The following is a 72,089-nucleotide window of genomic DNA, read 5'->3' as shown; positions in this document are numbered from 1 at the left end:
CCGACTTGTCATAAAATAGGAACAATTTATAACTTGGTAGATAGAGCTTTATTACTATCACATCCGCAATTTCACAAAAAAAATATAGAGAAAGCTATTAACATTTTGCTATCCAACGGTTATCCTCTTGATCTAATTTTCACAGAAATAAAACGCAGATTAAAAAATCTCTCAACTAAGAAATTTAACAAGCCTAATAATAACAATATAACAGATACTAATAATACTAATACTAACATTAAATATTTTGTCATACCATATATAGAATCAATATCTGAGAAAGTTGCTTCAGCAATAAGAAGACCTGACGTAGTGGTAGGATATCGTTGCATTAAAAAATTAAATGACTTCATAAGAGTTCAAAAGGACAAAAATAATTGCCCCACGAATTCTAACGTTATTTACAAATTGAATTGCAACGATTGTGACGCCACATATGTCGGACAGACAAAAAGACAGTTAGGAACGAGACTTAAAGAACATAAAAATAATATTAAATTAGACTCTGCTAGACATTCGGTTATCACGGAACACATTCTAAACGAACAACATACATTTGACTGGGACAATATTAAAATTATGGATCATGAAAAGAATTACCAAAAAAGACTAATATCTGAAATGATCCACATTAAAGAACAGAAAAATGGAATTAATTTAAATACAGACACCGAATTGTTAGACAGTAGTTATTTTGACATACTTAAAAAATTTGCTGAATCATAATTTAGAAAAAACATTGGTAATAAATAAATACATCACGCTCTCTATTTTGACATTTGGTATTCAGACTTCGCAACACACACTTGAAATATCGGGGAAAAGGACTTGTTAAAACGATAATGTAAGTTGAAAGATTTTTTAATTTTTTCTGACATTGATTTAATTCGCGTATTATATCCGTAGCATGCTCAAATGTCGCATAACTTGGCATCTCAGACCAATCGCCTTGCATATCTATTGGTCAACAGCGAAGAATCGTTTCAATTTTATATTTTAATATTTAACTAACTTTGTATTTTTAACATCTAACTTTATATTTTAATATTTAATTTTTATGTATTGATAAAGACTGTAGTGCAGTCGAAACGTTTACAATTTATATCGATTCTGTAACGGAATGTTAATTTAATGATTTAACTATTAATAAAAAAATTTTTTACATCTTATTTATTTGCTCGTTTAGTTGGCCTACTATATATGATTGTTTAATTTTGTTTAATTTATACGAGCCTTTCATTAATTAATGTTATTTAATGTATTTTATTCAATCATTGTATAACATAATATATATTGTATAACATATATGAAATATATGAAATATATAACAAAATATATGTAATTCTTATTAATACGTCCTTACAATTTACAATGGTATTCGATAATGTCCCCACGGCAAGGTGTCGGTCGAATCAGGTACGACATACCGCTTGTCGTCGTAGGGACTTAGAGCAATTTTCGTCTCGCTGATGGTATACACTTTATGCAATTTCGATCTTATACATGACTGTTGACGCGTCATTTCAATCTCGTCATTAAGACAGCGTGTATAATCGTCGAATGTTATACTACGCGCTACGACGTTACTTTTGACACCTTTTGCCTTTTTAGTGTCCTTTTTACCATCCACCCGCAAAGCATACATTTTTGCTCTAAGCCCGACGAATTCGGTCATTATCGCGCCGTTATTCTCATCTTTCATCAGACCCGGCACCTTTTTATTCGCAAGCGGTATACCGTACGCATTATTCGCGGCGTAATCGCTGGTATCGAATCGAGCGATGTCGCGTTTCAAATTTTCATAGACATCCTGACATTCAATTTGATATATTAAACTATCCGTGTCGGTGTACATTACTCTACAATTGTCACGATAGAGCGGTGACATGTATTCGTGGTGAAATTCATAAAGACATACTTTTGATACGTCGAGTATGCACATGCCGACGTAGATTGGTTTGTAGAATTTAACTTCGAGTTTGCGTTATTCTATGGCAACTAATTTTTCCGAAAATATGCTTGTACTATGAAAATTTGGTTTAGCGATCATTGCCTCCGCACCGTACCGTCCGTCCCATTTTGTTAATAATTTTACATCCATATGATTGCGCACATTTTTCATCGTCTTGCCGAATACCGCGTTATTCATCAATTTATATAAATTTTCAAAATCGTTTTTCGCTCGTGTTCTAAACTGTGTGTTGAGTTCGATGTATTTTTGAAGCCACGCTGACTGCGTGAATTGTATGCGATATATTTTTGTTATGCGTAGCCCGTGGCGCGTGCACTGCTGCAGATTACGATAGTGTATTACGTAGCGCTTCTTATCGTAAAGCGTTGCGAGGAGTTTATACTCCCGCTTGCCGGGCGGCTTATCGCACGTCGGGCAAAACGGTAGGTCAATGTGCGCGTCATGAAGATGCTGCGGATACTCTAAATCTACTTCGAGAACATAGCCTATAGGTGAATCGAACGCGATAGATGATACGTCAAAATTCGATATATCGTCGACCCACCGAAAATCGGCATATGGCAATGGTTGACACATTGCCCATCCGTACAAATTATTTACATCAAAATACATGAGGTACGATGAAGGTTTCGATGGATCGTACGATTGCATGTACTTGTTATTTGCCTGTGCGTATCGACTTGAACATTGACTAAGGCCGCCGCGTATACCTCGTTCGACAAACATTACCATGTCAATGTCTGTTAATAATTCAAATTTATATTTGTATGTTTTAACATGGCGTCCCATGTATATCCGGGGAGAGTATAATAATACGCGGGATCGAGTCCTTAATTTTTTATACAACTGTCGCGAAAATTTTCAAATATGTCTGCCAATAACAAGACATCAATTTTTAAATATAAATCGCTATATTCGCCTCGCGTTCGAAGGGAAAATCGGCTCCAGACGGTCTCGGCGTGCGCGTAATCACTCTAGGATACTGTCGCCAGTCAGGGAACTGTAAAATGAGTTGCGCGGCGGTAAACGTGTGTCTTGTAATCTGTCCACGCAGTATATGTATTCGTATGGAAAGACACCCTTTCGTGTCAATAAATTGAATTTTTCACTAGTTAAATTTTGATATTCCGAATGTAAAATTTTTAGTTTATCTTTATCCAAAAATGACGCTAATTTGTCAAGACTAGCACTGAGAAACTTATACGAATCGATAAAGCGTAATTTGATATAATCTTTGCATTTTTGTCTTGTGTCAATCTAACAGTTTTCGAGAATGATATATGTAACGGTTCACCTTTCCCGACGTCGCGGATCGGCTCGCCGGTTCCAGGATTCGGGAGGAAGGGGGAGATTCAGACTCGCTTATTCCTTATTAACAATGCTTTGGTTTATTCAAAAAGAAACAAATAAACAAAATGTTTGTTGGCATAAAGCCTAAATAGAGAAACTTATTGACTACTCGGTATAAACAAAATGTTTGTCGGCATAAGGCCTTAAAAAGAGAAACTTATTGACTACTCGGCATAAACAAAATGCGGAGGCGTGTAGCCTGTAGCGGTGTCCGGAAAAGATTTACAAATTACCCGGTATAACTTAGAGATATGGTGTACGGAGGCGTATAGCTTATAGCAGGAAGAAACCGGAAACCGGGAAACCCGGCGTAATGACGAGAAACCCGTCACCCGGTGTATAGCAGGAAGAGACCGGAAACCGGGAAACCCGGCGTAACAACGAGAAACCCGTTGCCCGGCGTGTAGCAGGAAGAGACCGGAAACCGGGAAACCCGGCGTAACAACGAGAAACCCGTTGCCCGGCGTGTAGCAGGAAGACGGAACCGGAAACCCGGCGTAACAACCCGTGCGTGTAAACCAAACGAGGAAACAACCGTTGCCCGGCGTGTAGCAGGAAGAGACCGGAAACCGGGAAACCCGGCGTAACAACGAGAAACCCGTTGCCCGGCGTGTAGCAGGAAGAGACCGGAAACCGGGAAACCCGGCGTAATGACGAGAAACCCGTCCCCGGTGTGATAGCAGGAAGAGACCGGAAACCGGAAACCCGGCGTAACAACGAGAAACCCGTTGCGCGTGTAGCAGGAAGACCGGAAACCGGGAAACCCGGCGTAACACGAGAAACCCGTTGCCGGCGTGTAGCAGGAAGAGACCGGAAACCGGGAAACCGGCGTAATGACGAGAAACCCGTCACCCGGTGTATAGCAGGAAGAGACCGGAAACCGGGAAACCCGGCGTAACAACGAGAAACCCGTTGCCCGATACTAAAGGTAGGAGGCCAGAAACCGAGAAACCCGGCGTAACAACGAGAAGCCCGTTGCCTGGCTAGGAGGTCCGGAACAGGACTGGTGCCGGCTCATCCGTCGAGCCGGCTTATATACCCTGCCGGCGGTTCCCCCACTCTACATCGAGGCTGTGGTGGGGATAACGCCGGCGTCGTAGTGGGGCGCCTCTGGGGGTTGTAGTGGGGCGCCCCTGGGGTAGGGTGACCCGTGTATCAGTTATGTTTTTGTGCTTAGGGGCGCCTTAGGCGCCATAGCCTCAAATGGCGGGCGGGTGATCGGCCCGCGAGGCGTTAGTAACGGACACGCCGTTACACTACCCCCTCTCTAGACGGCGGATCGTACGGGGTCGGCCGAATCGGTCGAACCGTATTATCCACCGTCCAGTGGGGGAGGTGGCTTGGAACTTCCGAGTAGCGTGGGCGCAGTGCCACGGGACCGCCACCACGTGCCCGTCGTCAAGGGTAACCATGACGACAGGCGACGCGGGAGGCGGCCTGCGGACCTCCCGAGCTGGTGGTTGGGAGGAGGGTGCCGCCACTGCTGTGACGGCCCCCACCCCCGCCACCCTCTCGGGAATGGCCCGGGCTGGCTGCGCCCGAGGAACGGCGGGACGCCGCGGTAGTTCGGCCCGGACTCCCCTCGGCCGTGGACCCGGCGGTGGCGGTGGCGCGGTCAGCAGGATAGCCCTTCGGCGCTCCTGCTGCACGTCCGACCGCTGGACCGAGACCCCCGGCCGAGGGAGCCGGACCGACGCCGCTGGGGCCTGGTTGACAGGCGGCCCCTTTGGCTCGTTAGCCGTTCCTTCACTCTCCTCCGAGGAGGAGATATCACCAAAAAGCGCTTTGATGGTCGGTTGACTCATCGCAGCAATATGAGCCGGGTCATTGACCCGGCCCCCCTTATATACCCCTACGGGGGGTCTTTGAGTGCGAGAAACCGAATTCCCCCTGCGGACCCTAGCGGCGGGGGGTCGGACCTCGTGGCCCGTCTGTATCATTATCGACCGTGTCGGTGGTTAGTCGCGAGAGCGCCGCGAGATGGCGCGCGGTGCGCTGGGGGGCCCGTAGCGGCAGGGCCCGTGCTTACGCCTGGTGATTTTATCGGCCGAGTCGGGGGGTTGATACCGGAAGCCGCGAGATGGCGTGGGAGGTATGGCGCTGGAAGAATTACGGCGGCTGGCCCTGTCCTACGCCCCGACGGTTTCCTCGTCCTCTTCCTCGGATGCCGCCTTGAGGTCCTGCACATGGATGTGGCGGTGCCATCGTCCTCGGGCGTCCTTGAGGTCAACGATTACGGGGGATACGATCCTCCGGACAGTCATCGGTCCGCTGTACTTCGGGGCCAGCTTGGCGTTGAACGCGTTGGCCTTGCTGGACAGGGGACGGTCGCGTTTCCAGACGCGTTCGCCCGGCTGCGGTCGCCAGTCTCGTCGCCGTAGGTTGTACGGCTTCTCTTGCCGCTGGAAGGCCCGGGCGAGGTGGATTCGGACCACCTTGTAGGCGTCCTCCAACTGGGTCTGGCGGGTGCTTGGTCCTGGTGCTGGTGCGGTTCCTGGTCGATCCTCTGGATGTGGGCGGGCGAGCTCTTAGCCGTGCAGGATGTAGGCCGGAGTGTATCCGGTGGCCTCATGTCGGGCGGTGTTGATGGCGAACTGTAAGGCGGGGATTCGCTCGTCCCAGTCTTTGTGCCGCCGGCCTACGTACTGGCTGATCATTGTTTTAACCGTACGGTTCGCTCGCTCTACCGGATTGCATTGCGGAGTGTACACGGGGGATGTCCGATGTTGTATCCCGTAGGAAGCTAGCAAGGCCTTAATGCGTTGCGCGACGAACTGAGTCCCGTTATCGGACACCAGGGCGACCGGACACCCTGTGCCGGTATATCAGGTGGTCGGTGAGTGCTCGGGCTACGGCTACGGCGGTGGCTTTTCTGAGCGGGACCATCTCGATCCACTTACTGAACCGGTCTTGAATGGTTAATAGCCAGGTATGGCCGCTAGTGGATCGAGGCAGGGGACCGATCAGGTCTACGGCGGCTTGTTCCCATGGTGCGCGGACGGAGGTGGCCATCATCCGTCCAGCCGGTCGTTGTTGACTGACTTTGTGCCGCGCACAATTAGCGCACCCTCGGACGTACCGGGCAATTTCCCGAAACATGCCGGGCCAGTAATATAGCTGGGCCACCCGAGCCAATGTTTTGGAAATGCCTAGGTGCCCGGCGGCCGGGTCGTCGTGCATTCGCTGAAGCAGGGCGGGTCGTTGGTCTGTAGGCACGCACTGCTTCCATTGCTCCTCGGCTGGTGTTTCCCGGAAGTCCAGATCGTGGAGTACATGCCTGTACAATCGTTGATCCTGGATTTTATAGTCCGGGTGATCGGTCGGATGTCTCCGTACTTCGGCTAGTTTACGGTGGTACCACCGGCATTTCGGCCGGGTCACCGCCAAAGCTTCCGGGAGGCGGGAGAGGGCATCTGCCACCTGGTTAAGTGTCCCGCGCCGGTACTGGATGTCGAAATCATGTTGTTGTAATTCGAACATCCAGCGGGCTAGTCGTCCGGTAGGGGCCTCGATGTGTTGTAACCACTTTAAAGCTTGGTGGTCAGTCACGACGGTGAATCGGTAGCCCTCGAGGTAATCCCGTATCCGGCGTATACCCCACACGACAGCCAAGCACTCTAGTTCGGTAGCGCTATAATTCTTCTCGGCTGCGTTGAGGGTCCGGCTGGCGTACGCGATAACCCGCTCTCCTTCGCCGAGGTGTTGGGTTAATACGGCCCCTAACCCGTGGGCGCTGGCGTCGGTTTGTAGTAGAAATGGTCGCGCAAAATCTGGACAGGCGAGGACAGGTGCGGTGGTTAAGGCCTGTTTTAGTTTCCGGAACGCGGTTTCTTCTTCTTTTGCCCAGGTCCAGCGCGCTCTCTTTTTAGTGAGTCGAGTGAGAGGGGCGGCGATAGTGGAGAAGTCAGCGATGAATCGGCGGTACCATGACGCTACCCCCAGAAATTGCCGAACCCTGCGGAGGGTCGTGGGGGCAGGCCAATCGGTAATGGCTCGCACTTTCTCTGGGTCCGTCCGGATTCCGTGCCGATCGATAACGTGTCCGAGGTACCGGAGACTTGGCCGGCAGAAGTGACACTTTTCTGGGTTGAGACGGAGTCGGGCGTCACGGAGGCGGCGAAAGACTTCGGCCAAGTGGCCTAGGTGCTCCTCGAAAGTACGGGATGCGACAACTATGTCGTCCAAGTAGACGAGGACGTGTGGCTCTAATTCGGGTCCTAGCACGGTGTCGAGCAGCCGTTGGAAGGTGGCCGGTGCTGAATGCAGTCCGAATGGCATGACGCGGAACTGCATCAGCCCTCTCCCTGGCACCGTGAAGGCGGTTGCGGGGCGGCTCTCCGGAGTTAGTGGCACTTGCCAATACCCGCTGCGTAGGTCCAACGTGGACAAGTAGTGTGCGCCTCGTAGCTTATCCAAGGTGGCGGCAATGTGAGGCAGCGGGTATGCATCTTTCTCGGAGGCCGCGTTTAATCGGCGGAAGTCTATACAAAATCGGTAGGTCCCGTCTTTCTTCTTTGCCAGCACTATCGGAGAGCTCCAGGCGCTGGTGGAGGGCTCGATGACTCCTTCGGCTTCCATCTTTTGGACCTCTTGGTCGATCACGGCTTGCATGGCCGGATTACGGGGCCGATATCGTTGTTTAATGGGCGGCCCCGGTTTTAGCCGAATTTGGTGCGTGGCTTTGTCGGTCGGGCCGCGGACCGATTCGAACTTTGGAAGTTCGTTATTTAGATAGGCCTGTAGCCTTAGCGCCTCGCTGGTAGTTCCTGGGCTGATACTGGCTGTCGCGATTCCATCTTTGGTTGTTGTCTCGGTGACAGGTCTGGGCGGCGGGCGCAGCTCGACTCCTAATTTCGCCCAGAGGTCTATGCCTATTAGTACGGCGTTGTCTAGTTGTGGTAGTACGGAGAAGCGGTGGCGGTACGATTTCCCTCGTAACCTGACCGTTGCTTCGATCGTCTCGGCAATGGGGACTTGCGTCCCGTCGGCCAGGCGTATCTGGGCTGCCTTGAGATCTGGGCTAGACGGTGTGCGGTTGATTCGGCGGGCCGTTTCAGCGTTTACGAATGAGATCTCTGAGCCGGAATCGAGGAGGCCCCAAAAATGTTGTCCGGCGATCTGGATCCGGAGGTGCGGTCTCGGGTTGTATTTTAGGCCAAGTCGGGCTGGACGACGGCCGCGACGTCTCCGGCCCGCACCCCGTTTCCCGTCGGGGGGTGGCAGTCACGGGTGAGGACCCCGTCTTGCCACATCTCGAGCAGAATTTCTTTCGGAGGTCGCTGGCAGTGCAGGCGTGTATGTCCTCGTTGCTTGCACCTCCAGCAACATTCTTCCCGACTGTAGACCGCGGAAGCTACGACCGGGGTGTGGCTTTGCGGCACGTCCCTTCGTCGTTCCTGTCTCCGGCGGTCGGCCTCTTCGTATTCGGTGGCTCGGATGCTCAGATCCCCGACGCTGAGCACGTCCGCCCGACGGATGTACAATTGGTACTCCGGAACCATGTTTTCGTAGAGCTGTTCCAGTTGGTCTAGGGGTGAATATCCCCCGGCGCGCCGCATCATGATCAGGACCTCGGTGGCGTACTTTTGGAAGGACTCTTTAGGGCGTTGTTGACGTCCCTGGATCGTCCTTTTCATCTGTCTCTCATACCCGCTTGGCAGGTATTGCTGGCGGACAGCTTGGCAAAAGTCGGCCCAGCTGGCTATGGTATCGCGGATGTTGCGATACCACAGCAGGGCGTCTCCCCGTAAGAGTTCGGGTAGCCCTAACAGCATCTGGGCGTCGGTGTAGCCGTAGCCCAGGCACAGCTCTTCCGTACGCTCGAGGAATGCCAGGGGGTCCTTGCCCTCGAAGTGGCACCCCCATTTTCGGATCTGATCCATGATCCTGGCCGGTTCAACAGGTGTCGGGGTGGTAGCTTCTTCGTCTTTGGTTGGGCTTCCGGTGGCCATTTCGACGTTGATAGTGGGCACAGGTAGGTGAGTTCGAAATAGCGCGGGGTTTTGCCCGACAAATCGGCGGAGGCGTCGGCGGACCTCGTCTAAAGTTCCTTGGCTATCGATTCCGTGTCTTTTGGCCAAGGCAATAGCTTCGGATTTTGATAATTGATTTACCCACGCGGGCATCTGGATAGACTTAAGCGAGTCGGGATCTCCACTGGGCAGGTCCCTGTTCGGGCGCCATGTAACGGTTCACGTTTCCCGACGCCGCGGATCGGCTCGCCGGTTCCAGGATTCGGGAGGAAGGGGGAGATTCAGACTCGCTTATTCCTTATTAACAATGCTTTGGTTTATTCAAAAAGAAACAAATAAACAAAATGTTTGTTGGCATAAAGCCTAAATAGAGAAACTTATTGACTACTCGGTATAAACAAAATGTTTGTTGGCATAAAGCCTTAAATAGAGAAACTTATTGACTACTCGGCATAAACAAAATGCGGAGGCGTGTAGCCTGTAGCGGTGTCCGGAAAAGATTTACAAATTACCCGGTATAACTTAGAGATATGGTGTACGGAGGCGTATAGCTTATAGCAGGAAGAAACCGGAAACCGGGAAACCCGGCGTAATGACGAGAAACCCGTCACCCGGTGTATAGCAGGAAGAGACCGGAAACCGGGAAACCCGGCGTAACAACGAGAAACCCGTTGCCCGGCGTGTAGCAGGAAGAGACCGGAAACCGGGAAACCCGGCGTAACAACGAGAAACCCGTTGCCCGGCGTGTAGCAGGAAGAGACCGGAAACCGGGAAACCCGGCGTAACAACGAGAAACCCGTTGCCCGGCGTGTAGCAGGAAGAGACCGGAAACCGGGAAACCCGGCGTAACAACGAGAAACCCGTTGCCCGGCGTGTAGCAGGAAGAAACCGGAAACCGGGAAACCCGGCGTAACAACGAGAAACCCGTTGCCCGGCGTGTAGCAGGAAGAGACCGGAAACCGGGAAACCCGGCGTAATGACGAGAAACCCGTCACCCGGTGTATAGCAGGAAGAGACCGGAAACCGGGAAACCCGGCGTAACAACGAGAAACCCGTTGCCCGGCGTGTAGCAGGAAGAGACCGGAAACCGGGAAACCCGGCGTAACAACGAGAAACCCGTTGCCCGATACTAAAGGTAGGAGGCCAGAAACCGGGAAACCCGGCGTAACAACGAGAAGCCCGTTGCCTGGCTAGGAGGTCCGGAACAGGACTGGTGCCGGCTCATCCGTCGAGCCGGCTTATATACCCTGCCGGCGGTTCCCCCACTCTACATCGAGGCTGTGGTGGGGATAACGCCGGCGTCGTAGTGGGGCGCCCCTGGGGTAGGGTGACCCGTGTATCAGTTATGTTTTTGTGCTTAGGGGCGCCTTAGGCGCCATAGCCTCAAATGGCGGGCGGGTGATCGGCCCGCGAGGCGTTAGTAACGGACACGCCGTTACATATATATTTTTCCTTTGTTATCGGCAATAATTCGATTTCCCCTTCGAACGCTGTGGCTATGTCCTCGATAATGAAATGCGCGTCGTAGCCGGACAGATTGTGAAAGACTATAGGAATACAAAATGATTCTTTGTAATTTAAGTTACAATTTGAGTGCGCGGGGCCTCTGTACCGCCCGGTGAGGTGGCAATGATCGCGAACGTGTGTATCGTCTTCGTCAAACGGTTTTTCGCATATATGACAATGTGTTGCGCTGCGAAATTTTGCCCACTCGTCAGGCGTTAAATTTATCATGGGGACATTGGTCGTTAAAATATTTTTTACGCGGATTGCTAAATTTTTAAGCTGTTCGGCGAACCACGCGACGCAATCGACACTATGGCGGGAATTGTATGTGGACAACGAACTGTCATACGAACACTGTACGTAATACGCGATGCTGAATACTTGATGGTGTTGATAATTTTTGGCATCTTTGGTCTTTGCCAAAACACACTCGAGATCGGCGTACACTACAAACGGCAGCCGCTCCTTCCTCGTGTAATTGTCGAAGCTGAGCCACTTGTCCTTGTCGCTCGGCAATCGGATAGCACAGTCGTTCAATTTCCCGCAATCTTCCGTATGCGCTTGCAATTTATCCGCCGCTCCGAAATAGTGTAAACATCTGTAAAAAATAAAAAATTTAATTAGAAATATTTTAAATATAATTTAAGTTTAATAAATATATACTTACCGATCGCAGATAAATTTTCTACATTTGTGTTTGCTCAGTTGTGAGCTCACGAGGCGAGACAGATTTTTTATCAAAAAACAAAACGACGCTGTTTTCGTCTTCCACGTACAGCAGATTGACGTGTCTGTCCTTCTTTTTTTCCGAAAGACGTAGCGGGACGATGTTCTCGTTGTCGATGATGTACACGTTTACGGAGATGTCGTTTGCAAGTTCGAATTTTTTAATTTGATTCACAGTCACTGGAAACTCAATGTTTTGGAGATTCAGCACTGTGGTGTAATGCGGATAGGAGGATTCTCGTTCCATATGTCTTTCAGCGGGGTACAGAGCGGCTACCACTGACCATGCGAAACACGCATTGTCCGCTGATAGCACATTAACAACCGCTCTTTTTACCATAATTTTTTGCGGTAATTTGACATGGCATCCAGCGCGCATTGGATTATACTTGTTGATATTTACTGTCAAATCTATTATCCGCGACAATGTCCAGCCGCTATCGCGTTCCTGGAAATCTTCTAGCGATGCTAGCGTGGGCTCGATTACGCGGCGCTCGTACCACTCGCGTACATCGGACGTGCGAAAGAGTTCAAAGTTTCTCGTATTAATACTTTTATTGGCACGCTTGTCACCGGACACAAATTCGCCGTTGAAAACAGTGTTCACTTTTACACTGATGTGTCTCTGCAGCACATTCTCCACGTTCTCGACTATAATGTCTGCTGCATTTTCCAAAAACTGACGCGGTTCGATATAGTTGACGTTAATTACCGCATCGGTAAGTATACGGCTATCGAACGCCGTATCGATCTCGCGCCAAACAAGTCTTTGCGCGTTATTGCCGCCGCCGCTGCCACTAGGTATGGATCCACCACTAAACATGGATTCACCGACATACTGTCTCTGCAAGCGCACCTTCGCACCCTCGAGTCGCGCTATTCTTGCCACGAGAGATTGCCTATGTCCAATCGAGATACGCGGACGCTTGACACGGCTGCGTTCTTCCAGTTCTTCGATAAACCGTTCGCACTCTTGCAGCCATCCGAAATATTCGCCCAAGGTGCCCACTTGGCGGGAACGCTCCAACAGGTCGCGTTCAACATTCTCCGCGTTCTCCATTTTTTTATGTCTGGCACTTTTTCACACTTTTAACCTCAGCCTATTTTCGCTGACATTCGCTGCAATCCCTGATCATCGGTGCTGGACCGTCAATATGCGTTCGCATCCACGGCCGATTGTAATGTTCGAGGCAGCGACGATATGTCTGAACCTCCGGATCCGTCTTGATATGCTCTGGAAGCTTGTCTCACAAATGCTCTACGAAATATCCGCATTTTTGTAGTAAAACAATCTTCGGAATATATTGTAACTGTTCGGCACTTAAACTGAGAATGTCGGAAGCACTTGATAGCATGACAAACATCTTGAATGAAGAGAGCGTGCGCTCGCCAGTGGTACTATGGCCCGGCAGCGGCATCGGTCCTCGTTATATATCCCAATCAACCCTTTGTTCGTCAACGTACGAACGAGAAAAATTTAGATGACGTAAATTTTCGGCGCTTGTTTTGTTTATAAATTCCTGCAGCCGCTGGTTATCGGCGCTGGTATTTCTTAGAAATATACGTATAGATCATGTATCAACCCCCTTGATTGTCGGCGTATGCCAAGCGGTGGCCCTTCTTAAAATTTGATTATCTTAGATTTTCAGAGAACTGATTGTCGGCGCTCGGATCCAAGCGGTCCTTCTTAGAATTTAATTATATTTCTTAGAAATATACAGATAACGTTTGGGGGAAGAAACGCAACCCCCTTGATTGTCAGCGCATGCCAAGCGGTGGCCCTTCTTAGAATTTGATTATATTTCTTAGAAATATACAGATAACGTATGAGGAGAAGAAACGCAACCCCCCCCCCCGATTGTCGGCAGCCCTTTTGTAATAGATATTGTTTATCTTTTGTTTATAAACATAAACGTATGAAGAGAAGAAACGCAACCCCCCCCCCCCCGATTGTCGGCAGCCCTTTGTAATAGATATTGTTTATCTTTTGTTTATAAACATAGATAAGCTTATCTGCTGATAAGACCCCCCGCCCGCGTGACGTCATACCCCCTCGCCCCCGAAAACCCCCCCGCCCCGCACCCCCCTCAGAGGACCCGGGTTAGAACCCCCATACTATTCCTACTTAGGTCCTTGTAAATAAACGGCCGTCGCTCCCCGTGTCGGGTGCCGTCCACCGGTCGCAGCTCCTCGAACTGCTCCCTCAGCGTCCTTGCGAAGTCGGCCGCGTCGTCCTCGTTGTCCACAGGTCGTCGGCCCAGGAATTGCCCTGGGATCCTCAGCGTCTGGCCGTACACCAGCTCCGCTGCGGTCGCCTGCAGGTCGTCTCTCCACGCTGCTCGGATCCCGAGCAGCACCGTCGGCAGCGCCTCCGTCCAGCGATCATTCTGCCGGCATTTGATTGCCGCCTTGAGCTGGCGATGTAACCTCTCAACCATTCCATTGGCCTGCGGGTGGTACGCCGTCGTCCTCAGGTGCTGCACTCCTGTCATCTCGCTCAGCCGTCGAAAGAGATGGGACTCGAACTGGCGCCCCTGGTCCGTTGTTACTCGCACGGGCGCCCCGAATCTGCAAACCCATCCCTCGTAGAATGCTCTTGCGACCGTCTCCGCCTCCTGGTCTCGTAGTGCGAACGCCTCCGGCCACCGTGTGAGAAGCGGTCCACGCACGTGAGGCAATATCGCATGCCCTCTGAGACGGGCATCACGATAATGTCCAGGTGTACGTGCTCGAATCTGCTCGATGGTACTGCAAATTTTCCTAATGGCGCCGAGACATGTCGAGAGATCTTCGAACGTTGACAGGGCACGCATGCACGCGCCCAGCTGCGGCAGTCAACGTTCATCGACGGCCAGACGTAGCGCTGCGCCACGAGTCTGCCCGTCGCCTTGATTCCTGGGTGTGCCAGGTCGTGCACCAAGTTGAATGCGGCCCGCCAAAACGGCCTTGTCAAAAACGGCCGCGGTGTCGATGTCGTCGTATCGCAGTAAACTTGTATCCCCGTTCCGGGAATCTGCACTTTCTCGAGTTTTATTCCGGTCTCTCGCCTTGTATAATCGTCGAGTTCTTTGTCAGTCCCCTGCGACTCCGCTAGTGCAGCGTAGTCCAGGGGAGAATTCAGCTCCTCGACTCGTGATAACGCATCCGCCACGACGTTCTCCTCGCCTGTCACGTGCCGAATGTCGGTTGAGAACTGCCCGATAAGGTCCAAGTGGCGGAACTGGCGCGGCGTGCTCTTCTCCGGTCGTTGACGAAAGGCGTAGATCAACGGTTTGTGATCCGTGTAGATCACAAACGCGCGCGCCTCCAGCATGTATCGAAAGTGTTTGACCCCCAGGTAGATTGCCAGCAGTTCTCTGTCGAACGCGCTGTACTTCATCTCGGATGGGCTTAGCTTTTTCGAGAAGAAGGCTAACGGCTCCCATCCGTCGCTGCCACGCTGTTGCAAAGTCGCGCCGATGCTCTGCTCCGACGCGTCAGTGAACAGGGCGAGCTCTGCGTCTAACCTGGGGTGTCGCAAGAGCGCGGCCTGTGCCAAGCTCTCTTTCGAATCCTTGAATGCCTTCTGCGCTCGCGGCGTCCACGATATCGCCGCTTTTCCCTTGACGTTGCCGTGGAGGAGATCGTTCAACGGCGCTAGCATTTCGGCAGCTTTTGGCAGGAATCGTCGGTAGAAGTTGAGCATGCCTAGGTAGCGTCGCAGCTCCTTCGTCGTTCCTGGCTCTCGACCCGCGAGGATCGCCTCCACACGTGTCGGCAGCGGTCGTGTTCCCCCGTCGGAAACTTCGTATCCCAGGAACTCTACCTTCTGCTGTCCGAATACGCACTTCGCGGGCTTGATAGTCACCCCGTATTCCCGCAGACGTTCGAATACTGCTCTCAGATGGTTTCGATGCTCCTCCTCCGACGTTGACGCGACCAGAATGTCATCGACGTACGCGTAACAAAAGTTTAATCCGCGTAAGACTTCGTCGATGAATCTCTGAAACGTCTGCGCCGCGTTTCTCAATCCGAATGACATGTACGGAAATTCGTACATGCCAAACGGTGTGGTGATCGCCGTCTTCGGAATGTGCTCCTCCGCCACTGGAATCTGGTGGTACGCCCGCACCAGATCTATTGTTGAAAATAGTTTTTTTCCTCCGAGGGCCTGTGCAAAATCCTCGATATGTCGCACAGGATATCGGTTCGGAATCGTCCTCGCGTTGAATGCTCTATAGTCGCCGCAAGGTCGCCATTCTTCGCTTTTTTTCGGCACCATATGTAAGGGCGCCGACCAACTGCTCTTTGAAGGTCGCGCGATTCCGGTCTCAACCATTCGTCGGAACTCCTTTTTCGCGGCCGCGAGTCGATCCGGAGCAAGTCTTCGTGGTCTGCACGCGACAGGCGGTCCCGGCGTCGTTTCAATAAAATGTCGCGTGGCGTGGATCGTTTCTTGTATTTGTCCGCTCGGCCTTGTGATGTCCGCGTATTCCACCAACAACCGGTGGTATGGCGTCTCCCCTGTGACCGTTTTAATCTGCGGTACGTCGCAATGGATACAACGCCCGCGTGCGGTCAAGCTCGTCAGCTGATCGACGAGGCGAGAATTGCGCAGATCCACGAGGAGGCCATAATGCTCGAGGAAATCGGCACCGATTATTGGCTTCGACGTCCGCGATCACGAAACGCCACGCGAAAGCCCGTCGCAATCCGAAATTCAAAGTCATGTTTTCCGTCCCGTATGTGTATATTGGTGTGCCGTTGGCGGCCGATAACTCGTAGGTCGATCTCTGTCGTGGCCCTCGAACCATCTTTTGAGGGAACACGCAGAGATCCGCGCCCGTGTCAATTAAAAATTTCGTTCTCGTATTTGTGTCAGTCACGAATAAGCGGTGCGCACTATGTTCCGGGTCGCTTGCCGCCTCTAACGTCCCGCTCCTGCGTTTCCCTGCATCTGCATCGAGCAGGGTGGTCTGCACTGCCGTGCCTCCGCTCCGAACTGCCAATGATACCAGCATACGCCGCTGGCCGGTGGACCACGGCTGCTGGATCGCGCTCGCGGGCGTGAACGTGAACGCGAACGAGGTCGCGAACGACGTCAATCATCGTCGCGATATCGGTTATCACCAATTGATTCTATCGACTTACGTATGGCCGTCAGTTGTTCTGCCATCTCTTGCTGCATCGCAAGCCGCATTTGCGCCAGTCGCACCTCCATCCTGGCTTCCAAGGCCCCGGGATCGCTCGCGCATTGCGTCTGCGGTGGCACAAATTTTGACGCCTCGGCCACTTGAAACGCCGGTGCCCGGGTCGCCTCAACAATCGCATCCGCGATATCGGCCAGTTGTTCGATCGTGTCTGCCGTGCGCGTCACCAGATGCGGCTGAATGTAAGCTGGCAACCGGCTAAGCCAGATCGTCCGCAAAACAGGGTCGCCAACCACGTTTCCTAGCGAGGTGTCTCAAAAATTGCGACGGCTTGCGATCTCCAATTTCTTCATGTTCCAGGAGCCTCCGGGTCTTGTGCTCCTGTGACAGGCTCAGACGCTTGACCAGCTCCGTCTTCAACGTTTCGTACGCGTGCTCCGCAGGCGGGTTCATGATTATATCTCGCACCTCGGCAGTGTAATTCGGCCCGATGGATGTTAGTGCGTAGCCGAATTTCGTAGCATCGACCGTGATTCCGGCGGCCTGGAAACTCCGGTCAACGATATTAAACCAGAGCTCCGGATCCGACGGCGTAAACTCTGGCATTCGCATGCCAACACGGTTTATCTCGGGAGCGGTGAAAAAGTATCCCGGCGGCTGCTCCAACCTGGCCGCTTGCATCGCACTCGGGGCCGCCTGCATCGCGAATCGGGGCCGCCTGCTGCATTTGCACACGCGGTTGCTCGTACGCCCGCGCCTCCGTCTCTACGCGCGAACCGATCACTCCATCGTCTCGCGTCACAATTATGTCAAATCGTTTTTTTTTTTTTTTACACGCAACTGGTCACTATCACTTTTCCGGGTCCGATCGAATAGATCGTCTCACCGGTCGTCACAATAAAAAGTAAAAAATGTACCGCTCTCTCACGCGAACACAAAAGAATCGCGAATTCCCGCTCGCTCGCGATCACGTCGGGACGTCACCACTTTGGTTATACGCGCGTCGAATTACTTAGACGCTTCGATACGAGACGGGAATTAAAATAATTGTGAGAGAGTATTTACAGTTAACACCAAATATATTCTGAGAACAATCTTTCCATCTTGGTACAGAAATATATAAAAATCGTGCGGATCTATAACGTGCGACTGTACGCGGCGACTGTCGGTAGCGGAATCTCCTAGCATGTAAAACGCTCTTCCTATCGTTTGCCTTTAAAAAATTCACCTTCGATAGGCTTCGAAAATGTTCTATTCGTTTATTTCCTTTCTGTTACGTCTCGATGTTTTTCGTCTTTCGTCTCGTCTGTTATATTTTATTTATGTTTATTTGTGAGTGTTCGTATGTGTGTATGTCCGTATTTATATACGTGTTTTCGCTTTCGATTTTTGGGGAAACATGTGACGATATAATCGCCACAATATAGCTATTTAAAAGAAGGATTTCTTTATTTGCTTTTGGAGTGTCGTTATAATAACCGTTTTATGGAAAATATGATGTCGTTAAAATAGCCGAAATATATAATGTATTATACATAACTTGGTACTGTCGCTGTACTAACCGATCTAAGTATAATATTATGTATAATATATGTATATTTCGGCTATTTTGACGACATCACATTTACCATAAAACATTTATTATAAAGACATTCTACAAGTAAATGAAAAAATTCTTTTAAATAGTTATATCATTCACCGAATATGCAAGCAATCAAGATATATAGAAGAGAAGGTGCAAATATAATCCGTGCTGATATATTGGTATTTGTAGTTTATGTAACAAATATGAAAAAGTTTGAATCTATAGAGTTTATAAAAAAATTAATTTTTAAGATAAAAAATATTATTTTTTGCACTTTTTCTTATACTAATATATAGAATCCTCTGTTCTTGAAGTTCGGTTAATTTTTTTATAAAGTCTTTAGATTCGACCGTTTCCATATTTGTTACATTAACTAGCCTTAAGCTTTAGTTTAAGCTGTCGAAGAAATTTGTATCAATCTCAATTAAAAGTTATATCTTATTCAAACGTGTAATAAATGCCCTTTTTCAAATTTTCAAATTAAGATATCTCAAAAACCTGACATGCCACAGTTACATCTACTCCTCTGTATATCTTGATTGCTTGCATATTCGATGAATGATAAAGCTATTTAGAAAAATAATTTTTCTATTTGCGTTTAGTATGTCGTTATAATAACCGTGTTATGGAAAGTATGATGTCGTCAATATAGCCAAAATATATATGTATTATACATAATTTTGTACTGTCGCTGTACTAACCGATCTAAGTACAAAATTATGTATAATACATTATATTTCGGCTATTTTGACGACATCATATTTACCATAAAACATTTATTAACGACATTCTATAAGTAAATTAAAAATTCTTTTAAATAGTTATATTATTCATCAAATATGCAAGCAATCGATATATAGAAGAGAAAGTGCAAATGTTATCCGTACTGATATATTGGTAGTTGGTATTTGTAGTTTATGTAACAAATGAAGAAGTTTGAATCTAAACAGTTTATAAAAAAATTTAGTTATAAGATAAAAAATTTTTTTTTTGCATTTTTTCTTATACTAATATAGAATCTTGTGAGGTACGATTAATTTTTTATAAACTCTTTAGATTCGAACTTTTTCATATTTGTTACATAAACTACAGTCTCAAGCTTTATTTTAAGCTGTCGAAGAAATTTGTATCACATCCCAATTAAAAGTTATATCTTACTAAAAGGTGAAAAAATGCCCTTTTTCGCATTTTTAAATTATTATATCTCAAAAACCTGACTTGCTACATTCGCACCTTTTCCTCTATATATCTTGATTGCTTGCATATTCGATGAATATGATATAGCTATTTTAAAAAAAGAATTTCTTTATTTGCTTTTGGAGTGTCGTTGTAATAACCGTTTTATGAAAAATAGGATGTTGTCAAAATAGCCGAAATGTATAATGTATTATACACAACGTGGTACTTTTGCATAGACGCTTAAGCGTAAGCATAAGAATCTTGATTGGTCTATAAACATATGCATAAGAAATTCAACCAATCGAATTTCTTATGCATATGCTTATGCGCTTATGCAAGAGTGTGTGCTCCCGCTTAAGAGTGCCGTGTAAACGTACATACTGATTGTCAATTGTCGACGTCGGTCTTGCTGGCCATTTTGAGACTGTAAAAAAAGCGGGAAGGAACAGGAGGCCATTAACCATTAGTAATACGTGATACTGGTTTATTTTCCAAAATGTATAGTTTAGTGAAATTTTATGACGGTATACATTATGTATGCAAGTCGAACACAATTAGTGTTAGTAAAGGAATTATCAAAGCCACGTATAGCAATCGACGCAGATACACAGCAAATATTCTACCAAGAAATGGTAAGTAGCAATATTTTTCATTTTTAACTGTTACGTTATTGTAAAAACTGTTATATTAAAGTCATGCCGCTGTTATACAATATCTGCATTTGCTACGATATTTATATGTGTGCGTGCGTACGTGTTGCGTGTGTGTGTGTCTAGAGAGAGAGAGAGAGAGAGAAAGAGAGAAAGAGAGACAGAAAAATTTGAACTAAAACTAATTAATTTTATTTTAACTTGTTCAGATAAGGAATCAGTATTAAAACAAATAGTAGAAAATATAATTGAAGGAAAACCGTATATTATATGCAAAAGAATTAACTTTGAAAACAAAAAAGTAAATAAATTTGGAAATGATGATGCTCAAGTACACTTAGGTGAGTTTCCTTAATATTAGTAAATTGTATGATCGCTATTTTAAGCGTGGTCTACAATAGCAGTAAGTAAGCAGTAAGAGTAAACAGTATGAAATTGGATTGCCCATTTCGTCGGGAGTAATAAAATGAACAAACCTCATTTTGTACTGCTTACTCTTACTGCTTACTGCTATTGTAAACCACGCTTTATAATAAATATATATTAGTGTAGTTTTGCTTCTTACTTTTATATTATAGATAATGATACAAGAATAAGATCTATCGATGAAAATATTTACAACAATGTGACTGCCTCGCAAGAAAAAGGCTGTGAATCTTTTGTAAATGATGCTGAAATGCTAGGTAAGCTTCCTTAATATTGGTAAATATTATAATTGATATTTTATTATAAATACTTGATAATAATGTAGTTTTGCTTTTTACTTTCATATTAGATATTAATACAAAGAAAGGCTCTGTCGATAAAAATACATGCTTTGAAGAGACTGCTACACAAAGAGAAAACTGTGAATCTCTTAAAAATGATGATGCTCAAGTACTATTAAGTGAGTTTCTTTATATTAACAAATTTTATGACAGATATTTTACAATAAACATTTATTAATGTAGTTTTGCTTCTTACTTTTATATTATAGATAATGATACAAGAATAGGATCTATCGATAAAAATATATACAACAATGAGACTGCCTTGCAAGAAAAAGTCTGTGAATCTTTTGTAAATGATGCTGAAATGCTAGGTGAGCTTCCTTAATATTGGTAAATATTATAATTGCTATTTTATTATAAATACTTGATAATAATGTAGTTTTGCTTTTCACTTTCATATTAGATATTAATACAAAGAAAGGCTCTGTCGATAAAAATACATGCTTTGAAGAGACTGCTACACAAAGAGAAAACTGTGACTCTCTTAAAAATGATGATGCTCAAATATCATTAGGTGAGTTTCTTTAATATTATCAAATTTCATGAATGCTATTTTGCAATAAACATATATTAATATAGTTTGTTTCTTATTTTTATATTATAGATGATGATACAAGAATAGCATTTATCGATGAAAATATATACAACGGTATGACTGCCTCGCAAGAAAAAGGCTGTGAATCTTTTGTAATTGATGCTGAAATGCTAGGTGAGCTTCCTTACTATTGGTAAATATCATAATTGCTATTTTATCATAAATACTTGATAATAATGTAGTTTTTAAAATATGTGATATAATAAAAGGCCAACTTAACGAGCTTATATGCTATTAATTGAAAAATTTATTTATTAATTTACGTCATACTATACAAAAGTTAAGATAAACGTTTCGACTGTACGACAGTCTTTCTCAATATCCTAATAATATGTTAAAAAATTAATTTAGTCATTTCGACATCATAAATAAATACAACAATTATAAGATTATATGACGAACGCAGTACAAAATTCATGTTTGTTGGCATGAGTTAGAGCGTCAGATGCTGTTATATTATGTAACGACACTGTGAACAAATTAATATATCCGCTCAAATATTACATTTAGATTTTTAATAAATAGTATTAACTTACTTTTTTGTCAACGAACATAACACTTTTTTTAAAAAATTATTTCTTTTTACTTAACATAATCACAATGTGTACTTTTTTAAAAAACAAATCGATATCTGTATCTTACAATGTCGGCGCGCTGTATATATACCCAATTTTTAAGATGACGTAGACAATTTTTTTAGAATATCATAATAAGAACCGTCAAGACGCTCGGTGTCCTTTTTTAGGTTGATACTGTTGTTTTCTTCTTTAATATATATCATTTCTGATATCAACCTTTTATAATAATTCTTTTCATAATCTAGGATTTTTGTGTCGTTCCAATTGAAATTGTGTGTAAATTTTACAATATGATCAGAAACCACCGAGTGCCTTGCTGAATCTAATCTAATATTATTTTTATGTTCATTTACTCTTGTACCTAATTGTCTTTTCGTCTGTCCTACATATGTAGCATCACAATTATTACACGAAATCTTATATATGACCTCCGAATTATTTTGGAGCTTATCTCTGTCTTTTTGCGTTTTTATGACTCTGTTTAATTTCTTTAGACATCTGTATCCTACTGTTATATTTGATTTCTTTAATTCTGATGCTACTAGTTCCGAGATTCTTTCAATATAAGGTATCGCTATGAATTTTTTATTATTGTCATTATTTATGATTTTGTTATTTATATCTTGAGTCATTTCTTTGTTTAATCTATTAACAATAAGGAACTTCAGTCTATTGTTGATTTCTGAGAAAATGAGATCAAGAGGATAACTATTGCTCAATAAAATCTCTATGATTAATGTTAAATTTTTACTATGAAAACGGGGATGTGATAATAATATTGACCGGTCTACTAAATTATATATTACACTTTTTTTGTGGCATATAGGATGATTTGAATGATATGAGAATGTTCTACCCGAAAATGTTTTTTTCTGAAACCAATCTATGTATATTATGTTATTTATAATTTTGAGTGAGATATCTAAAAAACTTATGCTACGGTTATCCTCTCTTTCTATTGTGAATTTTAATCTATCGTGACAATCATTAAATTTTTCTACTAGATATGTGACTTGATCTTCCGGCAAGCAAAGCAAGATATCATCGACGTAGCGATAGTAAAACCTTATATTAACCTTTATAGTTTCAAGAATCCTAGTTTCTATATCTTGCATGACAATATCCGCAATAATTGGAGATAAAGGCGATCCCATAGGAGTTCCATGTATTTGTTTATAGATCGTTTCGTTGAATGTGAAGTACGTTGAAGTCAAAATGAATTTAATTACATTAACAAACTCATTTTTGTCTATTGATGTGTGGTTTTCAATGTAATGCCATCTATTATTTATGCTGTCTATTGCAAGGTCCACAGGAACATTTGTGAACAACGATATCACATCCAAAGATACGATTGTTTCATTGTTATTTAATTTAAGATCAGACAAAGCGTTGCACAATTCAAAACTATTGTTAACATGACTTTTCCCTTTGGGTAAACTTGTCACTAAAATGTTGTGTAAATATGCAGCTAAATGATGTAGTGCTGTATTGACCGACGATACTATTACTCTGAATGGAACATTTTCCTTGTGAATTTTGGGCAAGCCATATGCTTTAGGAAGCACTGAATCACTGGAACTTAAACAATAATAGTCTTTTTTTGTGATCCATTCATTTTTTAACCATTGTTTTAAATTTTTGTTAAGGTCTTTTTCTATTTTTATTATTGGATTGTTTTTGATTGTCATATAATTATCTTTGTCATTTAATAATTCTTCAACTTTGTCTATATAAAATTCTTTGGTCATTGCTACGGTCGTGTTTCCCTTGTCTGCTCTTGTGAAAATGATGCTGGGATTTTGTTTACAAAATGTCATGGTTTTTTTGTACATAAAAGTAAGTTTGTCATTAATTATGTCTTTCCTAGTATTGTTGTTTAAAAAAACAAAGAACTGTGGAATAGCTATGTTTCTTATTGTCGTGAGATTAGTTATGTTATTCGAATTGCTTTCTATGTCTTTAATAAATTCATGGACAGCTGTTTTTTTATCAGTATTAATAGGAAGGCTAAAATCACTACCTAATTGCAATAAATTTGTGACATCAGTTGGAATATCTACATCAGTCAAATTAATAAACCATTTATCATTGGTTTGTTCTAATGGATTAATAGTTCTGTTTATAAAATTTGTTGCGTTAATGTGGTTATTAATATATTTATTATTTTGAGAGTTTACACTATTTTTCTCTGAACAGAAAGAAAAAACTATGGGTTTAATATTATTATAGTAATCCGATTCTTTTTTTTGCAATAACCAACAGAATTTTTTCTTATGTAAGTAATGTAAGTTTAAAATTTGTTTTTTGAATAATCTACTATGGTGGTTATAAATCTCTTGCCATACCTGGGATGGGATGTTGTTATTTAATCTTTGTGTAAAGTATCTTATGTTTTTGTTAAAATACCCTATATGTCTGTGCAAGTCAAATATCTCTATGTTTAATATTTCCATTCTAAATTTATGCAACACACTGTCTAACCTTTTTTTTGATTTATAATGACATACGTTAATATTACTATTGTCTGATAAATGCTTAGGTAAAACTCTGAATGTCCTACATTGTTTTAAAAATATTAATTTGGACACAGTTCTTATTTTGCCATAATTCGCCCCTAGCCAAGATTTTAAATCTTCAAAACTTTGTTGTCCATAATTATGTTGTACAAACTTAAAATTAAAATGGTGGAACTTAAAAAGTGTATAATTATTACGCATTGTAAGGCCAGCGTGAATTAAATGTATCTATTTTATAAATTAAACTTCGGCTCGTATACAATTAAAATATGTGATATAATAAAAGGCCAACTTAACGAGCTTATATGCTATTAATTGAAAAATTTATTTATTAATTTACGTCATACTATAAAAAAGTTAAGATAAACGTTTCGACTGTACGACAGTCTTTCTCAATATCCTAATAATATGTTAAAAAATTAATTTAGTCATTTCGACATCATAAATAAATATAACAATTATAAGATTATATGACGAACGCAGTACAAAATTCATGTTTGTTGGCATGAGTTAGAGCGTCAGATGCTGTTATATTATGTAACGACACTGTGAACAAATTAATATATCCGCTCAAATATTACATTTAGATTTTTAATAAATAGTATTAACTTACTTTTTTGTCAACGAACATAACACTTTTTTAAAAAAATTATTTCTTTTTACTTAACATAATCACAATGTGTACTTTTTTAAAAAACAAATCGATATCTGTATCTTACAATGTCGGCGCGCTGTATATATACCCAATTTTTAAGATGACGTAGACAATTTTTTTAGAATATCATAATAAGAACCGTCAAGACGCTCGGTGTCCTTTTTTAGGTTGATACTGTTGTTTTCTTCTTTAATATATATCATTTCTGATATCAACCTTTTATAATAATTCTTTTCATAATCTAATGTAGTTTTTCTTTTTATTCTCACATTAGATATTAATACAAAGAAAGGCTCTGTCGATAGGAATACATGCATCAAAGAGATTGCTGCACAAAGAGAAAACTGTGACTCTCTTAAAAATGATGATGCTCAAATATTAGGTGAGTTTCTTTAATATTAGCAAACTTCATAAGTGCTATTTTATGATAAACATATAATATAGTTTTGCTTCTTACTTTTATATTAGATACTGATATGAAAATAAGATCTATTGATGAAAATATATATAATGATATGAAAATAAGATCTATTGATGAAAATATATATAATGATATGAAAATAAGATCTATTGATGAAAATATATATAATGAAAAGGCTGCCTTGCAAGAAAAAGGCTATGAATTTTTAGAGATCAATGACTCGCAAATATTAGGTGAGTTTTCTTAATATTAATTAAAAATTTAAAGTATCCCACATTAATGTTATGTGAAGTGTCGGTTAAATCAGCTGGTTTTTTAATATGTTGTAGCTTATAATCTATTGAAAAAAATGTAATAGGCTCAAAGCTAAATAATAGGTACTGATTTATACAATCAGTCAAATATGAAATACTCGGGCTTTGCGAACTGCTTGCCTGGCTATACTCAATAATTGTTTATTAATTAGCCTTGAGATTATTGCATCTTTTGTTCAACAGATCATAAGCTACATTTGAAAAAAAACAGCTAGTTTAACTGAAATTCATTTCACATAAGATTAATGCGAAGTACTTTCATAACTATTATTTTAGCATAATTATTTGATAATAATTCAGTTCTGCTTTTATATTAGATATTAATACATTGATAAATGCTATCGATAAAAATGAAAATATTGGTCAGATGCATATCAAAGGCTGTAATTTCCTGAAAAATTCTGGAATTTTAATGACTATAGGTAATTTTTTCAATATTAATCACAATATTTTCGTCTCCTATCACTTTTATTTTTTATATGAAACAGATCCTTTATTAAAATTTGCACATGGCACTTAATATTTAGTAATTTGTATTACTATTGTATTACTATATATATATATATCCTAAAAAAATCATAAAAATGAAAAGGTCAGGCCATGTTCAAAAGAAGGCACTCAAAAATTTAGACGATCTAATAATAAATTATCACGAAAAGTAACTGATATGTTATTCAAGGTGCCAGTTCAAAGTGAACATACGTAAAGTGTATATTATCTAAATTTAGTAATAATATATTACCATGAAAAATAACTGTGATATTTTATTCAAGGTGCAAGTTCACATTGAACATACATACATATAAGTAAAACTGATTACAATTTGATTCTAGAAAATAAGTGCGATATGTTATTCTTAGTGCACAAAATATAATAGTCGTTTATAGAGATTTGATTTGAAATTCATACTAGCCCGTACAATGAAAAATAATTGCTCGTAATTCCAGAGTACCAATTTGTTAATTACTCAGAAAAATAACATGGCGGCCTGCTCTCAAAAAACTTTCGATGGGTAGAATAAATAATTGAAATAAGAGTTGTGAAAATTGTATAAATTAAAAACCTCCAATCTTTCTTTAGTAAAATTTCGAATTTTCGTATCAACTTCCGATTTGTGTTATACCGTATTTTCAGGGAGTAAGTTATTGATCAGAAAACTTTGCCTTGTTGCTCGAAACGGGTGTATATTAAGTAAAATTTATAAATGTACAGTTCTCAGGTCAAGTACAATAAAGCTATACGCTTAAAAAGTTTACTGATTATTTGTCGTAATATACAATAAAAAATTACATATTAATTAAGTGAATAATATCGAAAATTATAAGTCAAATGAAACCTTGCTATTTAAAACCTATTCTTCATGATCGCAAGACACTATTTTCTATTTAAAAGATTTTCTTCAGAAACACAGAAGAAAAAGGTATTTGTATATAGTTTTGTATATTCACTTCGTTGTGTGTAGAGCTTTTAAAAATACGTTGAATCCTTATTCTAATCTAATCTTCTTCTAATGTAATACTTTTCGTACTTCAAATGTTGTAGTAATTATTCTGTAAGAGCTTCGACATTATTTCTAAATGGACATCGAGAAACATCATAGTTTTTTGAGAGCAGGCCGCCATGTTATTTTTCTGAGTAATTAACAAATTGGTACTCTGGAATTACGAGCAATTATTTTTCATTGTACGGGCTAGTATGAATTTCAAATCAAATCTCTATAAACGACTATTATATTTTGTGCACTAAGAATAACATATCGCACTTATTTTCTAGAATCAAATTGTAATCAGTTTTACTTATATGTATGTATGTTCAATGTGAACTTGCACCTTGAATAAAATATCACAGTTATTTTTCATGGTAATATATTATTACTAAATTTAGATAATATACACTTTACGTATGTTCACTTTGAACTGGCACCTTGAATAACATATCAGTTACTTTTCGTGATAATTTATTATTAGATCGTTTAAATTTTTGAGTGCCTTCTTTTGAACATGGCCTGACCTTTTCATTTTTATGATTTTTTTAGGATATCACTTACTTTTTAAAGTACAGATATATAGAGCAGCTTTCTATAATAGTAATTCATGTATAAATTAATAGTAATTCAAGTATCACAAATATATGTATTTTCGATTCTTATCACATAACTTTGTATAAGTAACAATTTATGCAATACAGTTCAAAATAATTGAAATATATGGTATATATATGTACATATATAAAATATATAATTATATTATAGTATACATATATATTTTATTTAATCATATATGTAAATGTTTGTATAATTGTAATAACTTTTAACGATACATTGCACATTTATTTCAATTGCAACAGAATGAATTTATATTCTTGTATGAATATTGAAAATAAAGAATGGGCCCCTCCATCGCCCATTCTCGTGAGAACGCAACCATATATTTTTCTTCGTCTCTCCGATTTTAACACGACATACATATTTCTGTCTGATAATTTTTTTCTGGATGATACTTTTTGAAATGTCATGAAGCCTAGGTCAAATTAGAAACTTATTGCACTCGTTTTAATGCAGCGCTTACAGCAGCTTTTATAAAGCGCCAGAGCAGCCGATATTTTATTTTGGCGCTTACGGCAACTTTTATACAGCGCTAGAACAGTTGATGTTTTAATGTAGCGTTTACGGCAGCCTTTATACAGCGCCATTATTTAATCTGTTCTAAGAACAATATGTATGCCCCTTGTGCTCCTTTGGGCCATTTTTTCTTGAACACTTCCATATCATTAGAGTAATACCATTCCGATTTTGTGTCAGCTCTCAACATACACGTGTAGTGACCACGATTCATTTCTTCACCTTCGTGAAATATAGCGCTTATTAGCTTGTACTTTTTTTTATTAATCGTGATATTACTCGTCGGCACGGCGGTAATCCGATTGTTGATAATTTTTTTAGAAGCACCGTTTACAAAAGTATATAAATTGAGCTGTATTACTACGACGGAAAAAGTTGATTCGATTACGGTTTTCTTTTTCAATACGGTGCCCTTACATTCGTTACAATTGCCGTTTATCGTTTCCCATTTAGAAAATTCTACATTAATCAAACTTTGTAGAGTGACACCTTTTTTCCTTTTTAATGTCGAATGTATAGGTAATATTAACAAACTACTGCTTTCCAGCTTAGTTACATTGTAATTACATTTGATATTCGAGCAACATGTTACGTGCTTTAATTCGAGTTTTAATACATCATTGACGTCGGAATACGTCAATATTAGAGCCGTAAAAAATTCCGAAACATCTTGTTGTGTTCGTTCTTCGAAGCGTTTTCCGACAGATCTTCTAACCGCTTGAATGTTGCAATATTTACGTTCACCATACGCGCAGATAGCATCAATCAATGCATTCGATGCTTTATTTTTCAGTATTTGTTGCCTAATACGTACGCAATGAAACGCACATTGTAATATTACATTAGCGTAACACGAAACAGCATCGTTATTGCAAAGGCCATATATTTTCCACGTAACTATACTTTCTGGTTCCTCACAATCATAATTCTGCATATCATCAATGATATTAGAGATATCCCATCGACGATCGTACATTTTCACAACCTTTTTCTCGGACGGATTGATTTGTGGCAGTTCAGATTTGAATATAGATCTCAGTCAATTATATTCTACAATGGCTCTCGAGTTTGCTTTAACTGATGCTGGATTGAAATTTATCAAATGTAGGCCTTCCAATTTACTTACTCGTGACAAACCTACATAGGCTTGACCATCACTGAATACAGTCGTTCCTAAATCCATCATTGCATTGTTACATGTAATTCCTTCGATTATAAATAATTCGACATTCTTTAATTTGTCTCTCAAAGTTTTCAAGACCATGTCTGACAATTGCGTATATTTTAGTGTAGATTCATGACTAACCGGTAGTTGAAACATTCTATGGATTGTCAAGCCATCGATATTGAATGCTGCGATACCCGTGGGAGCAGATATGGCAGTCGTTTTTTCCAAATTTATTCTGATCCAATGTTTAATCGTTTCAATTAGAAAACTTTTCCCTGTACCACCCTCGCCACTTACGTACAGTCGCAGAATCTGATTCTTATCTTGTAAAACTTGGCATGCTCCATCAAAGACTCTTTTCTGGTCTTCGTTTAATTGCGACATCATTTGCGATAAATCAATCGGGTCGTCAATCTTTCCAAAATCTTTCAGATCTTTCATCGCGTCGTCAGCTTCTATCGGATTACAATTCAGTTCATCGTCATCGGATTTGTCTCTGTCTGCTGTTTTCAGATCATTTTCGCGCTTCTCGATTAATTCAGCAACGTTCTCAAAAGCTTTCTGTATTTCTTCGAGCCTTTCGTGATATTTCATTGCCTTCGTTAAAACAGACTCTGAATTCTTAAAGGCATCCGTGTAAGTCTCGAATGTACCTTTGAGTTCACTCAAATCTCTCCATGGTTTGAACAGAAGAAGCAGCGAGTAAAAGTATTTTTCGGGCTCAGTTTTTATATTAAATCCGTAATGGTTAATTAAATAACCCTTTTTTCGTTTTTTTTTAAATAAACCCGATGCCAGTTTGTAACACTTGACTTCGTCATTATTTGACATCTGTTTCGTAATTTCCCAGAATCTGGCAAAATCGTACAAATTCAATGATTCTAATTCCTGAGGTCTATTTGGATAGTAATCATCGATGAGTGACGAACAGTAAATATTCGTAGAATTTTCATCGAGAGCTTAAATTTCATTAAATGTTTTAACTTTTCTATTTCTCACCTCATTAACATCGATCCATTTGACCATGGTATCATTATCCGTACCGTACAAGGGATTCCCTAATAGTGTATCCGCAGCTTCTAAAGCACCGCATTCTCTGTTATTTAATGAACGCATTGCAAAATTCCACAGTTTCGATGCCAAGAACTTATTCGAATCTATCACTTCAAAGTCTGTATTGCATTTTTCCGACTTTGTCGTGTATTTTGTTAAATATGAGTTTAAAAACTCTGATTTTTCTCTAATAAATTGTATGTCCATATTTCCCTCCCAGGCTAATTTGATAAACGGATTATAATCATTTATAAACCTTTCCGACTCCTTGCGAGGAAGATCGTACAATCTGCTCTTACTGCGTAAATTTTTTCTACCGACTATCGAAGTGATAACGTCTCTTAAAACGAAATTCTCAGTAACTGGCCGAGGAAAATCGAACCGACACTTTCTGTATATATTAGTTTCCGTTTTTTTTGTACGCATGCAATACGAGTTATGTTTATGATTCTGATCACTTATTACCGTATCGTACAACGTTGGCGAAACATTTTCATCTGGAATTTCACACGTTACGTATTTTTGAATAAACGTAGCAACTTCTTCATCCGGCGATTTTCCTAATACTGGAGCATCTTTTATCCAAATCATACAATGCATGTGCTGGATACTTCTACGTTGATATTCCAGTCACCAGAAGTAATGAATAACCTTTCCTATTAAATTATCGGACAAACAAATAAAATCAATCATGGCTTTGAATTTTATACACATGAATCTAGAAGTACTTACAAGATCGTATGCGATTAGTTCGCTGATGCCTAACTTCTCTTTATCGGGATTCATATCTCGTAAATATTCACCCAAATCGGACCATTTCCATTCACTAGGACTCAAAGTCAAAAACCACGTCGCTGGACCGTAATGCAAAGTCATGCATTTTACATTATTGGACGGTTGTCGCCAAAATTGATCCGTATTTCTCAATTTTGCGAAAATACTCATTAAATTCGATTCTAATTGGTAACCTTTCAATTCGTTCAAGTATCTACCAGCAGTGTATCTCTCTCGTGGGTTAGTAACCATCATCGTATAATAGATACCACTTTTCAACTGTCGGTAGTTAGCATCATTGAGAAGGAAGAACAGATACTGCAGATTCAACCTGAATCTACTATGTTTCGACATCAATCGTGTTCTAATAAATAAATATTCCGGCAATGCAAAGTTTCTATCTTCTCGTTGTCCATTGACACCATCAGGATATAAATCAGGGAAACACATGACATCCAGATATTTATAACGATTATCCATTGGAAAATCTTCAATTTTCACCATTTGATAAAGCTTCAATGCAGATTCGTTATCGATTCTTTTCGCGTGTATTGGGTATATTGTATACTGATCGTTAATATCCGAATGTTCAGTGATTTGTGTGAGAAAAGCCGTACGTTTTAAAACGGTTTGATCATTATTATTTTTGTTTTGCTGTACATTGTACAAATTCAATGCTGGTAATTCCTCAACCACCTCATTTATTTCGTCATTGTCGCTTTCCTCATCGACAATCCGATATTCTGTTTCCTGCAACTTATTCTTTAATAGATCATCAGATGACGCTGGAAGACGAATTTTTGAATAATGAGGATTATTTTCTTTCAACCATTGTAAAGCCTTATACATTTTATTAATATCTACCAAATTTTCCCAAACCACTTTAGATTTCTTGGGTATACCTCGAACGAGAATGTGCAACTCGTGATTCAAATTTATAGGATCTTCCGGAGGACATACCTTATCCAATGTTTCTTGTAAAGGCAGAGGCAAATGAAACGTTCTACTTTTTCCTAAACAGAGTTCGATTATATAAGTTTCTACGTAGGTATGTATTTGACCATACTGCCATTACTTGAAACAAATACATTATTCGATATTAACAAATTGGAACTCTGGAATTACGAGTAATTATTTTTCATTGTACAGACTAGGTTTAAATTTTTGAGGACCTTCTTTTGAACATGGCTTGACCTTTTCATTTTTATGATTTTTTGGAGATAGGGTGAGAGAGGACGAATGAGGGTAAGAGAAGACGAGATAGGCGAAAGAGGGTGAAAGAGAACGAAAAAGGGTGAGAAAGGACGTACGAGGGTGAAAGAAGTGAGAGAGGGTGAGCGAGGACGAAAGAGGGTGAAAGAGGACGAAAGAGGTCGAAAGAGGGTGAGAGAGAACGAAAGAGGGTGAAAGAGGACGAAAGAGGGTGAGAGAGGACGAAAGAGTGTGAAAGAGGTCGAAAGAAGATGAGAGAGGGCGAAAGAGGGTGAGAAAGAATGAAAGAGGTGAGAGAGGACGAAAGAGAGTGAAAGAAGGTGAAAGAGGACGAAAGAGGGTAAAAGAGGGTGAGAAAGAATGAAAGAGGGTGAGAGAGGACGAAAGAGAGTGAAAGAGGACGAAAGAGGGTGAAAGAAGACGAAAGAGGGTGAGAGGGAATGAAAGAGGGTGAAAGAAGACGAAACAGGGTGAAAGAGGGTGAGAGAGAATGAAAGAGGGTGAGGAGAAGGACGAAAGAGGGTGAGAGAGAATGAAAGAGGGTGTGAAAGAGGACGAAAGAGGGTGAAAGAGGACGAAAGAGGGTGAGAGGAATGAAAGAGGGTGAAAGAGGACGAAAGAGGACGAAAGAGGGTGAGGTAGACGAAGAGGGTGAAAGAGGACGAAGGGGGTGAGAGGGAATAAAAGAGGGTGAAAGAGGATGAGAGAGAATGAAAGAGAGTGAAAGAGGACGAAAGAGGGTGAGAGAGGGCGGAAAGAGGGTGAAAGAGGGTGAGAGAGGACGAAAGAGGGTGAAAAAGGCGAAAGAGGGGTGGAGTTGGGGTGGAGTGGGGGTGGGGTGGGGTGGGGGTGGGGTGGGGGCGGGATGTTGGAGGGAAAGGAGTGGGTGGAAGTGAGGGAGGTGTGAGTGAAAGGTTGAGAAGAGATTTATACGCGGACAGAGAAGAAGAAGAAGAAGAAGAAGAAGAAGAAAAAGAAGAAGAAGAAGACGACGTTTCTTAATTTTTCATGAAAAACGTCACTTTTTGACCGCTTGTATCTCCGGAACGGCTTGACCGATTTTATTTTTTCTTGGCTCAAATTACTCGTGGCGATGCCGCCTTTCAGGTTATGTTACGTGCAATTCAAAATTTTTTATATTTTAGTAGTTCTACACCCCCAAAAAATGGACTTTGATGGTGCAGGATAAGGAGACTTGTAGTGTCTTTTAAGGTCTTTTAGGGTTTGAACATGGCCGGAGACACTACCGCGTCTCCTGATATAATACAGTATACATATTTTCTAATTTTAAATGATATAACTGAATAATCTCAAAAATCTTTAGAATGTTGGAAAATGTTTTAAATATTTTTAATGGTTTTGAAGAGTTCAAGAGATTGTAATATATATTTAATTTTTGAATGAAAAGTCAACACAAACATAAAAAATTATAATTTTTTAAATAAAATTATATATTATTTCAAATATATATAGGATATCTCATTTACAGAACTATAAATTTACAGAACTCAAATCAGTTTTATTGAAAACTAATTATTTAAAGGTGATGTAAAGGTCATTCCCTAACAACACACATATCCTGAAGACGTTCTGAGAACATCTTGAGAATGTTCGAATGTCCTCTGGATATCCTCAGAATGTCTTTCGGATATGGTGTGCTATTAGGGTTTTTATTTCTTAAATAGAACCACCTATTTTTTCACATAAATTGATTTCTCACAATATTCTGAATAAACATTTATAAGAGCAGGTGGTCAATAAGTGAATAGTTTGAGGTATTTTATACTCTTCAATTTAACATAATCTTACATAGACTAAATTTTTTATAAAATAAATTTTTTAAGATATTCATTTTCCGATAATCTTAGTTTAATATTTTTATGCACAAAATAATGAGAAAAATTGATTAATATAAAGAAAACATAGTTGTTTTAAAAAAATATGTAACTGATAGTTGTAAATTACATATTTTTTCTTAAAAATAACTGTTTTCTTTACAACAATCGATTCCTTTCATAATTTTTAGCATAAAAGTATTGAAGTAAGACTATCAAAAAATGAATATTTTATGAAATATTTCATAGTTGCGAGATATTTAGTTACAATTTTATCAAACTACAGTATAAAATATCGCGTAAAGTATATTTACTTTTTGATCAGCTTATTTTTACAACATTTTATGCAGAATATTGTGAAAAATCGACTCACGTGAAAAAATATACTGGTTTCATCTAAGAAATTAAAGGTGATCTTCAAACAACTTCAGTCAAGATCAAATCATTGACACCATTTTATGTCCCGCTTAAAACCATACAACTTTTATTTGAAACATTTGTCAATAAAATCATTGGTTTGTGAAATATAGTACTGTAAATTTATAAATGGGATATTATCCTGTATATTAATTGCGATTCCCAAGAAGTTAATTATATTAATTAAAATCACCGACTAAAATTAGACATCCTATATGTAGAAAATATATTATTTTCTATATTATATAATCGTAATATTTATTTTTATTGTATTTATAATTTTTATTTTCAGATATGTCTTATGACGTCACATCTGATAATTTTGATGACTGTGTTAAAAAATTATCTTTTCGTGATTTTGGTATGTTATTAAATTATTCCCAATTATACCATATTTACCGTAATTATTATACAAGAAACAATTAACAAATGTAGCATGTTTATTTGTAAACAAAAAATGAGAACTTTAATTGTTACTATCAAAATATTTTGCACAAACTTTTTAATATATTTATTAATTAAGTTTAGATTTATAGTCTCCCATTTTAATTGATCATTCCTCAAAGCTTTTTTATTTTTGATTACACAAAATATTTCAAATAAAAATTGTTTCTTAATTTGAAGGGAGGCAGAAAATGACGCTACTGATTTTTATCTAAAAGGCCCTTCTCAAGTTAATTTAAAAGTCATTTATGTTCTTGTATATATATATATATATATATATATATATGTATATATATAGAATTATATATTCTTTTATACAAATTAATTCCTCGGAATTTTGGCATAAAAAGTTGTAAGCGTAAGATGGTTAAAAAGTTTACGAATAGTATACGAAATTCTTTATACTTAAATTTGACATAGTTTTATATAAACTATAAAATATTTCATAAGATATTCTTTTTTAGGCAATTTTATCTTAATAATTTTGTGCATAAAATAATGACAGAAATCAGCTGATGTAAAAAAAATACAGTTTGTAAGAAAACGTATGCAGCTGCTAATTGTAATTTACATACTTTTTCTTGAAAACAACTATACGCTTTCTTTATACCAATTAATTTCTCTCATTATTTTGTGCAAAAGTATTGAGATAAGATCATCAAAAAATAAATATTTTACTAAATATTTCATAGTTTATGTAAGATTATGTCAAATTAAAGTATAAAATATCTCGTAAACCATCTTACCCTTATAATTTTTTATGTTGAAAATTGCAAGATATCGATTTATGTAAAAAAATATAGTAATTCCATTTTAAAAAACAAATTATCTTTAATACAAACTTTGAAAAGCACCTTTTAGAAAAAAGTCAGCGCTATTTTCTATTTCTCTAAAAATCAAATAACTTGTTGAAAGCACATTTTGTTGTACAAGCCAAAATAAAAAAGTTTTTGAAAATGATTGATAAAATGGGACACCCTGTAATATCTTGTATATACAATTAATTAAATAGCTAATGTTTTGTTATGCTATATTAAAGAGTTATTTTAAATTACAGTAATATTGTGATGTAATGATAAAGATTTAAAAAATTATGAGTGAATATATATATATTTATATATTAGTAAAAATATGTGCAATAAAATATAATTACTAACATATTAAATTTTTGTTTACAACTGTGCGGCGTATTATTATGTACTTTTAATATATTTCTCATATGCTATTATTAATTTTAATAGTTTTTCAATTTGATAATTTTTTTTTACAAAATTTAATAGATACATCAGATATATGCGTATCTCCTATTCAAACTGCAACGACAGATAAAGAGAGTGCAATATCCAATAAAGAGAACATAAATCCAGTATTATCTTCAGTACCAGCCCCAGTATTACCTGCATTGGATGGTATGTAGATTTATACATGTGCTTTTTTAAAAATTAGTCATATGTATTTTTTTTAGATAAGTTAGATATGTTTATGCTTTAATTCTTTTTCAATGAGTAATTATTATGATATACCGCTCGCGAAATTATTCATCATAATGGTCGTTTTTAAGCTAATAGAATTACAAATAATTGATACAAGAATCATTTAATATTTTTTAAATATTTTTAAAAACCAAAGATTTTGTCATATATACGCATATACAATCAATTTCTATGTACAGTAGCATAGTGACAACCAACTTTCTCACGAAATAATGACAAGTTATTTGGATTACAACTGTCATGACTGGTCTTGATGCATAATATAAAAATAAATATCCTGATTGAAAGTTATGTTTTAAACAGTTGTTATACGTGTTATATTTTGAATAATACTAAAATATACTTATGTAAATATCGAAAGTTATTCTTGTTTTTTTTTGCAGTTTCTCGTACAGGATGTCTTAAAAATTCTGCAACAATTAAACATTTGGAAAATAAAAGCTTTTTGAGAAAATATTTCAAATAAAAATTATAAGGCTTTAAGTGATGTATGAAAGTTGCAAATTATAATATATTTTCTTCAAAATAACCTCAAAACTGTTTTCTTTACATCAATTGATATGTCTAATTATTTTATGCATAAAAGTAATAAAGTATTAAAGATTATCGAAAACTAAATATTTTACAAGAGATTTTATATTTAATGCATTACATAAAGCCCTATAACTTTTATTAAATATTTTTTTGAAGTATTTGTTTTCAAGATATTTGACTATGGCAGAACTTTTGGGACATTGTATATTTACACATATTTATATTAAATAATATAGGATATCGCATTTTAAAAGATCCACACATTTCTTGAATTAAGATTTACTATGTTCATTTAACATATCTTGAGAAATAGAAGATAAAAATATAAGCAAATATTATAAAATGCATCAAAATCAAAGACATTACAGTTATATGTTAATGCATGTTTTCACTTAATGTTCTTTTATATTTTCTTTTATACTTTAGATATTAATAATGATAAAGAAAATAGCAGTGATTCGGAATATTTGCCATCTGAAGATGAACTACATTTATTGGAACATAACGAATCACAACAGAAAAAGAAATTAGTTTTAGAGGAGAAATTAAATACAACTGCGTCTTCAGTATCGAATACAGATGTCTCGATAGAAAATAGTACTGCGTGCAACGACGAAGATATGTATGTAGAAATGTCTAATGCTAAAACTATAAAAAAAAACTACTGTTTCTATTGCTTGAAATTGCAAACGCAACTTCCGCGTCATTTGGAAACTGTACATCGTGATGAACCTGAAGTTAAAAAATTCGCCCTATTAGCTAAAGGCAATCCGGAACGGAAAAAAATAATAGATATTATTAGAAAAAAAGGAAATTTTCAGTTTAACATAAACTCAGAAGCTAATAATGGAAAACTTATTGTATGCAGACGTCCCAATGAAAAACACAATAAAGTTGCTACAGACTTTATAGCATGTGGAAAATGCCAAGGTTTTTTTGCAAAACAAACCATACGGCATCATTCTCGAAATTGCTTTAAAAAAGATTTTAGTAAAAATAAATGCATCATGATTATGGGCAGAAAAGTGGCTTGCAGAATTCATCATTTGGCAAGTGAAACGTTAAAGAAAATTGTATTTCCAGTAATGAGAGACGATGAAGTAACAAGAATTATACGATATGATAAATTGTTAATATTATATGCAAATAAGTTATGTATTAAATATAAAACACAACACCAGCACGATATGATACGTGCAAGGTTGCGCGTTCTTGGTCGATTCCTATTAGCATTGAAGAAAATAAATACAACTATTAAAGATTTCAAGTCACTCTATCATCCAAAAGTATACGATGATTGCATTTCTGCAATTAATATTGTAGCAGGTTACAATAATGAAGAAAATATTTACAAAACTCCAGCGGTAGCGGCTAATTTATCAACATTGCTTAAACATGTGGGAAATCTACTTATTACAGAATACATAAAGGCAAATGATTCAGAGAAAAAGAAATTAGTAAAAGATTTTCTAAAATTATTAGTTGTAGACATTGGAACAACAGTCAACAAAACTGTCATTGAAACACAATCAGCTTACAAAAGACGCAAAAAAGTGAACCTACCGTTAATGCAAGATATTCAAACATTGTATCAACATTTGGAAAAAGTAAGAAAAGAGGCCTATGAGGCATTAGAAAAATCTTTTTCTTACAAAAATTGGATCTCTTTAACAGAGGTAACGTTAACATCATTTCACGTATTCAATAGACGACGAGCGGGAGAAATAGAGCGAATACTTATCGAAGATTTTAAAAATCACGAAAGTATAAATAAAAACATGTATTGCGATATATATGCATTATTATCAGAGAAGAACCGAAGAATAGCAGAAAATTATAGTCGATTTTGCATTAGAGGGAAATTAGGGCGTACCGTACCTGTGTTATTAACGAATGAGCTACTTAAATGTGTTAATCTGATTTTACAATTTCGTAAAGAAGCTGAAGTAACGCAGAAAAATCCATACGTCTTTGGATTACCTGGTTATAACAAAAATAGATATAGATATCTTAGAGCCTGCATATTAATGCGCAAATTTGCGCAAGAATGCAATGCAATTGAATCATCAAGTTTACGCGGTACGATTTTAAGGAAACACGTGGCAACTCATTGCATACAATTGAATCTTAATGATATCGATGTTTCCGATTTGTCTACATTCATGGGACATGCAGAAAAAATACATCGAGAACACTATAGACAACCGCTTGCAAGCAGGGATATTCTTAAAATATCACAATATTTAGAGGCGGTCCAAGGTAATATACAAGATTTGAAAGAATCTTCATCAGACAGCGAACTCGAAGATGAAAATAATAATCTAGATGATGAAAATAATAACGACGCAATGATGATGACGCACATAAATGAAGAAAATTTATCTTTAAGTAAATATATAGAAATTTAAACTAATTTTCTATTTTTACTTAATAAGAAATACTAGGTGAAAAATTAAAGATATTACATTTTTTTTGACATTGAAATATAAAAATATTTATTCGATAGACTAGCACACAAACATGATTTAATAACGTCTTCTTAGGCAGCAAAAAAGTCCGAAAAACAAAAACATTCAAAAGACGTTCTAGTAATCTATGAATGTAAACATCTTTTAGCAGTGTTTATGATATATTTTGAATTTTTTATTGCTTGCGATAATACATTTTTAATACATTATTAATATACATTATCTTAAATTAGCTCTTTCTTTTTTATTAAATTAGTACAGAAATTTTTATTGAATTAGTGATTATATATATATGAAATTCGATTGTAACAAGTTCAATTTTTCACCTTGCGTATGTTTATTTGAAACGTATTTATTTTTAATGCTGAAAATTTGTTTATTTCAGATATATCTTCACATAATACATCCAATAATATAATAAATGAGAAACCAAAAAATAAACGGAAAAGATCCAGTAAGTATTTCGCATTGATTTATTAAAATTCATATTTTCATTGTGTAAGTTATACAACAAGAATATTAGATCAATATTTGATGATTTTATAAGTATTTCTTGAAAACACTGTCTCTTTAGTTTAATATTTTTAAAAATGTTTCAAAGATTCTCTCTCTTGAATGTTATAAAATATTTAATAAAGTTATTCATAATGGTGTTTGTTACATATATTAATTGCTACATATTACAAAGTACATATTACTAAATAATTGCAATGTTTAATCAATATCATTTTTCTTAATTTCTTTGATAAGCAATAGTTAAAATTCAGAATTATTTTATGTAAAAATAATCGCAGTAGGTATACTAGGGGAGTTCTAACCCGGGGGCAATGAGGGGGGGTGAGGGGCGGGGGGGAATCGGGGGCGAGGGGGGTGACGTCACGCGGGGGAGGGGGTCTTATCAGTAGATAAGCTTATCTTTTGTTTATAAACATATCAGATAACCTGATAAGGGGATCATGTTACCTGATAAGGGGATCATGTTACCTGATATGTTTATAAACAAGATAAGATAAGGGGATCATGTTACCTGATATGTTCATAAACAAGATAAGATAAGATAAGCGGCGTCTTTGTAAGGTATCAAAGATAAGATAAGCGGCGTCTTTGAGCGATATCTAAGTTTTCATAAACAAGATAAGATAAAAATTCTACGAATGGCTGCCGCCGTTTCAGGCTTGGATCGAGCGCCGACAATTGGATATCTAAATTTTCTCCAAAGATAAGATAAGATAATTCTGCGAATTATTAAGAACAAAAGGTTTGCCGACAATCAAGCGGGTTGATCCGTACAGGTTGCGACATGTTAATCCGATCCGACGTGTCGATCCGACGGGGTGAAATGAAATAGCGGCCTTATCTATGTATTTCTAAGAATTATCAGCGATATCTAAATTTTCTCCGAAGATAAGATAAGATAATTCTGGGAATTATTAAGAACAAAAGGTTTGCCGACAATCAAGCGGGTTGATCCGTACAGGTTGCGACATGTTAATCCGATCCGACGTGTCGATCCGACGGGGTAAAATGAAATGGCGGCCTTATCTATGTATTTCTAAGAATTATCAGCGATATCTAAATTTTCTCTGAAAATCCAAGATAAGATATCGCACAAATATTTCTCGCGAATTAACAATTGCATCATCATCCCACGAACAAAGGGATGATCGGGATATATAATGAGGACCGATGCAGCTACCGGGCCATAGTACCACTGGCGAGCGCACGCTTCATTCAGAATGTTTGTAATACTATCAAGTGCTTCCGACATTCTCAGTTTAAGTGCCGAACAGTTACAATATATTCCTAAGAGTGTTTTACTGCAAAAGTGTGGACAATTTGTAGAGCATTTGTGGGAAAAACTGCCGGAGCACATTAAGGTGGATCCTGAGGTTCAAACCTATCGACGCTGTCGTGAACATTACAATCAACCGTGGCAGGAAACGCACATTGACGGTCCGACACCCATGATCAGGGATTGCAGCGAATGTCAGCGAAAATAGGCTGAGGTTAAAAGTGTGAAAAAGTGATAGACATCGAAAAAATGGAGAGCACACCGCAAAATCATGCAGAGTGTCATGAGAAGGGGTGTTATAAGACTGCCGAGAGATGGTATAGACATCTCGAGGTATGCTGTCACAATGAAAAAAAAGATAACCCGTTTTGTAATAAACGTGAAGCGGCGACTTCAATTGTACAATATGTACGAAATCGCGAACGTGGTGTGCGAAAACCGCATACAAGAGATGTTGCCTATTTCCTGGAAACGCATGAAGACATTGTAAGAGTGGCTGGTGATTTATCTAAATGCACCAGAACGTCTAAGCGACACAAGCGAGTCGCATGTTATCAACGTCGATACAAAAATTGTGTCGATTATTTCACTGTGGACAACTATAATTTTGGCTACATGGACATGCCTTCACTATCGGTGTCATGCAAAACACAATCATCCGAAAATGATTCTGACCAAGAAATGGAGGAGGAGTCAGATAGGAGAGAACCGTCATCATCATCATCATCATCATCATCATCATCATCATCGCCAGATTTCTTGTCGGCAGCCTATTTATCTATTCTATGATAAAATAGGTGTACAACATATGTGATATTAACGTGTTCTGAGAGAGAGAGTAGATATGTCTTCGCGGAAGGTGTAAACATGTCGATAGACAACTACTGAGTAGCCGCTATTTTTGTTTCGTCGGAGATCATCTTTCGGAGATAATTGCATCATTGCATGAACAAAGGGATGACCGGGATATATAATGAGGACCGATGTCACTGCCGGGTCATAGTACGGTGACATTTCGGCGTAATAAGTGACTCGAGAATAAATTGTTTTTGTGATAAAAAATGGAGAAAGACAAAGAAGTAGTGATCTCCGACGATGAAGAGATGGAGGTGGTCGTCGTCCCTGATGACGAGATGGAGATCATAATAATTCGAAAAATTATATCAAATTACGGTTTATCGATTCGTACAAGTTTCTCAGCGCTAGTCTCGACAAATTAGCGTCATTTTTGGATAAAGAAAAACTAAAAATTTTACATTCAAAATATCAAAATTTAACTAGTGAAAAATTCAATTTATTGACACGGAAGGGCGTCTTTCCGTACGAATACATAGACTGCGTGGACAGATTACAAGACACATGTTTACCGCCGCGCGACTCATTTTACAGTTCCTTAACCGGCGACACAGTATCTGAAAGTGATTACGCGCACGCCGAGACCGTCTGGAGCCGATTCTCCCTTCGAACGCTAGGCGAATATAGCGATTTATATTTAAAAATTGATGTCTTGTTATTGGCCGATATATTTGAGAATTTTCGCGATAGTTGTATAAAAAGTTACGGACTCGATCCCGCGTATTATTATACTCTCCCCGGATATACATGGGACGCCATGTTAAAACATACGAATATAAAATTTGAATTATTAACAGACATTGACATGGTTATGTTTGTCGAACGGGATATACGCGGCGGCCTTAGTCAATGTTCAGGCCGATACGCACAGGCTAATAACAAGTACATGCAATCGTACGACCCATCGAAACTCTCATTGTACCTCATGTATTTCGATGTAAATAATTTGTACGGATGGGCAATGTGTCAACCATTGCCGTATGCCGATTTTCGGTGGGTCGACGATATATCGAATTTTGACGTATCATCGTTCGATTCGCCTATAGGCTATGTTCTCGAAGTAGATTTAAAGTATCCGCGGCATCTTCATGACGCGCACATTGACCTACCGTTTTGCCCGACGCGCGATAAGCCGCTCGGCAAGGGAGTATAAACTCCTCGCAACGCTTTGCGATAAGAAGCGCTATGTGATACACTATCGTAATCTACAGCAGTGCACGCGCCACGGGCTACGCATAACAAAAATATACCACATACTACAATTCACGCAGTCAGCGTGGCTGCAAAAATACATCCAACTCAACACGCAGTTTAGAACACATGCGAAAAACGATTTTGAAAAAAATTTATATAAATTGATGAATAATGCGGTATTTGGCAAGACGATGGAAAATGTGCGCAATCATGTTGATGTAAAATTATTAACAAAATGGGACGGACGGTACGGTGCGGAGGCAAAGATCGCGAAACCAAATTTTCATAGTACTAGCATATTTTCGGAAAAATTAGTTGCAATTAAATTACGCAAACTCGAAGTTAAAATCTACAAACCAATCTACGTCGGCATGTGCATACTCGACATATCAAAAGTATGTCTTTATGAATTTCATCACGAATACATGTCACCGCTCTATCGTGACAATTGTAGAGTAATGTACACCGACACGGACAGTTTAATATATCAAATTAAATGTCAAGATGTCTATGAAAATTTGAAACGCGATATCGCTCGATTCGATACCAGCGACTACGCCGCGAATAATGCGTACGGTATACCACTCGCAAATAAAAAAGTGCCGGGTCTGATGAAAGATGAGAATAACGGCGCGATAATGACCGAATTTGTCGGGCTTAGAGCAAAAATGTATGCTTTGCGGGTGGACGGTAAAAAAGATACTAAAAAGGCAAAAGGTGTCAAAAATAACGTCGTAGCGCGTAGTATAACAACGACGATTATACGCGTTTCCTTAATGATGAAATAGAAATGACGCGTCAGCAGTCATGCATAAGATCGAAATTACATAAAGTGTATACCATCAGCAAGACAAAAATTGCTCTACACTAAGTCCCTACGACGACAAACGGTATGTCGTACCTGAGTCGACCGACACCTTGCCGTGGGGACATTATAGAATACCGTTGTAAATTATATTTATTATATTTATTATATTTATATTGTAAGGATGTATTAATGAGAAGTATATATATTTTATATATTTTTTGTTATATATTTTATATATATATGGTATACAATATATAGTATGTTATACAATGATTGAATAAAATACATTAAATAACATTGTTTTTATGTATCCAAGAGTTGTGCGAACTGTCGAATCCCAGCCATTTCACGTAAACCTCGTCACCCCTCCTGCGCAGTATTTTCTCTACGAGGTACACATCCGGACAATTTGCGCGATGCAGCTTGTGCTCGTAAAACGCTCCAGCGATAGATGTCTTGCGATAATCCTCGAGTAGATATGTTACGGGATTAGTATGCTGCACTTTAACAATCTTAAACACCTCGGTTGTCCAATTTGGCGTGTAACCTTTCTCGAAAAGTTGTTTGTACTCGCTGACGCGTACCTGATCACCTACTTTGAACTTTGCCGGGCCCGCGATTTTTACACGATTGTACACGGTAGCCAAGAGTCTTTCGGCGATCGCGGGGGTAACGTCGACGGGTCGCATACCAATCGTTCGATGCTTGCGTCCGTTGTAATCTGATACGAGGCGTGGCAGTATGTCGAACCACTTGTAAGTGCCATTCAGCGTAAACATCTTCCACATGTCGTTCTTTAGCGTGCGATTGAATCGCTCGACGACCGACGCCTTCAATACCGAATATGTCAAATAGTGATTAATGTCATGTTTTCGCATAAGTCGTTGCACATCGGCGTTGTAAAATTCCTTCCCGTTATCGGTTTGCATGTTTTTCGGACATCTCTTGCTGTCTCGAATTATCTCAGCGATTGCGTCAGCTGTCTCGCTTCCTCCTTTACTCTTGAGTGGTACAGCCCACGCATACTTGCTCAACACATCGATGACGGTGAGTATGTAGTGGTAACCTCTGTTGAAGCCTCTGTTGAAACGGGAGTACGGACGCATCTCGACAATGTCGGCTTGCCACAGATCATCGTATCCTCGCACTATGACATGTCTTCGAGGGAAATTTTTTCTCGCTGACGTGTGCAACTCGTTTACCAACTGCCTTCTCTCCAAACTATGTTGCTCGTTGTTATTTTCACTATTCATTCTCGTTCTTTCACGTTCGTTCACGTTGTTTCGGGGTTCTTTCACGTTGTTTCGGGGTTCGTTCACGTTGTTTCGGGGTTCTTTCACGTTGTTTCGGGGTTCTTTCACGTTGTTTCGGGGTTCGTTCACGTTGTTTCGGGGTTCGTTCACGTTGTTTCGGGGTTCTTTCACGTTGTTTCGGGGTTCTTTCACGTTGTTTCGGGGTTCGTTCACGTTGTTTCGAGGTTGTTTCGGGGTTCGTTCACGTTGTTTCGGGGTTCTTTCACGTTGTTTCGGGGTTCGTTCACGTTGTTTCGGGGTTCTTTCACGTTGTTTCGGGGTTCTTTCGGGGTTCGTTCACGTTCGTGCCATGTTGTTTCGGGGTTCTTTCGGGTTAGGTAGTCGTTATAGCGTTGTTCACTCCCGTCCTTGACCCATTCGAAAATCGTCTTTGACTCGTTTGCAGCCTTTTTCACAGTCGTTTCTGATCCGTTCGCAGCCGCTTTTGAATCGATCGTAACCGTCCCTGACCTGTTCGCAACCCTTACTGAGTTGGTGATAGCCTTGTATGTAACCTTTAAGGACTTGTTCGTAGCCTCGTTCGCAACCCTGTTTGACATGATCGTAACCTCGATCGTAGCGGTCGCGTTCACCACCGTTTCCAGGTCGTTCACAGCTGCTGCTTCCGGGTCGGTCACTGATACCACTCATTGTTGTTTGGTAGCACGTCGATCGTAACCACTCGAGAATCCCTTCTAGACGTTTCACAACTGTTTGATAGACGTTTCTGAGCCAACCGCTCATTAGATGTCTGTGTCTGAGGTAGTGTTTGGTGCACGCAAAAGTTCTTTTATCGCAGTCTCCAACGCTCGTACATCCTTCTCTAACGCAGTCAGCTTCTCATCTAACTCTTTCTGTTGGACCATCAATGTTTTAAAGCACTCTTCCAGGTACAATTTGTTGACGGCATCGGTATCCGCCTCAGGTTGCGCTACACGGCGAATCTTGTGCGATCTCGCGTCATAATCTGTAGCGACGCGACATAGAGCGTTTTTACGCACACATCTTCTCATCAATGTGTGCCAATGATCGCCGGTTGTATCAATTCTCCTCTCGAATAATCCAAATTTATTGATAGACATTTTTTGCAATGCTTTGTAGAGTGTCACGCGATGGACTGAATAGATTGTCGGAACCCTTGTTTAATTTATAATAATGCCCGCTTCCCGCAGTTCCTCGATGATCGACAGGATCTCGTTGTCGTGCGCGTTGTTGCCGGCTTGGTGCGAAGCGTCGAGCAATCGTAGGCGATCCACTAGCTCGTTGGGGTTGTCCCAGTGCACGTAATCAATCTTATTGTCGGTTAGCGTCATAGCGCGAGGCATTCCAGTGCCAGATTTTGGGCTCTCCACCCGTGTCAACGGTGCGATTATATATTTGTACTTGTCCCCCTTGCTACTCTTCACACGACCTTGCGCACCAAAATTGCGTTTATGCACGTTTGTCGTCAATAATATGTGTTTGTATTTTTGCAAATCGTCATCCCGGTAATTAGGTCTTTTCTTGAAGATCAACTCGTACAATCCGGGCGTTCCAATGTACCGCGTGCCGCCTATGATTATATTGTCATCTTTGTCAATCGCGAATCGCTTGCTGTCGAGCTGCATTTCATTCTCGCCGAAGTAGACTCCGTATACATTATCAATTTCTTTCTTCTCATCAGCACCGAGGAGAGCGTCCATGTACTTTTGTCCTAATGGCCCCCAATCCTTTCGCATCATTTGTCGACCTTCCGACGATCTTAACCAGTGTCGAAGGGATATTTCGGGCGGGTTACGCGTGGTTTCGAAAACATTTTCGTCTACGAGTGCTTTGGGTATCACAGGTAGTACGCTTATCGGTGTAGATGTTGTCGGCAATGAAGCGTCCAATGGCTTCGAAATATCATATTTTCTCTTTTTCAATGCCTCCTCCTCCTCTTTATATCGCTTGATAATTTTATGTTTTCTCTTTTTCGGTGTCTCCCCCTCATACCGTGTCTCGATCTTCACACCGTCATCGTCGTCGTCGTCGTCGTCGGTGTTAGGCTCGTTTTTCACCGAAATCGTCGCGTTGTCGACAATCTTTTGTAGCGGCTCGATAATAGGTTTAAAGTGAGTCTTGACGGCGATATCATCATCGATCTTTCCGGTCTTCAGAGCGCGGTGTTTCTTGCGGATCGATTCGGCCGTCTTCGCAATCTCCTTGGCAACCTTTTCACGCTCGCAAATATTATCAGCCATCCTAAACTCTAGAGAGTGCTGTCGACGACTAATGGCTCTGCGGTATCGCGAACTCGTTAAATCCTTTTCTGTATCGCCCGTTCGTAAGCGAGCTGTCCTTGTCTATCACTAGAAATCCATACTTTTGTTGCCAACATGTACGACATAACTCACTGAAATCCTCATACGACATGTCGGTATTCACGTGATCGTTGTACACGTGCTTCAAATTGGTGGCGTCCTGTTTAAATAGGATTAGCAGGTTCGCGTTGTCGCGTATAAGATGTTTCGGTATTCTCGCGTATGTCTGACAGAAATAGAAGCAGTCGATGTTCGAGTGGCGCCCCATTGAGAAGTACTCTCTTATTGTATCTTGCTTGTCGCATGCCACGTCATCAAAGACAAAAATTGAATTTGGATATGCCTTGCTTGGTGGAATGACGTCACTGTTATTGGAGAATGTAAAGTAGCCGATTTCGTCAATCGGTGTCAATAAATCTTCCAAATAGCGATATTTCGGCTGTTGCAGCGATTTCGAGTATACGTACACGTTCTCGAAACGCATACCGTGCGGACTTTCCAGCAGGCTTATCAACACGTTGGTTTTACCGCAGTTTGAGGGGCCGCAAACGATCGCGCGTATACGAGGTGTGTTCAAAAAGTATCGCAAATTTTGTGTTTTTTCAAAAATTATTTATTTATTCATGAATATCTATTTTGTCCCCTTCAAAGTAATCCCCACCAGATATTATACACTTGTGCCAACGTTTTTTCCAATCCTCGAAGCACTTCAAAAAATCATTTTTTGTGATCTTGTTCAGCTCCTCCTTCGATGCCGTCTTTATCTCCTCAATCGTAGCGTAGCGTCGTCCTTTCATGGGCCTCTTCAGTTTCGGGAACAAGAAAAAGTCACAGGGGGCCAGATCTGGGGAATACGGTGGCTGCGGCATTATTAGTGTGTTGTTTTTGGCCAAAAATTCGATGCTGTTTTTGGTCGAAATTGAGCAATTTTGGTACGAATTTCGCGGCGACCCGTGTCATGTCCAAATCATTGGTGAAAATCGAATGGCACGAGCCAATCGATATGTTTAGGTCCTCAGCAACTTTAACGGTGATTCGACGATTGACCAATACTATTTTCTTCACTTCATCAATGTTTTTGTCTGTTGTTGACGTGCTTGGGCGTCCGGCACGCTCTTCATCGTTCACATCTTCTCGGCCCTCGGAAAACATTTTGTACCACCGATAAACGTTGCTTCGGTCCAAGGTAGCTTCACCATATGCCACAGTCAACATTCGGAATGCGTCCGCGCACTTAATTTTGTTTTTCACACAAAATTTGATACAGATTTTTTGATCCATTTTTTGGAATAGGCAAAAATCGAAAACGAGCCAAAACACGTGCAAGCAAAGCAGCTGTCAAAAATTAACTGAACATTCAAAATGGCCGTACTTGTCGGCATAAATGAGAAACATGAGTACCAACATAACACCACAAAAAAATCGATAATCAAATATACGTAACCCGCAGAAATTCAAAATTCGCAATACTTTTTGAACACACCTCGTAGTTGTCGGTAGCATCGTACCGTGTTTGCGCACACCTTCGTTCACGCTGCAGCGTACTCTGTCGTCGTAATTCATCACTCGTATCGTCAGAGGTTGTCGCACGAATTTCATTTTCTCACTCCCGATTTGACCTCCAACGTCCGCCTATTTATAGCTGCGCGGACTCGCGCTTTGCTCAGTAATGTCTAAAGAATGCAACGGATGTCAACGAAAATATGCACAGGTGTATTAAATCGTGCGATAAACGCACTTCCGGTCGAGCTTCATATTCCCGGTTATCAATTTTGCGGCCCGGAAACTCGTTTGGAAAAGCGATTGGCTAGAGGTGATCAAGGTGTCAACCCATTGGACGCGGCGTGCCGTGAACACGATATAGCGTACTCTCGGAGCAGCGAACTCACCGAGAGACACGCGGCGGATAAGGTACTCGCCGAGAAAGCGAAAACTCGCATCGTCGCGAAAGACTCGAGTCTCGGTGAGAGAGCCGCGGCCGCAGTTGTCTGGACAGTGATGAAGGCCAAGACGAAGCTCGGCATGGGCTTGAAAACGAAAAAGAGGAAGACGAAGAGGAGGGTACTTTCGGCAGCGAAACGAGGCGGATTTTTACCGATTTTACCAATGCTGGGTGCGCTCGGATCCCTGGTCGGCGGAGCGGCTGGCGTAGCAAAAGCGGTGAACGACAATAAAGCCGCGCAACGTCAGTTGCAAGAGATACTACGCCACAATCGCGCCATGGAAGGCCGCGGACTGTATCTCGCCCCTTACAAATATGGACGAGGAGCGAGGAAAAAAAAAAACGTCAAAAAAACGTTAAAAATGCCGCAAGGTGTAACTACAAATGTGCAATTGCTATAACTTGCAAAACGTATGCACATTCCATATTTTAAAGGTGTATTTATGCGCAATAATTTACCGATAAATGGCGCGCGAGAAAATGAGAGCGGTATCGTCAATCTGGACAGCACAGACGGTTCTGGCACTCATTGGGTGGCGTATGCAAAAAGGGGAAATCGCGCAATCTATTTCGACAGTTTTGGCAATCTTCGACCACCCGAGGAATTGGTGCGATATTTAAACGTGCCGAAATTGGAATACAATTACACCTCTTATCAAACGTATGATCAGAGTATCTGTGGACAATTGTGCTTGCAGTTTCTCCGAGATTTCTCGCCGCGAATTTAAAGACTGACATTGCGTTATTTAACTCAGTTTTGTCAACATGTCGCTAACACTAACATTGACTGGGAAGAGTAGCGTCCTCGCGGCGACCTACTTTCCGCCCATAGATTTGAGCGACGCGGACTACGAGCTCGGTCTGACGGATTTTGAAACTTATCACACTATATCGAATGTGAATTCCTCGAATAATAAATTTTACTACGGCACAGACGATGCGGAAATTACGATTCCCGAGGGATCGTACGAGCTGCAAGCGATACATGAATTTTTGAAACGCGCACTTTCCCGAAAACATAATGCTGTTAGTGATAAAGGTGTCGACGATGAAGATTACCCAATCGTGCTCCGCGCTAATTACAATACGATGAGAAGCGAGATCAAGTGTGCCTACAGAGTAAACTTTAGCATGCCCAACAACATTGGATCGCTGCTGGGATTCTCGAATCGTATACTGCAACCGCGAAAATGGCACAAATCGAACATGGCGATTAATATTATCAACGTGAACATTATCCGCATAGAGTGTAACGTGACCGCGGGTGCATACAGCAACGATAAACTCGTTCACACGATACATGAATTTTCACCGAGGGTACCACCAGGATATAAGATATCGGAAATGCCGGCGCAGATCATTTACCTGCCGGTCTTCGTACGAAGCATTACTGATTTAGTGTTACGCGTTACTGATCAGGAGGGACAATTGCTCGATTTTCGAGGTGAAGAGATAACAGTTAGATTGCACGTACGACGGCGGGCCACCCTCGTGCGACGGATGCTCGTGTTGAATAAAGACACGAAGAACACAATCAGGCCAGCAGCAACATCATTCGCTAATATCAAATCAACTACGAAGAAGAGACTCACCTCGTCAAACGTTGCGTTTTTACAATCTTTGGGATTTGCGGTGCGCGCCATCTGAACAATGACTGAGATTCTCAACATCGAGGAAGAGCCAGTCTTTGACGATCGCATCGTCAAGATTAAGACTCACACATACAACCCGTTTGCCAACACAACATTTGGATACAGCAACGAGATAAGAATACTCATACAACAACAGGATTTATATACGTTGCCGTATGAGAGTTTCCTCTACATCGAGGGTGAACTGCGGATAACTCATCCAGTTGAGGGATCCAATGTGATGCTGGGAAATAATTGCGTCGCATTCATGTTTGACGAAATTCGCTATGAGCTCGATGGTGTGGAGATTGATCGCAACAGGAATGTGGGAATAACAAGTCTGCTAAAAAACTATGTAACAATGTCATCCGATAGAAGCGTGATTATGCGAAATGCAGGCTGGGATAGCCCGACTACTGTGAATGGATACTTTAATTTTTGCGTACCGCTGCAAATGTTGCTGGGATTTTGCGAGGATTACAAACGCGTGGTTATTAATGCGCGTCATGAGTTGATCCTAATACGAGCGCGCAACGACAATAATTGTCTGTATGGAAATTCTGCACTGGAGCCTGCGATCAACATATTCAAGATACAATGGCGAATGCCACACGTGTTGTTGAGCGAGATTAAGAAGCTGTCGATGCTGCGCGCTCTGGAAAGCGGACGTTACCTCAGCATGGGTTTCCGCTCGTGGGATCTATACGAATTTCCGCTATTGCAGCGTACGACCAAGCATTCGTGGGCCATTAAGACCGCGACTCAACTGGAGAAGCCGCGATATGTAATTTTTGCCCTGCAGACAGGGCGGAAAAACGTCATGTCCGAGGATACGAGTCGATTCGACAACTGTAAATTAACCAACGTGAAACTCTATCTGAACTCGGAATGTTATCCGTACGACGATATGAATCTGGATTTCGATAGAAACAGATGGTCGATTCTGTATGACACGTATGCGCGTTTCTGCAAAAATTATTACGGATACGAGTATCTCGAGCCGAGCCTCACCATCACACGGTTTTTACAAAACGGTCCGTTTGTGATTATCGATTGTTCTCGACAAAACGAATCGGTCAAGAGCGCAACGGTGGATGTGAGATTGGAATTTTAGTGTAAGGAAAATATACCTAATAATACCACAGCATATTGTCTCATCATGCACGATCGCATGATCCAGTACAACCCGTTGACCAACGTTGTGCGCAAAATCACCTAAAATTGTTTACACAACTACGCGCGTGAGAGAGGGGAGGAGGAGGATACATAATCATGATGATGATGCGAGATGTCTGATGTTAGTGAAGTAATACCTCTCGACTGACTCACATCGAAGAGATCATGTCCGCACCAACGTTTGTCGACCTGCAAGGATTTATCCTAAACAAGCGATTTATCGTGAAGGAAGCGGCAATCCTGAGAAGAGGATATATCATGTCGCACTATTTCTTCGCATGCTCTGTGCCGTGGAGCGTGCTTATAAAGTCGGAAAGGTGCCAGGCCTCATGGATAACTCAGCATCATCACCGCTTGCAATGGGAGGATGGAAATGTTCCATACTGCATGGCTCAGCGCTTGATCACGGCAGCTATCAATGGCATAAATGAACAAGACGAGGAGGAAGAAAAAGAAGAGTCCTCTCTCGTGTATGTAAAAGGACTCGAAAAGCGAGAGTGGCTTGCCGAAATAGTGGACGATGTGTGCAGCGGTTTCATGATTGAGACCTTGGATGCCATATATGAAGATGTGCCTGCATTAAATAAATTAGATCCCACATATACTCTACGATGTAATAAACATGTAAAAAATTGCGCGTTACAAAATGTATTTAAATTATTCAATTGGTGGTCGGCTAATCGCGACGATCATCCGTTTTTTGAATAAACATATTATTTACATACTATTCTCTTTGTTATTTTTCCTAACTAGATATTTCTAAGAATTCTTTTTACCCCCACTACTTTTAAAAATTTCTCACGCAATCGTATTTCTAAGAATTTCTTTTACCCCCACTACTTATAATAATTTGTCTTTCCCTCCAGATATATTTCTAAGAATCCCCCTCTCCTAATATTTTAAATATTTCTCTTTGTTCTTTCCCTCCAGATATATTTCTAAGAATCCCCTTCTCCTAATATTTTAAAAATGACCGTTACTCGATTATTAGTACCTTATTATACAATCAGTCTTTCGTCGACCGTTCTAACTGACGGTTCACTTTTTAATACTTTCGGTTCAAAGAAGCAGCAGCAGCATGAATTACTACATGCCGAGACATGAAGAAATGTGCGAGAAGAAATGCGACGAGTAAGTATAACTTTTTTGTATCTTTTATATATTTTATATTTTTAATTTTATTTTATCTTTTTTATCTAATTTTTACAGCGTTTCGCTGGAGCCTCGTGCGGTTCGCATACTTGGAAGACGATACGCATTGACGGCAACGGAATTCAAATTCCTCGAAATCGGCATCAGAATGGATCCGCCGAGTTACGTGGAGATCGCCATAGGAGATCATCGGGGAAAACAGCTATTACTATCTCTTGAAACGTGGAAAGGACTCTACGAGCAACGCCACGCTATTCACAATTACCTGAACAATGACTCCTCCTCCAACAACGATGTGTATAATTGCATAAGTGTCGGGCCGCTAACAGTGCGATTTCACAAGATAAACGGCACCAAGCTCATAAGTCTCGAATCAGCGAACGTGCGCATGATGATGGTCGAATCGACGTTACATCGTATGTTCGAGCTCGATTCATGTATTGAAATAATGTTCGATCGTTTGACGAGGCTCGTCGCAACGGTTGATATCAAATATACTCAATTCTCCAATATTGCATCCACTGTAACGAATGCGAGAGAATTGTCGAATGCGATACGCGCTAGCAATGCCTTCAACATGCACCAACTTGTCGATTGCGAGCTGGTGGCTTTAGTTTTTAATATGTAATAAAACTATATATAATTATGTATTAAATATAAGATGAATAAATACTTATATGTATATATCATGGTGTACTTTATTTGCGCGCCACCCGTTACATACTTTGTGAGATATAATTATTGTGTCAAGGACATTGCATTCAGCGAGAAAAAAATCGATATTTTTATCTTACGAGATAAGACCATCCATGCTGCGGCAGAATCGATAATTTTATCTTACGAGGCGCACGCGACATTAAGAGACAGAAGATGCAGTGCGCGAGAGTAAGAGAGGCGCACGCGACATTAAGAGACAGAGAGAAAGAGATCCAAGCCTGGATTCAGCACGCATTCGAGAGAGAAGACACAGCGCGCGAGAGTAAGAGAGATGCGGCGGCGAGAGAGAGGTAGCGCGCGGCGGCGAGAGAGTCGGCGGCTCGGGCCTGCGGCGAGAGATGCGGCGGCGAGAGATGCGGCGGCGAGAGATGCTGCGAGAGAGAGTCGGCGGCTCAGGCCTGCGGCGAGAGATGCTGCGAGAGAGAGTCGGCGGCTCGGGCCTGCGGCGAGAGATGCTGCGAGAGAGAGTCGGCGGCTCGGGCCTGCGGCGAGAGATGCTGCGAGAGAGAGTTGGCGGCTCGGGCCTGCGGCGAGAGATGCGGCGGCGAGATTTTGCGGGAGAGAGTCGGCGGCTCGGGCGGCGAGGGATGTGAAGGAGAGGAGGAAAAACATTTTTTTTATTTTAATAAAATACATATTTTATTCATTACTTTTTTATTCATATTTTTTTTTACATTAGTTTTTACATATTTTTTCTATAAGGAAAGAAGAAGGGAAACATTTTTTAAATTAATAAAATTTTATTATATTATTAATATTTTTTTTTATTCTTATTTAATATATTACCGCCGGCATTGGCATTACCCGAGGTGTACCGCGTGGAGGTTGCCGGTCGGATTTACACCTCATATGTATGTGTATGTGTGTGTGTGTATGCGTGTGTGTACTTGTACATGTGTTGCAGTAGAGATGAGGACCCCGCGGTTCGTCACTTCCGCGGTATTTAACGACTCCAAACCCTCTCTACTGTGTGTGTAAATAAAAAATAAAAAATAATATATGTAAAATAAAAAAATATAAAAATATAAAAGAATAAAAATATAAAAATATAAAATATAAAATATAAAAAATATAAAAATATAAAAAATATAAAAAATATAAAATATAAAATATAAAATAAATACGGTGACGGCGAGTGAGCGGAGAGAGCCGGCGAGAGAGAGAGAGATGTGGCGGCTCGAGGTAGTGGCATCTACACATAGAAATATAATAATAATAATAATTTAATATTTTATAGATTTTTTTTTTGGTATTTTAATATACTTACAGCCCTGATGGGGCAGTAAGAGAAGGGGTCGCATCACCCATCGCTGTCATCAGACTCGACATCTGTGCATAGAAATATAATAAATTAATATTTTATATATATTTTTTGACATATATATATATATATACTCACGTCCTTGACATGTGGGACAAGCGTTGGCCAGGTAGAACACGTATAGTCTTTCCCGGCAATCCTCGCAACGCAGTTCGGGTACAGCTGTGTACCGCGATGTAGTGTGTCCCTCGATGGTTGTGATGCTCAGGAATCTGCCCCTGTTTCTCACGAAACAGCGAAAGCAGATCCTGATCATCTCCCATGGTGCGACGAATGCCATGACATACGACGCCACAGTGCATACCCTCGCTGTCTCGTCGAGGGATGCAGTGGCGCGTATGCCATACATGCGGGACCTGCACGACTCCCGGACAGCGTTGTCACTATCGTACCCATCTTCATCTTCATCTTCATCTTCATCTTCATCTTCATCTTCATCGTCATCGTCATCGTCATCGTCATCGTCATCGTCATCGTCATCGCCGTCTTCATCAATGGGTACGATATCGACCTCCATCTCCTCAATGTTATCCAGGACGTTGTTCACCTCCCTGTCATACACAGGGTCGTACATCGCACCATCACTGTCGCTGTCGTCGTCGGAGATGGTTATGATCTCCATCTAGTCATCAGGGACGACGACCACCTCCATCTCTTCATTGTCGGAGATCACTACTTCTTTGTCTTTCTCCATTTTTTATCACAAAAACAATTTATTCTCGAGTCACTTATTACGCCGAAATGTCACCGTACTATGACCCGGCAGTGACATCGGTCCTCATTATATATCCCGGTCATCCCTTTGTTCATGCAATGATGCAATTATCTCCGAAAGATGATCTCCGACGAAACAAAAATAGCGGCTGCTCAGTAGTTGTCTATCGACATGTTTACACCTTCCGCGAAGACATATCTACTCTCTCTCTCAGAACACGTTAATATCACATATGTTGTACACCTATTTTATCATAGAATAGATAAATAGGCTGCCGACAAGAAATCTGGCGATGATAATGATGATGATGATGATGATGATGATGACGGTTCTCTCCTATCTGACTCCTCCTCCATTTCTTGGTCAGAATCATTTTCGGATGATTGTGTTTTGCATGACACCGATGGTGAAGGCATGTCCATGTAGCCAAAATCATAGTTGTCCACAGTGAAATAATCGACACAATTTTTGTATCGACGTTGATAACATGCGACTCGCTTGTGTCGCTTAGACGTTCTGGTGCATTTAGATAAATCACCAGCCACTCTTACAATGTCTTCATGCGTTTCCAGGAAATAGGCAACATCTCTTGTATGCGGTTTTCGCACACCAAGTTCGCGATTTCGTACATATTGTACAATTGAAGTCGCCGCTTCACGTTTATTACAAAACGGGTTATCTTTTTTTTCATTGTGACAGCATACCTCGAGATGTCTATACCATCTCTCGGCAGTCTTATAACACCCCTTCTCATGACACTCTGCATGATTTTGCGGTGTGCTCTCCATTTTTTCGATGTCTATCACTTTTTCACACTTTTAACCTCAGCCTATTTTTGCTGACATTCGCTGCAATCCCTGATCATGGGTGTTGGACCGTCAATGTGCGTTTCCTGCCACGGTTGATTGTAATGTTCACGACAGCGTCGATAGGTTTGAACCTCAGGATCCACCTTAATGTGCTCCGGCAGTTTTTCCTACAAATGCTCTACAAATTGTCCACACTTTTGCAGTAAAACACCCTTAGGAATATATTGTAACTGTTCGGCACTTAAACTGAGAATGTCGGAAGCACTTGATAGTATTACAAACATTCTGAATGAAGCGTGCGCTCGCCAGTGGTACTATGGCCCGGCAGCTGCATCGGTCCTCATTATATATCCCGATCATCCCTTTGTTCGTGGGATGATGATGCAATTGTTAATTCGCGAGAAATATTTGTGCGATATCTTATCTTGGATTTTCAGAGAAAATTTAGATATCGCTGATAATTTTTAGAAATACATAGATAAGGCCGCCATTTCATTTTACCCCGTCGGATCGACACGTTGGATCGGATTAACATGTCGCAACCTGTACGGATCAACCCGCTTGATTGTCGGCAAACCTTTTGTTCTTAATAATTCGCAGAATTATCTTATCTTATCTTCGGAGAAAATTTAGATATCCAATTGTCGGCGCTCGATCCAAGCCTGAAACGGCGGCAGCCATTCGTAGAATTTTTATCTTATCTTGTTTATGAAAACTTAGATATCGCTCAAAGACGCCGCTTATCTTATCTTTGATACCTTACAAAGACGCCGCTTATCTTATCTTATCTTGTTTATGAACATATCAGGTAACATGATCCCCTTATCTTATCTTGTTTATAAACATATCAGGTAACATGATCCCCTTATCAGGTAACATGATCCCCTTATCAGGTTATCTGATATGTTTATAAACAAAAGATAAGCTTATCTACTGATAAGACCCCCTCCCCTCGTGACGTCACCCCCCTCGCCCCCGATTCCCCCCCGCCCCTTACCCCCCCTCATTGCCCCCGGGTTAGAACTCCCCTAGTATACCTACTAATCGCTACTAAAGAAAAAAAATCATTTAGTTGAAAATAAATATTGTCATTTTTAGTGTATATATAAATACGTTTTCTTGCTATTCTTTTATGATTTTAGTAATTTTTAATAAAAAATGTAAAGCTAAAAAATATTGTTTATATTTTCTTTTATGACTATATTTTTAATAAAATGTAAAGCTAAAATATATAAAATATATAAAATTTTAATTTTATTTTTTAATATTTCGGTTAATTCACATCTAGTAATTCGGCATTTATCAATTTCAATATGTATGCACTATTTTCATAATATATGGTAATAATATATATTTTTCTAGCATCTCCTTATGGCAAAACCAAAAGGCAGCGTTGGACAGAAAAAGAAAAAGAAACAGTACTTCAAGCATTTTCCACACATATGAAAAATTTAACGCTACCGTCTTTACGAGAAATTCAAGAAACTAAAAAGAAGTATAGTTGTTTATTTAATCGGACATCGCCGCAAATAAAAACATGGATCCATAATAAACAGAAAGATCTACGACAATATGAATAATGTCATTCTGGTAATTGCAACTGCTTTGAATTCTTGTTTATTTCATTAGATAATATTTTAAAAAATGTTTTCTTATCATTTAATTAATACTTCAAACATAATACTTCAAATTTATTTTATATTCTTTCAAGATGTCAGTTTTCGACAAAATTTACACCGATAATGAAAGTTATTGAAAGTTGCAAACAATATAATTGTAGCTTTTAATTTTTTATGAATTTTTTGTTTTGTTTATTTTGAAATATTATTTTTGTTTTAGAAGCATAATAGCATGCTACATATAAAACGATAAAATATAAGTATAATACAATACAATAGTTTGAAAAAGAATTTAATTTGCAAATATATATGTATACATATGACCTCTTGTGTATCATAAGACTGCTATTCTATTGTAATTTATTTATTTTTCGTGATACACACACAAGACGGTATTGTGGACATTTTGGTGACTAACTGTACTTTTCTATTATATATACAATATTATTTATTGTATTACAATATGTATATTATATATAATAATTATTATATCACAAATGATATATATACATATATATATAGATAATATGTTACATATAAGTAGGTTACATATTTATCTTACTTATAGCTTTTTATTATTACAACATGCTCATTTAGCGAACAGATGAAGATATTTATGTTCTTTGGAGGACTTAGGTTAGTGCGGACTATTTCTAAAAGAAGATAGCCTCAGTACTCTTAGTTTTAGACCAATGGGTGCTGGAACTGTCCTTAGTCGAGGACAGAGTCCGCATTGGTCGACGTCCTTGATCGAACTTAGACCAATGGGTGCTGGGACTGTCCTTGATCGAGAACAGAGTCCGCATTAGTCGACGTTCTTGATCGAACTTAGACCAGTGGGTGTTGGGACTGTCCTTATCGAGAACAGAGTCCGCATTGGTCGACGTCCTTGATCGAACTTAGACCAGTGGGTGCTGGGACTGTCCTTGGTCGAGGACAGAGTCCGCATTGGTTGACACCCTTGATCGAACTTAGACCAGTGGGTGCTGGGACTGTCCTTAGTCGAGGACAGAGTCCGCATTGGTCGACGTCCTTGATCGAACTTAGACCAATGGGTGCTGGGACTGTCCTTAGTCGAGGACAGAGTCCGCATTGGTCAACGTTCTTGATTGAACTTAGACCAATGGGTGCTGGGACTGTCCTTATTGAGGACAGAGTCCGCATTGGTCGACGTCCTTGATCGAACTTAGACCAATGGGTGCTGGGACTGTCCTTGATCGAGGACAGAGTCCGCATTGGTCGACGTCCTTGATCGAACTTAGACCAGTGGGTGCTGGGACTGTCCTTGGTCGAGGACAGAGTCCGCATTGGTTGACATCCTTGATCGAACTTAGACCAGTGGGTGCTGGGACTGTCCTTAGTCGAGGACAGAGTCCGCATTGGTCGACATCCTTGATCGAACTTAGACCAATGGGTGCTGGGACTGTCCTTAGTCGAGGACAGAGTCCGCATTGGTCGACGTCCTTGATCGAACTTAGACCAATGGGTGCTGGGACTGTCCTTGATCGAGGACAGAGTCCGCATTGGTCGACGTCCTTGATCGAACTTAGACCAGTGGGTGCTGGGACTGTCCTTGGTCGAGACAGAGTCCGCATTGGTCGACGTCCTTGATCGAACTTAGACCAATGGGTGCTGGGACTGTCCTTAGTCGAGGACAGAGTCCGCATTGGTCAACGTCCTTGATTGAACTTAGACCAGTGGGTGCTGAGATTGTCCTTGGTCAAGGACAGAGTCCGCATTGGTCGACATCCTTGATCGAACTTAGACCAGTGGGTGCTGAGACTGTCCTTGGTCGAGGACAGAGTCCGCATTAGTCGACGTCCTTGATCGAACTTAGACCAGTGGGTGCTGGGACTGTTCTTGGTCGAGGACAGAGTCCGCATTGGTTGACATCCTTGATCGAACTTAGACCAGTGGGTGCTGGGACTGTCCTTGGTCGAGAACAGAGTCCGCATTGGTCGACGTCCTTGATCAAACTTAGATCAGTAGGTGCTATCTCCTTTTAAGAATGGAGTCCGCACTAGCTTAAATCTTCCAGAGAATATCTTTTGGTGTCTCCAGATGAGCATGCTTGTAAAATAAAGAGATGATTAAACTATAAGTCTGGAAGATAAACGCGTTATAATAAAGTAAAAGATAGTTTAATTACTTAAATATTAATATTGTCATACAACTCTGAAATTCAAATCACTTGTCAATACTTAAAGTGTTTATGTTCATTAAATCGCTACTAACATTTTCTTTTATTCTTTTACGAATGCATTTTTCTTTTTACGAAATTTTCGTGATTGAAATCTAGAGATTGTACAAAATTGACTAGTTGTATATAATTATTTTTTATAGAGAATTAGTTATGCAATGGATTTTACAAAAAACAAATTCATGCTAATAATACATATATGTGCAATTAGCTTATGTTTAATTTTGTTTGCTTAAAATGTATGTTTTTTAAGACTACACTAAGCGCTTTGATTTAACATCTTGGTTTTAGGGCTCCTGTATACTCGTCGCAGCCACGTCAGAGCCACGTGTTGACGTCAGAGGCGAGAAATTTCTTGCGGAATATTTTTAAATAAAAAGATTTCGATAAAACAACACTACAAATCTCTTTGTACACTTGTAAAATATACCGAAGACTAACCTTCTCTCTTGATAGTCAATCAGCAGCTGTAAAATAATTGAAACATCAGACTTTGTCATGCAGAATGATTGCACATGTGCAAAGACCAGATGGACTGGATCTGATATTACAGTCATTTTACAGCTGTTGATTGATTATAATGGGAAAAAGCTAGTTTTCGATATATTTTACAAGTGTGCCAAAGACGTTTGTAGTGTTATTTTATTGAAATATTTTTTTATTTAAAAATGTTTCGCAAGAATTTTCATCGTGTTTTTTCGCCTCTGCATGATGTCACGATTCCGACATAATCGGCGAGTATCCAGGAGTCTCAACTTTCAAATTTATATAATATAATATATTAATATATGTGTAATTTTTTAAGTAATTATAATAATTTTAATAATTTTAATTTTTAAAGTAATTATAATTATTCAAATTAAATAGGTATTTAAGTAGATAGTTTTACAAAAAATGTACGCAAAGATTATATGTAGACGACACAGATGTATGCTAAGTTTTACTGCAATTTTTTACATCAGTTTTTTCTGCGAATTGTATTTCGAGAATAGCGACCAGTATATTCGCAGTCTTAACATCTACTGTATTTATGTTCCATAATTTTTTTTTCATAAATTGTATTTGTATTTCTTATAATCAATATTTGCATTTGTATCAACATACGTATTTTTTCGAATTATGTATTGTGAATAACAGTTAATATTTACATTAAGTGTTTAGAATGTTCTTTAATGCATTTCAACATTCTTTGATTGCATAACAACAACTAACCATTTTTGAGATGTAACTAATAAAAAACCTATATTCTAAAAAATTATCACAATGTTGTTTTATTGTTGGTCTAATAAAACTCATTAACATCACACAAATGTACATTATGTACATATTAGAACAGTAATTCTAATATTGTACATTTTTGTGTACATTATGTACACAAATGTATAATATTAGAATTACTATACTACAATACTTTCTGTATTGTTTTTCTCTGTCGATCTTGTTTCAAAAAATATATTTTAAATATTTTAAATATCAGTTTCTATGTGTGACTATGACAATGCTTTACTGTTTTTGTTTACTCTAATTAAAATAGGTATTTTTTAGTTTTTCGTGTGTTTGCATTATAATTTCATAGATTTTCTATAATTTGATAGTAACTTTGTTAAGTGTTTTAAATTTTTTTATAAAGCGTTATTTTAACTTTATTATACATAATATGTACACAATAATCAAATTTTATTCTAATGAGTACTATGTATGTAGCTTTTATTATATTACTATATATAAAATTATATATAAACAAATTATTAGTTTATATATGAAACCATTTACATATATAAACTCATAATTAGTTTATAGATATTAACAATTACATAAACTAACAATATATATATAAAATTATAAATAAAAATATAGCTAAAATTACATACGTATATATATATATATATATATTTATCATAAAATTTGATTATTGCACTCGTATTATAAACATAGAAATTGAAATAACGTTTAAAAAATACTTAACAAAATTAGAATGTAAAATTATAGAAAAACTATATAAATGATTATAAATTAATTATTAGTTTATATTTATAAAAATCAGAAATTATCATGATTAAGTTATATACATATACATATATATCTCTGTTTCTCCATTTCGCTTTCTCTTTCCCCCCCCTCTCTCATTCCATCTCTCTTTCTCTCTTTCTCTTTTATGTACACGCCGGATTGTGATAGATTTCATAATAAATTAAGCAGTGTTAATGATAAACAACATGGTAAAGTTTAAATTAATCTGTAGGCAAGTTGCAAATGACAAATATTTTTCGGTGCGGTATATGTCGCGGCGCATTAGAGGCGAGCGAGGAGAGACGCGTCATATGATACCGCGCCGAAAAATATTATCACATTGATTTTTTGGCAATAGGAAAATGACGCAAAAATGATATATATATCTCTTATGTACATATAAAATCTGGTAATACTTTATTTTTAATTATTTATAAAATTACATTAATATTGGACAGTGTATTTATACATATAACTTTCTGGAGAAATAAATTTGTATCGCTATGATATTTGTAATAATTATATATATATATATAAAATATATTTAAAGATTTACATTATTAATTATTACAAATATAATTATCTTAGTGATACAAATTCATTTTTCTAGGAAGTCATATACACAGTTATGGACATATTTAAATACACAGTCCAATTTAATCGTAAGATTGATTAATTGACTAAAGAAGTATTATAAGATTTTTATCTTTTGATACAGATCGATATATTCATATGATACATATAATATAATTTACTGCATAAATATAATACAATATACTGCATAAATATAATACAATATATACATAAATATAATATACTGTATTTAAGTATGACATGATAAAGCAGTGTCTTTCTGACACATTCATTGAATGTACAAATTTCTTAATTAATATTCTAACGCGTCATTGTATTTTTTTAAAATACGAAACAAAAAAGTATTTGTTTAATGTCGTCAAAATAAGAGTCAATTTAAACCAGTTTAAGTCATTTAGTTATTTTTAATAAAAAAATCAATCATATTTTATCATATTTTATCATATGTCGTATATTTTAGTTTCTTATTTGACATATTTTTTTATTGTCGTCAAAATCGCCAAAAAATAAATATAGTGTCGTCAAAGTATACAATGTCATCAAATTAGTCAATCTTCTGTTTCGGGTTAGTTTGACGACGTCGCCAAAGTATACGATTTATTGATAAAATTGTGACGACCGTCGTCAAAATAGCCAGAAGTCGTCAAAGTGTCCAATCTGTACCGAAAATCGTCGTCAAAATATACGATTGACATATATATATGTATATATGTAATTATATGTATATATCTTATGTAAATACGATATTGAGAAAAAATCTATATTAAATATTATATAATTTGTGCACAACGGATAGCGGGAAAGGAAGGTCGGAAGCGAAACGATAGAGAAGTACTGCACTCGACACACGCGTAACGTGAACAAAAATTATATTTAAACTAAGAACAACGAAAAATTACAATTGTTTAAACCGCACAAAAATAGCCAGAGAATTAAATGAAAAGAATAAACCACAAGAGTTAGCCGAGTCGATAATTATTAACTGAATGTTCCGCAAGCAACGGTAATTAGACGAGAAAAACGAAAAAGACAAGCGATCTTTTTCGTAAAGTATAAGCACACTCTTGACGCGACAAGCAATCGGAAAAGAGCACCGCGATCACGAGAGAGGAGGTTTATATAGGCCCGTATTTCTAGAATAGTCTAGAAAGATTTTCTTAATTTTATCGTTCGGCTGAGGACGAAAGAGCGTTTAGTGTAATTGTTTACTTTCAGGAAAATAGTCGTTTTGTTATTATCGGGAACTAAATTGTATCTCCTCTCGCGCGACCGCGGTGTTTACTATTATATGAGATTTGACGAAAGCGCTTTCTTTTCGCAGGCGCGGGGTATACGTATATCTGTGCGGCCGAGCGCTATTTGAAAATAATATTAATATAAAATTAAGTATAATGCATGTTGCATGTGAATGAAAGGCCTACATGAATTTTAATTAATAATGTTTTTAAGACTTTTCAGCTTTTTTGACGTTCGATTCTCGAACATTCCGCCCGCCTTGCAGTATACTGCAATCGAATTAGAAGCTAGAGCGTGGGGGCGCGAGCTTGTTCACGCGTTCGCGCGTAAAGCACACGTGGAGCGCACGTGCTTCCTATTTTTTTTTTTTTTTTTTTTTTTTTTGACTCTGGGGAAACCTCATGGTACCATCCGCCTCCGGGTAGAGGCGGGGGTTATGTGGGACTCCCTGCCCCGCCTGGCCGGCCCGCGCCTCCGCCTGGCCGGTCCGCCGTAGCGGGCCGGAGAGTCGGGATCGGCGAGCCGGAGAGCCGGGACAGGACCTACCGCACTAAAACCCCAGAGGATGTCCTTCACGGGCGTTATACAGGGGACGGCCAGGATGCTGGTATCCCATGCCGACTGGCCGCCCGCCCGCCTTATCCCTCCTTGGGAGGATGCCGCGGAAGGCGACACCCTCCCCCCGTCATTGTACGGGTTCCTCGCGGTTGCGGCGCAGGGCGACATCGACCCCACGCCGCGCCCTCTCAAAGAGTTTGAGGGGCGGAGCCATGGCTCGAGAACTCCCGCTCGAGCCATCGCCCCTCACCCCCCCCCCCCAGTGTCGCAACCCCCGGACCACCAAGAGGGTGGTCCAGTTTGGCGGTTCACTGAAAGGGCCCTCATCAGGAGGCTTCTCTCAGAAGGAGAGAAGTCCCCCTTCCGTGGACGGTTTTGCCCTCCCACCGGTGCTCTATGGCTCCCGGTGAGAGGGCCCCACACGTCACGTCCCGTCCTTGAGAGGGGCCCAGGCGCCCCGGACGGGAGGGCAATGCTCGCCCGCCAGGGACACGTGGCCCCCCCTCATTCTTGACCCCCCCGGTTGCGACCTCCCTCCGCCCCGTTAGGGGTCAGAGTTCACCCGCAACCGGTGCGGCCTCTTCTTCCCGGAGGGTGTGGGGGGGGGAGGGGAGCGCCTAGGCGCTCCCATGTCCCCCCGGACACCCTCATCCGGCGTCGACTGTCGACGCCGGCACGTGGCGGGCCCCCCGACCCCCAACGCCGCAGACGGCCGCACCCGTGGGCACGACCGCCAGCGACGGAGGGGAGCGGGACGGCACGCCCCCTCCTTTCGACCCCGCCGGAGGTGCCGTCAGGCACCCCGGACCCCCGAGTCGGTGCCTGGCCGGCCGTCGGAAGTCCACGCAAAGCGGACACCTAAGGCCGGACAGGCACCCCACCGCCTTGTGGCCAGATGAGCCTCAGCGGTAGCAGCGGCTACCCCTGTTCACCGTCGAGGTGCACCGGCGCCATGTGTGCCCAACACACAGGCACCGGTAGCACCTCGGCGCCCCCATGACGTTGGCGACAGTCGCCTCGCCGCCAACTTTGCCCCCTCCCCTTTTACTGCCTCCTAAGGCAGTCTCCCCCTCCCACCGGCTCCTTCTCCTTTCTCCCCCTCCCCTCTTTCTCCCTAACACTTTTGCCCATGTCCCCTTTGTCCCCGTCTTCCCCTTGTCCGTCATCGTCTCGTCCGTCCCCGTCCCCGTCTCTGTCTCCGTGTCCGTTCCCGTGCCGACCTCCATCCGGCACTCCCCCCCGAGAACCCCCCGGGCCGTCCGGGCCTTTCTCCTCTTCCGACCGGCCTCCATCCTAGCGAGGCGCCTCTCAATCAACTCCAGCCGATCCGAGCCGGCAGCCAGTCTCGAGGACATGTCCTCGAGCCTGGTCGCCAGCTCCCCCGGCAAAGGAGTCTCCTCGACAGACGCCTCGCTCACCTCCTCTGTCTGGGTTCCCTGGTCTTGGAGCTCCCTTCCGCAACCAGGGACCATTGCAGCGCACCTTGCCGCCTCCTCCCCGTACCGCACGCACTTGCGACGCGTGAACTCGGAGGCGATCCACGCGAGCTCCTGCGCCCAGAACATTGCGGACTTGGCGTAGGCATTCGCCCATTCCATCGCCGAGTCCGTGTCCTCCTTCTGCAGGTCCTTACGGACAGACCCGATAAAGTCCTCCGTCTTTTCCTGCAGGCCCTCCCATCCCTGGACGGCCCTATGAAACAGCTCCGCAGTGGACATATTGGCGCCCGCCTCATTCCACCACGGAGCCACCTCCTCCGCATAGTCGAGGCCCGGCAGCATAGGCGCCGGACTCTCGACCTCAGGAACCTGCGACTCCGTCTCCATCGGAGTCGCAGGCCCCCCTCCTCCTACTCCACGCCCGTCGTGTGATGACGACGGGGTGGGGGCCGGGACTATACCCTCCTCCCCGCCGGGTCCTGACATATCCGAGGCTGCCTGAACCTGTACGTCCTTTTTCCTCGGTTTCCTTCCCATAATATGTTTTGTTTTCGGGGTGAACTCCCCTAGGGCGGTGGGCCTAGGCCCTTTTGGCAGCCGCCCACTGCCATGAGGTGTACCTCCACCGGAGGTACCGACCACTCTTAGCACCCTTCGCAAGGCTAATCCCTTGCGAAGGGTGAGCCCCCCCACCACGGCAAGGTGGTGGTCGACGGGGGGGAGCGCACGTGCTCCGCCGGATTTAGGTAAAGGAATGCTGAATCGATCAGCTGTTTATTCTCGAGTGTAATGGTTAGTAGCGTGTAGGCTAAAGCGTGGCGCAGACCGTGATAATTTCGATCTTCGAGAAAATATGGCGTATAGTGATAGTGTATGTGTCGTGATTGTGATAAGAATAGTGGAGCGATGAGAGGGGTATAGGGATGAGAAGAGAGGAGCAACGAGTAGAGTGAGGTGATGATTGACGTGCAAGTGAATGTGAAGCTGGATCAACGAAGAGTTTCAAGACAAAAATTATGCGAAGCGTGCCCTTGAATTACGGTGAAGCTTCGGAGCCGTCGGTCAGAAATACTAATTTATTCACGGGTCGCGTTAAATTGGTGCTCGCGGTGCGGACGTCGACTACGCGAACGTTACCGTCGGAACCGGGGTGCAGTCGCGTTATGCGCGCAAGCGGCCACCGTGTGGGTAGAGTGATCTCGTTCCGTACTAGGCAGAGTCGACCGACGCGAGCCTCCTGATTAATTCGGGACCATTTCGGTCGATGGGCCAGCGTGTTTAAATATTCGTTGACCCACCGAGACCAGAAATGGTCCTTCATTTGTTGCAGGAGCTGCCACCGGGAGAGACGCGCCGACGGCTCTTGTTCGAGCGACGGCTCGGGGATCGTCGCGAGAGCGGAGCCGACCAGGAAGTGACCGGGTGTCAGCGCTGCTAAATCCTCCGGGTCGTCAGACAATGGCTGCAGCGGTCGGGAATTGAGGCAGGCCTCAATCTGGGCGAGTAGGGTCGCCATCTCTTCATAGGTGAGGGTTGCTTCACCTATGACTCGCCGAAGATGATGCTTCATGGCCTTCACGGCGGCTTCCCACAAGCCGCCGAAGTTAGGTGCCGCCGGCGGGTTAAAATGCCACCGGATTTTTTCTTGGGCGGCACAGGATGCTATGCGGCGTCCGTCGGCACTGGCGGTGGAGAACAGTTGCTTTAGCTGCTTGTCGGCTCCCCCGAAGGTGGTGCTGCAGTCGCTATACAACGAGTGGCATACTCCTCTCCTGGCGATGAACCGGCGTAAGGCGGCAAGGAAGGCGTCGGCGGTGTAGTCAGAGGCGGCGTCGAGGTGGAATGCCCTGGAGGCTAAACAAACAAACACAACGATAAACCCTTTGGTCGTCTTGTGTCCACGGCCCCGTGTTGTTCGCATCCAAACCGGTCCGGCGTAGTCTACGCCGGTATGCAGGAACGGCCGGCCTGGCGTGACTCTTGGAGCGGGAAGATTTCCCATCAGTGGCTGAGGAGTGGCGGCCCGCCACCTTGTGCACCTTACGCAGCGGCTGATGCGGCTCTTCACCAGCGAGCGACCGCGAGGAACCCAATACTCCTGGCGAAGAGAACACAAAGACAGCTGGGTACCGCCGTGCAGCGTTCGCTTGTGGTGATCGTCTATGATGAGGCAAGTGTAGTTCGATTTGCTTGGTAGTATGTTTCAGGCGCCCGCCGACGCGTAGGAGCCCCTTGCTGTCCAGAAATGGACTTAGCTTTAGCAGGGAGCTTCGCGACGGCAGGGGTTGCTCCCTTTGTAGATGCCTAATTTCCTCTTTGTATGCTGCAGCCTGGACTGTCTTCAACCAGGAGATCCGGGCTTCCTCGATTTCGTCGGCGCTGATCAAGCCGAGCTGGCCGTGCTCGTGGTGGGGCTGACGATGGATCCGCAACCAGCGACGGCACCACGCTGTGATCCCGAGCAATCGTTGTAGCGAGGAGTATCGCAGCAGCATCTCAGGTTCGGTCCTCAGTTCGGCGATGGTGGAGACGTGGGTGCGGACTCGCCTCTCTGGGAGGTCATCCTCTGGAAGCTCCTCGCTGTTGGTCGTCCAAGGGTGGCTCCCGGCTGACAGCCACGACGGACCTTGCCACCAGAGTGAGTGATTCTCCAGCTCGCTGGGGTAGAGTCCTCGGGAGGCGCAGTCCGCGGGATTATCTCGGCCGGGGACGTGATGCCAGTGGGCGCCTGGAGTTAGCGTCTGGATCTCGCTCACTCGGTTAGCCACGTAAGTGACCCACGACGAGGGGTGACCCCGAATCCAACCGAGCGTCACAGTGGAGTCTGACCACAGGTGTAGAGGTGCCTTCTCTGCTCCAATAAGAGGGACGACATGAGCGACCAGTCGAGCGAGAAGACAGGCGGCCGATAACTCTAAACGAGGTAAGGATACCTGCTTCAATGGAGCCACCTTGGTCTTCGCAGCCAACAGCGTCACTCTGCTACTTCCGTTGGTGTTGGTTCGCAGGTAGAGGACGGCGGCGTAGGCGCGTTCGGAGGCATCGGCAAACCCGTGAATTTCCTGATGGGAGTCCGCTATACTGCCTAACTATCGAGGCACACTCAGGTTTTCCACTGCAGCTAGCTCGTCCTGGAAACGCAGCCATTTCCTCGCTTCCTCGGTTGGCAGAGACACGTCCCAGTCAAGGCCCAGTAGCCAGATCGTTTGGATGTTGATCTTGGCCAGCACAGTAGTTGGAGACAGCCAGCTGAGTGGATCAAACAACTTCGCCGTCAAGGAGAGGACCGATCTTTTGGTGACCGCCGAGAGGGTGATCTGATGAGTGGCGAAGGCGAAGCGATCGTTGCACGGTTGCCATCGAAGTCCGAGAGTGGAGTGACTCTCTCCGGGCAGCCACCATCTGGCCTCTTGTCGAAGACGGTCGTCGGGCTCCACTGTGTTCAGCAATAGCGAGTCGTTTGCCGACCACTTTTTCAGTGAAAAGCCGCCCGCCTTGCAGATGTCAATCAGCTGTTGCAGCATGACTTCGGCTTCCTCCATGGTCTCCGCACCGGCCAGGATGTCGTCCATGTAGACGTCGCTCAGCAGGATGAGGGCTCCTTTTCGGTAGCGATGTCTTTCGTCCTCGGCCAGTTGGCGTAAAGTGCGGATCGCCAAATAAGGAGCACAGGATAAACCGTAAGTAACGGTACCTAGCCAGTACTCCTTGATTTCGTCGTTGGCGTTCTCTCTCCACAATATCCTTTGCAGGTTTTGGTCGTCAGGGTGCACCAGTATCTGCCTATACATCTTTTCGATGTCCGTCGCGAAGACGTAACGATGACGTCGCCAGCGCAGCAGGATATCGGCTAGCGAAGGAAGCAGATTTGGCCCAGTTGAGAGGAAGTTATTGAGGGAGTCTCCGTTTGGCAAGGAGCTCGAGCCGTTGAAGACTACCCTCAATTTTGTGGAGGTGCTGTCTGGACGCAACACACCATGATGCGGCAGGTAGCAGGCACCTCGATGCGATTCAGCAGGTTCTGGCGCAGGCATCATATGGTTAAGGTCCTTGTAATTTTGCATAAAATCGACATACATGCTTTGGAAGTCGCTCTCTTTCTTGAATCTTTTTTCCATATGATGCAGAGCACGACTTGCGGCGCGTCGAGTCCCCGACAGGTCAGGGATAGGCTCGATTGTTGGCAGCCGCACGATGTACCGGCCATCTGGAGAGCGAGTATGATGTCGCCGGTAGTGTTCTTCGCACTCCAGTTCGGCCTTGGTGAGGATCGGAGATGGCCGGCGAACTTCCTCCTGCTCCCAGAACCGCCGCACCAAGCAGGTGATGTCCTCCTCGATTTGACAGTGGTGAGTGGAAACACGTTGGCCGGGCGCCGTCGAGTTAACGGTACCCGAAAGGATCCAGCCCAACGAGGTTTGTTGCGCTACAGGCTCCTGAGGACCTCCCTTTTGTAGGCCCTGGCAAATGATGGTCCCATATACGTCGGCTCCCAACAGGATGTCGACGGGATCCGAGGAGCTGAATTCCGGGTCGGCGAGCTCCAGGTCCTTCAGATGGGTCCAAGCGCTCATACGGCTGTGGCATCCTCCGGAGAACAAGATAAGTTTCGGCAGCACTAACGCGTCGACGAGGGTGGACGATTCACCGCGGCACGACTGTAGGGTAAGTCTCACCTTCCCTTTTAATACTTCGGTCCTTCTTTCTCCGACTCCATAGACACTCACGGCGGCTGCTATTCGAGGGAGTCGTAGTCGCTGCGCTAGTCGTTCCGAGATGATGGATGATTCGGATCCCTGGTCGATTAG

At 41.4% G+C, this 72,089-nt stretch overlaps 5 protein-coding genes and 1 long non-coding RNA gene across 6 annotated transcripts in view; 4 read left to right on the top strand and 2 right to left on the bottom strand.

Moving 5' to 3' along the window:
* Positions 1–1,366: 1,366 nt before the first annotated feature.
* On the bottom strand, positions 1,367–1,978 carry LOC146722713 (uncharacterized). The gene has a single exon (XM_085483991.1). It carries the CDS (start codon positions 1,940–1,942, stop codon positions 1,367–1,369), a length of 576 nt encoding a protein of 191 aa, XP_085340117.1. The 5' UTR covers positions 1,943–1,978.
* Positions 1,979–20,230: 18,252 nt separating this feature from the next.
* Positions 20,231–21,571, top strand: LOC114946333 (uncharacterized). The gene is made up of 6 exons (XM_085483989.1): positions 20,231–20,410; positions 20,648–20,752; positions 20,845–20,955; positions 21,046–21,150; positions 21,243–21,353; positions 21,444–21,571. Exons 2-6 carry the CDS (start codon positions 20,746–20,748, stop codon positions 21,569–21,571), a joined length of 462 nt encoding a protein of 153 aa, XP_085340115.1. The 5' UTR covers positions 20,231–20,410; positions 20,648–20,745.
* A 3,892-nt stretch (positions 21,572–25,463) lies between these two features.
* Positions 25,464–26,312, top strand: LOC146722712 (uncharacterized). The gene is made up of 3 exons (XR_014924980.1): positions 25,464–25,568; positions 25,655–25,840; positions 26,239–26,312. It is a non-coding gene; the product is annotated as an uncharacterized LOC146722712 (long non-coding RNA).
* Positions 26,313–36,792: 10,480 nt separating this feature from the next.
* On the top strand, positions 36,793–59,757 carry LOC146722710 (uncharacterized; the record flags this gene model as incomplete). Its single annotated transcript, XM_085483988.1, has 4 exons — positions 36,793–36,853; positions 39,647–39,859; positions 40,325–40,393; positions 58,988–59,757. Coding segments are annotated over 4 exons (561 nt in total), but the record flags the coding sequence as incomplete, so codon positions are not given.
* LOC146722711 (uncharacterized) lies at positions 53,077–54,691 on the top strand. Its single transcript, XM_085483992.1, has 2 exons — positions 53,077–53,381; positions 54,121–54,691. The coding sequence occupies exons 1-2, from the start codon at positions 53,077–53,079 to the stop codon at positions 54,689–54,691; spliced, it is 876 nt and encodes a 291-aa protein (XP_085340118.1).
* Positions 59,758–68,317: 8,560 nt separating the features above from the next.
* The window catches only part of LOC114934126 (uncharacterized), a 5,092-nt gene continuing 1,320 nt past the window's right edge, over positions 68,318–72,089 (bottom strand). The window contains exons 1-3 of the mRNA XM_029306773.2: positions 70,437–72,089; positions 69,326–70,370; positions 68,318–69,135 (exon numbers count right to left, since the gene is read on the bottom strand). The exon at positions 70,437–72,089 is cut by the window's right edge and continues 1,320 nt beyond it. Coding sequence (XP_029162606.2) covers positions 68,318–69,135; positions 69,326–70,370; positions 70,437–72,089 — 3,516 coding nt within the window. The remainder of the gene's footprint in view (positions 69,136–69,325; positions 70,371–70,436) is intronic.

Source organism: Nylanderia fulva, unplaced genomic scaffold (assembly GCF_048542155.1).
Source record: "Nylanderia fulva isolate GAGA-0341 unplaced genomic scaffold, ASM4854215v1 Scaffold284, whole genome shotgun sequence".
NCBI lineage: Eukaryota > Metazoa > Arthropoda > Insecta > Hymenoptera > Formicidae > Nylanderia > Nylanderia fulva.
Note: the sequence above shows the minus strand (reverse complement) of the source record. Positions and strands in the feature narration are given on the sequence as shown.

Coding starts and splice junctions, on each gene's coding strand:
- LOC146722713 (XM_085483991.1), bottom strand. CDS start 1,942: ATGTGCATACTCGACGTATCAAAAGTATGTCTTTATGAATTTCACCAC.
- LOC114946333 (XM_085483989.1), top strand. Junction 21,151..21,242: donor AAATGATGCTGAAATGCTAG/GTGAGCTTCCTT, acceptor CTTTCATATTAG/ATATTAATACAAAGAAAGGC. Junction 21,354..21,443: donor TGATGCTCAAATATCATTAG/GTGAGTTTCTTT, acceptor TTTATATTATAG/ATGATGATACAAGAATAGCA.
- LOC146722711 (XM_085483992.1), top strand. CDS start 53,077: ATGTCCGCACCAACGTTTGTCGACCTGCAAGGATTTATCCTAAACAAG. Junction 53,382..54,120: donor AAAGAAGAGTCCTCTCTCGT/GTATGTAAAAGG, acceptor TAATTTTTACAG/CGTTTCGCTGGAGCCTCGTG.